At 34.2% G+C, this 72089-nt stretch overlaps 1 pseudogene; it reads right to left on the reverse strand.

The window, feature by feature from the left end:
• Positions 1–20502: 20502 nt before the first annotated feature.
• On the reverse strand, positions 20503–23324 carry LOC149194752 (long-chain-alcohol oxidase FAO4A pseudogene; annotated as a pseudogene).
• Between the last annotated feature and the right edge of the window lie 48765 nt (positions 23325–72089).

A 72089-nucleotide genomic window follows, 5' to 3' on the forward strand; every position in this document is an offset into this window, starting at 1 on the left:
CTGTTGTAATTTTGAACTCTGTACATATTTAATAGATTAGACTTTTTACCGAGAAAAAAATAAATGATTAAAACTAATAAATTAATTTTAATTAATCAGACAAATTAGATTAGTAGTAAAAACATTAATAAAAGTAATTAATCTAATTATTAATAAAATATATATATATATATAGATATATATCAACTAATTTTACATTAAAGAAATAAACATAACAATTAATCAACAAACCAAAAGTTAATTAATTAATCAAACTAACAAGTGAATAATACAATAAATTAATAAACATATTAATAAAGAATAATTAATAAAATTAATTAATCAATCAATCAATTTATAAATCTATTAATTAGTTAATTAAAAAAAATAAATTAAATAAATAATAATAATTAATTAATTAAATGAAAATCTAGCCGACCTATTTTCTTACATCCTTTCTTCAATTTCCTATATATATAACCTAAATCTAGCTCCTGGATACATCATTAAGATCTGAAGAATATCTATTGAGTTCACTAAAACTCTACAACAGGTCATTCCTCCTATCTAAAAGCTAATTTTTCTTTTAAGATTAAAATTGAAATGATTTATTGTAAGAAGGGGAATCTAATTTTTCTTTTAAAATTGAATTTGAAGTGATTTGTTGTAAGAAGGGAAAGCTAAGTTTTCTTTTAAAATTGAAATTGAAGTGAATTGTTGATAAAGGGAAAGTTTTTTTTTTCAAAATTGAAATTAAAGTGGTTTGTTTTAAGAAGGGAAATCTAACTGTTTTCCTAATATTCATGTCTACTTGTTTTAAAATTTTGATTATAATTGGTAATTTTCAAAAATAAGTGTGTGAGAAAGCTTCTATTATAAATAATCATGTCTACATTTTTTAGGATTGTTATTATGATAATTTTTTTAGAATATATACATATTAATTTCTTATATTTAAATATAAAATGTTAAAATAATATTTTTTAAATATATTATTTGAAAAATATTTTTAATAAAATACCAAAATTAGTTAAAAATTTTCACTTTCGAAATTTCCTATCATAATAAAAATTCTAAAAACATATAAACCAGACTTTTTAGGGTTCAAAATTACGTTTTGTGAAGGAAACATTTACACTATTTGTTATTTTCCCACTATTTGAAAGAAGAAAACATTCCTCTGATATAAAGGAATCAGCATATTCAGTGTGAAGTATTCAGCCAAATAAAATTTGAAAATAGAAAACAATCAGTTTGATACCATGGTCAACCTGTAGGCACACTTCTCTTTCTTAATACGGAAAATGAGCCGGTATTTTTTAATATTGGAGCCAGACTATTATAGTTAACTTCATTGAATTATTTTATTATGAAACAATTGAGAATACATTTGTATATGTATTATAGATTTCATTAATATTTCAAAATTTGATACTTATTAAAAAGTCAAACAATTAACATCTCTGCCATGCCCTACTTCTAAAAGTCAAAAGCCAGCAATACCTGGCTCGTCAGTTTTGGGTGAGTTGAAACAAAGGTCAAGAGTTCGCTGATGTCGCTAACCAGATTGATTGAATTTTAAATATAATTTTTTCAGTTAATATTCGTTCGTGGGCCAGGGTACATGCATTCTTTTGTATTGTCTAGTTTTATTACAGCTAAATGTTTTAGTATTAATAATATTATATCTATTATTGGAAGTAAAATTATTATATCTATACTATTTATTATTTTAATGGTGATTTATTTTTAAAGAAAATTTTAAATTAAATATATTTTAAAAAATTATTCAAAAAAACCATAATTATAAAAATATTTTTGCATGCATTTTAATTTCTTATATTTAAATATGAAAACAAAATTTTAAATATATTATTTAAAAAATATTTTAATTAAATATTAAAATTAGTTAAAAAATTGAATTTAAAAATTACCCTTAAGAATTCTAACACATGACTTTTCTATAAAATATATAAACATAGCTTTCATAAAATTGAAGTGATTTGTTCCCGAGGGAAAGTTAATGTTTGTTTTAGTTAATTTTTGTTTTAGGAGTTATGTCTATATGTTTTAGAGTTTTTATTTTATCTATATATATATATATATTAATAACATCATAATTGGATTGTTAAGTTTTACTAGTACAATCGGGTTGAGGATGGGCCTCGTTAGTAAAGCAACTTAGGATCAAATTTTATTTGGAGTGGTGATGGCTTGTGCTAGAGGGAGGAGACATGCTAAAAAATCCAGCCAACTTAGGTATACTATGGACCATGCCAGATGTGATCACTGGATGATGGCTGACTTTGATGGCTTAGATGCTCCTACTTTATGGCTCCTCAAGCCATAGGCCAAGCCTAGAGGATCACAGACAACTTGACAAACAAAAACAAAAACATTACAATTAGATTTAATGATGATTTATTATAATGAATAAAAAAATAAATTAAAAAATATATATATAATTTTAAGAGATTATCAAATTAAATATATTTCTCCCTGACGAGGGTGTCGGGTTGTGATAACCGCCTGCCACGTGATGGATGCCATTTCTATAGTGTTTATGGCTGGGGAGGGCAAGACATCAACCCCTCCACCACTCTAGAGTTAATATTTATGAGTCTGCATGTGTGAACAATTCCTTCTCTCTTGTGTGCCATTGTTTCGATGTGATGGAGTTGCTCCTCCTCTAGTTATATTGCATCAACGATACTTTCCTTCAGTTGTCTAATACCTCTTTGTGTTATGTGCCTTTCTCTCTCTGCTCGCCTCATTTACGACTTTTTCTCCAGGGTGGTGGCCTATCATCTCCACTCCAGGCACACACCAAGCATTGTCCTCTCTTCTATTCTAGTTATATCATAATCTTTCCTTCCTAGGACTTCTCTGTTCGATGCTTCTTCTTTGGTTATGGATGGCTCCAGACTTAATTTCCTTCTGCTCCCACAGTTTCTTTCCTTGGCCACTTGGGGGATGCTTCTGGAGTGCTTGGTGTTGGACCTCTGATCATTTCTTTCACAGTTGTGAGTCCGCATGAGGTGTTGTAGCTCTCGAGGTGGTGGTTCTTGGTAAAGGGTGGCGCTAGTCTCTGGGCCTTCTTGCATACTGCCTCTCTCTTTCTAGGGTTCCTGGTCCAATTTCACAATTCCATTTCGGGTGCTTATTTCTTTTTGTTTGTCTCTCTCACATTTGGTTCCTTTCTTCCTCTCCATCTTGGATTGTCTATACTCAAGTGGTGAATTTCTAGTGGTGGGTTCTTTGTTGTTGACTTCCTACTTCTATCTAGATTTCGGCTGGGCCTGTTTGGTTCCGGGTGGCAGGCGATAAATATTTGGGTGTTTTTCTTCTCAGGCTCAATAGTTTTCCATTGAGATTCATTATGAAACCTAACCCCCACTCCTTGCACATAATAGCTCCAGCAAAGCTAGAAGGTGCTACCCTCTCACTGGTTCTCGGGGTGATGATGTATATGTTTAGGGTGGGAGCTCCAGGTGGGGAGTGAGAGGCTCTGGTCGTGGGGGTCATAGTACCCATGGGGGTTGTAGCTCGTCGGTTGCTTCCATGACAAGATGTTGCTATAAGATGTTCATGCAATTTGGTAGTGGTGCAGGAGCGGGTGACCGCGAGTAGGGACGTCAATGTGTTTCAATGACCTCAGCTACTCTAGCTAAGGACGTTCTAGGATTTCGGGTTTGACACCGTCCTGGAGGACAGGAATCTCCTTGGTGATCATCGAGTTGGTGTAATTTGTCTCTGTTCGTCTCGATGCCCTTTTTCAAGCCTGCAAGGAGGAGCATGAACCTGTCATGGCCAATTTAAGTAGATTCATTAGATCTAGTGCCATGTTCGTGAGCAAGTGGTAGTGGTTTAGCATGGGAAGAACTTGCTAATAGAAAATGTTGAAAAGATGGAAATTTGGCTTGCTCACTTTGAGCACCATGCCAACTGCATGTATCACCCTCCACCTCTGCCGCATATTGGGTTAGACAACCCTCCCTCAATTACCTTCGACAACTGATTATGTTCACTAGTGTGTTTCTTGTTCTTTTAGTTCTCTGGAATGTTAGGCCTCTCAGGCTCTAGACTTCTCGCCTGGAAATTTTGTTTTTTGTTTGTTGTATTCTTATCACATTGGTCAACAAAACTAGTCGAGTGAGACCATATTTTTTTTGACAAACTTGTATATACCTTTTGATTAACAAGAACTTCAACTTTTATATATATATATATATATAGAAAGAATAAGATTATGAAAAAGTGAAAATAATAATAATAAAGAAAATTGTAAAAAAAAAATAGTTTCTATTGTAAATATAAACAAAAACATTATAAAAATAATTTTAAATATATTATTTGAAAAAAATATTTTAAATATATTATTTGAAAAAAATATTTTAATATAATAAGGAAATGTACCAATATTTTTGTGAATTTTAATTTCTTATATGTAAATATAAATAAATAAATTTTAAATAATATTTTTAAATACAACATTTGAATTTTTTAATAATATGTCAAAATTGATTAAAAAAAAAAATGATTTTCAAAATTTACTGTGATAATAAGAATTCTAAAACCTATAAATATGAATTTATTTTCTCTAAAGAAAAACCATATATTTCATTCTTTCAAAAAATGATTCAAAATTAATTTTTGTAGATGTACTCATCTTGCATTCCAAGCAATGTGACATGTTTAAAAATTTATTGTTGAGCATTGTAGTTGGAACACACGTTTAAAATGATTCATGAGATATTCAAAATATACATTTTTCTTTTTGCATAAAAATTCAATGTGGAACATGTTAGATGATCCAAAAATAAAATATTATGATAGGTTATAAAGTTGGAACAAAATAGTTATTAATTTAAGATATTAAATTAATAATTATTATTCTAGAATATTTCATTATTCAATGGAGACATTTAGAATTAGTATATTATTGTAACAAGATATGACTCTCCAAATGTGTTGTATCTTAAGCTCTATTTTAGGATATTTGTTAGCTAGTTGTTTTGAATAGTATTTATTGTAAATGGACACTTGTTATTTAATAAGTGATTCATAATTAGAGGTAGTTAGGACATTGAGCTTATAAATAGCTCATTCTAAGAGTGTTTGGTTGTTAGGGTGTAAACTATTGCAAAATCAAATATGTAATTGTTTTTCTAAATAATAAAATTATATGTCTGAGGACACTTCTACCATTATTGTCGTATAGAAGCTCCAGTAATGTTGTAGTTGATGTGAGGAGGAGATTCCAGCTCTACAAGTTTTTGGAAAACTCCATTGAATTGTTCAACGAATTATTTGTATGAAAATTGTCCAGTTTTTGTTCAAAAGAAAAGAAATTTTATTATTTTATTGATTTCAGATTTTTAAATCTGAAAATCAATTTTCTGGTCTAAAGGAATCATAATATTTAGTGTGAAGTATACAACAAAATAAAGATATAAAATTAAAAGCTATTGGTTTGATTCGCTCACACTATGAATGGATGATGACATAGATCATATGATAAACCTTCATGCTTATCCTTTATGTGTGAGAGCCCATGTTCCATGATCATACCTATTTTTTGAAATTTTTATGCTTGCCCATTCTTCTCACTGTATATATCAAATCATTTAAAGAAATTGAATGAGTCTTTGATCTGCCATATATCTTCCAGAATGCGGATTAAGACTATCCCTGTGCAAGCTTGAGTTATATTTAACCAGTTTATAACCATCATTGAGTATATGTAAACTTGAATTTGAGTACATTCCTTTTGTTTCGTATAGACCAAAAAAAATCACTTGCCAAAATTTTGTCTGATTATTTGTTCGTGGACTAAATCACATTTTTGCATATGCAAACAAACACAATACAAAACCACTTCAATTTCTATTTGTATTGTCACTAGATGCACCATTAAAAGAATACCATGTATTTTTAGGATACGGACGTTCATCTAGTATAATTTTGGGAGGTCTAGTGTTTCTTTCTGGAGGAAAGTGTGTAAAAATGAAAAATGTTACTATTGTTGTATGCGGAAAATTTTCCTAAAAGATGGCTTGGTTACATGCCAGCTAGAAACCCCAACACATGATTAGAGGAAGGAATATTTATGAATGAGTAATTGGATCAGAGTGCCAATCCTTCCATGTCGTTTCTATAATTCCGCCTTCATAGATTTAATTGAGACCCATCACAAACTTATAGGCATCCCACACCTTCTTAAAGAAAGAGCACTGGTTGAACGCATGTTTGTTTGTTTGTTCATCTCTTTTCCCTGCGGAGAATCATCTTGGTCCAATGGAATAACGCTAGTAAAGGGTATCCCATGAGGGGACCTTCTTGTCCTTTAAGAACCACGTGAATATTTTATGCTTTTGTTGGACATTTGGCTTTCCATACTACCCTCCACCACCATTTTGGTTCTTCTAGAGCTCTATCTACATATCGAACTATATAACCAAGATTTTTGGTGTAAAATTTAGAGTGAATGCTACTCCACATTAGTTCATCCTCTCTTTCAGTGATCTTGATGCGTTAGATTGATAGAGCATAAAAATAATCATTCTAGGACTCATAGAATTCAACATCTAACCCTAACTCTTTTCTTGTTTTCCATCCTTGCACCCATATTGTGGTCTTGTCCTCGTTGGGAATGTGGGATAACTTCTAAATGACTCTATATAACAAAGAAAAAATGAGTGGTTAAGGAAGAATGTGACATGCACCACTCCCTGACCGGGGATCATATCATATCTACATCATTTCATTGTTTCCTATTTTTTAGGCTAACCCATTTCCTCTAAGGTGAATTTTTTTAAGACCACCCTCCAAATGGATGAGATATTTTCTTGGGGTTTATCCTCTCACCTAATAAATTCCTCTAAAGCACTTAGGGAATTATATTTCTTGAGTGAATACCATTTTCAAGATACTCTGACTTGTGACCAGTCTCCAACAACATTTTTCTATTAGTTCATTTAAAAACATGAAGATGTTTTAAAGCCCTCATCCTCCCAAGAGGTTTGGAGCTATTAGCTTTTTCTAGTTGACCCAAGAAAGAACCTTGTTCTCCTAATTCCCAAATGAGAAAAAATTGAACTATAGTCTTCTATTTTTTCCAGTATTCTCTTTCGGACCCATGCAAGGGACAACCAATAGACCAGGATTGGTTCTAGAACAAACTTTATTAGCACAAGGTGACCTACTATAGGAAACCACTTTAGACTCTAGTTTTTCGGTCTTTTCTCAATCTCAGCAATGAGCCAAGCCTAGTCCTCCTTTTTGTAACCGTTTATTTTAAGTTTGAACCCAAATAATTTAGCCCTTTTTCAAATGGGTTTTCCTCATAAGGAATTTGTTGGATGATAAGCCTCATTTCCTTCTCTGCTAGATTGTGGTGGTAGAGATATGTCTCTCGATTATTAATGGCATTCATGTGGCTCTTCGATACAGGTACATGATCTGTACAATATTACCCACTTCTCATAAAGAGCCATTACAAAAGATAACAATATTATCAACAAACAGGAGGTGTGTCATTAATAGAGTCTTGGCATTAAGAGTTTCCCAGAAATTTCCTCTTCATTTACCTTCTATTATGAGCTCGCTCAAACCATGTCTTATAATAAGAAACAATAAAGGAGATAAAGGAAACCCTTTTCTAACCCCTCATCAAGCATGACAAAAGGAAGAGGTTGAGCCATTTATCAGTACTACAAAAGAGACTAGGTCAATACAACTCATAACCTAAGAGATGAAATTCGAATTGAATCCAATATGAGCTAGAAGAAGTAAAATGTATATCCATTTTATCCTATCATAAGGATGTGAGAGATCTATCTTAAGTACAACTCCTTTGAGGTTCTTAGCCTTTATACTATGGTGGCCTTCTTGAGCCACTCCAATCGCCTCATGAATTTGCCTTCCTTCTAGAAAATCAAATTGCTCCTTTGAAATTGGTTTTGATAAAATGGGCATTAATCTATTGGAAATCACTTTTACAACTACTTTATAGAACACATTACATAGTGAAATGGGCTACAAATCATAAAAAAACTCAAGAGAGCTAACTCTAAGAATTAATGCTATAAATGTACAATTAAAGACTCGTAACATTCTTTGATCCCTCCCAGATTCTTCTATTACCAATAGAAAATCATTCTCAATAATTTCACATATCCCAAGAAAGAACTTCATTTTCCAACCATCAGTCCCTAGAATTTTGTCCTTTCGGAAACTATAATACAATTTTCATCTCCTCCTTAGATGCTTCATCCATGAGACCTCTACACTCTTCTTCATATACAAACCTAAGCAAAAACATAGAACATAAGGGGAAGCTACTTATTAATTATAATTAATAATCTTCAAAGTATATATATATATATATATATATATATATATATATATATATATATATATATATATATACATGAGGAAGTCATTTCTTATGTTAGGAGTCATTTCTATATGCTTTACAATGCTTATTATGATTGGTAATTTTGAAAGTAAATTTTTTTTAGATAAGTAATTTTTTTTAAATATCATTTTTTGGAATTCAAGTGCGTTAAGTAAGTCATTCATCTATCACCATTTCCATGAGAGGTAGTCATAATTGACTAATTTCTCATGATTTTTGAATAGGTCACTTAACGCTCATTGCATCGAATAATGCTCACACAAATGAAAAAATGATTTTTTCGTTAATTTAATATATATAATACCAAATTATAAATTAAATAAAATCTAATTACTATCATTTATCTATAAACATTATTAATATCTATTTAAATTTCTAAAAAAACATCAATTTTACAAAAAAAAAAAAAAAATAAATAAATAAATAAATAAATAAAAAAAAAAAAAAAATATATATATATATATATATATAAAATTTGAATTGAATCTAATAAAGATGGCAATGGAGTGCACGAAAATTGATTGAAAATCAATTACAATGAAGTGCATAAACATTACAATTTAGCCCTAATATTACTACTAATTTTGTTTTAAATTTAGATAAAATTAAGTGTACGAACATTACACTTCAATTACTATATTAACATTAAAATTTGTTCCAAGTCACCCGAAATCAGATAGCATATTTTAATAATAATAATAATAACTAATAAAAATAATAAAAAATAGATTAAAGAAATTACTCTTATATATTTTTTATTTTAATTTTCTTTTAAATAATACAAATTTATATATTATATATCTTTTTCAATATAATGTTTTAATTTCACTCGGCCTGGAGTATGCCGTAAAACTGCTTCTGCTTGGCTAAGAGCTCGTCTTCCTCGGACGTAAGGAAACAGGTTAACGGCCCAAGACCCAGAGGCATCTGGCAGGAGTGAAAGCCTGCTCCCTTACGGACCACCAGCGGGTTATTACAGGTGGTGTGGTTTTCCTTGATAACAGTGATGAGTCAAACCGACATTCGCGGATAGCAGCCAGAGATGGCTGTCCTCACTGTTGGTTTGACACCTGAGTTTGATAGGTTTTGCCACCTTCGGAAAAAAAAATGTTTTAATTTCACAATAAAATAATGAGTCATATAATCTTTTAAATATTTATTTTAGAATAAATTTTAAATCTCTCCATCAAATAAACCTCTCCTTATGACAACGAATAACTTCAATTTTGTATATATGAAAAGCATTTGTGGAATCTATTAACCATTAAAGTATATATTGGGAGTGCATCAACCTTACAATACGGTGGCAATATACATATTAATATATTTATATCTATTTAACTTCAAGGAAAATTGATGTGAATGAACATTGCAATACAATCACAATATGGATATTAATACTTATTTAATGTCAGCGATGACTAGATAGCGAGTTTTAATAATAAGATGAATAATATTTAAAAATTGTGGTTTTTTTAATAATAAAATATATAATTGAAAGAGAATAATATATTTTTTTATTTTTATTTTTTTAATATTTTAAAATTTTAATTTCAAAAAGTTATTTTAAATTAATATAGAAATTTAGTTGGAGGATAATTTAATTAGTGATAACTCTAGTTTATCGGGTCTTTTTAGGAGCTGACATGGTTCACTTAGAGGTTATAATGATAGTTGTTGGAATAGATTTTTTTTTTCACACTAGTATGGGAGTTGGTCATTTTAGGAGGTGACGTGGTTCACTTAGAGGTTATAATGATAATTGTTGGAATAGGCTTTTTCTCACACCAGTATGAGAGCCACCAAGTTGTCAATTCCTCTATATACAAACTAAATTAAATTGAATTAAAATTGAAAACTAATATAACAAATGTATATTATATTTTTACTACAAAATTAATGTTTTAATTCCACAAAAAAATAATAAATCATACCATTTTTTATATAATAAAAACTAGCACAACCGCATTAATAAATGTTGTTGATATACACCAATTGACACATAAGTGATTGAAATTATGTTGTTGGTTGTATATCAACCACATTTAGATATGTGGTTGCCCTAGTTGACCACAGACATGCATATGGAGAAATAGTAGATGAAGGTTGAGTATAGCTGACTATGACTAGATATTAATATTGATATTAAAAGTAGTAATAATAATAATAAGATGAACCACACTAGGTGGTTCGAAACGCGTCTGCGATAACCTCTCTTATGTTATTTCTTCCGAAAGATGTTATGATAATAATATTGTTATTACTACTAGTCAACTTTATTAATATTAGTATTATTAATATTAAATATTATTAAATAGAAAATTTATTATCATGCCATACTATTATTGCTAAATATTATACCTTATTTACTAATTCTAATATTATTATTAAATATTAAACAATATTCACAAATTGTATTATTCTTATAAAATGTTAAACCTGATTCCAAAACCCTAATATTATTATTAGGGTTTGTAAATTAGGTTGGTCAACCCTACAAAATTTGAAATCATCATCATCATCATCAAATAATAATATAATGCCATAATAGTAGTAATATTATTATTAGCCAACTTTAATAATATTAATGTTACTATTTATTTATTTAAAATATTTTTTCAATAAAATTATGTTTGTTTTCTTTTTTTAAGTTAGAACATCTATTAGTTGTAGAAGAAAGCTTTTACAAGGCTATTACAAAAGGGTCTCAATGTCTCCCCCAACCAGCTTTTTTTACCATTGCCATCAGTCCGAAATAAATAGTCCAAAAAGGACATAAACTAACTGACCATAATCGTAAAGGCATGATATGCCAAAATATTAACAAAATAAACAGAACAAGAAATACATACTCAATCATCAAAACTGATAGAACATGGGTTGCTTAGATCCATCCCAGGTGGAGGAGGGGGTGAAACGAGCAACTAATGTATTGCTCTAGATGAGGCAGCCAAGCCTCCAACTGCTCCACCTTGTCCAAAATGCACATATCTACGTGCCAAACCAACACCACTTACTCCCAAATATTATACTGGAAATGTTTTGAGCCAGGGCTACCATCACTGCCTCATGCTCCTCCTGACAATTTTTCTCATAGGCTTCTAGCTGCAATTTCACACACTTGCATGATTGACCTTTGGTGGCGCAAGAGGGATTGTTCCTCTTCCTTGGCAGTGGATGACATTCATGGCAAGGTACCAAAAATCTCTTGGATGTCTCTGATCTCAACCCCACCTTGTTTTGCTTCTAGTATCAACAACAAAGTTTGGGTTCCACAATCGACCCCATTATACCTCCACCTAAGTGTGAGCTACATCATGATGCCATGCACACACCGCAACACGAAACCTCTCCAAATCCTTGGTTGCTTTCACCACTGCAACACTAGCAACGCCACCACACCACAACATGTCCAACATTAGTAACACCACAACACCAGCACCACCAGAACACTAGCAACACTGCAACACCACCACACCACTGCAATACCGTAACACCACCACACCATTACAACACCACCAAACTGTAACACATCTAGCACAAGAAACATCTAAATATCAAACACCAACAACACTGTGTTGGATTAATGGGCCCTGACCCGGGTTCAGCATTAAGCAACCAAGCAAATTCCTACACTATTGGCCCTTTCGGCATCAATCCGCGGAGCGCGAACTGAAGTCTCACCTGAAGCAGTATGGGGTGATGAAGGAAACAAGTTTCTGCACCCTAAGATGGTTTTCATTTCGGTTTTATGTCCTAACTTTCCTTCGTGCAAATCGATCAATCCTTTAGGGCTTATCAATGTACTTCTCTTATTCGTCCTTGAAGCCTTCGCGAGTGTCCCCGATCGTCCTTCGCGGACCCTAATTAGATAGATCAGGCACCTACGCGCCTCTGTAATTACTCTTACTTTTGTATCTACTCATATTCACTTAAGTATTGGTTACTTTAACATGCAATACGGTTATCTTCACGTAAACAGATATTCTTACTTGCGTTCATAAGACAAAGTAAAATACATAGATTTGCGCATCAATATAGCATTAATTCATAACCTCAGTATTCAACATGACATAATTGCAACATTCATAACAGAATTAAAATAACACATACACAGATAATTCCAGAATACTTCGCTTTATTGATAATCCAGATTTCAAGTACAGACTCTAACTACCCTATGCACATAGCTGCAGGGGTCCACGCACTCAGCTGCGGAATTATACTCTAGGCCTCTATGCACTAAACTGTAGAGCCTCTTCCTACACTAAGACTCTTTGCTCTTAGCTCTCATAGACCCATAAACTCTCTCAGAACTCTACCAAAACCTATTACCTAGCTGCCTTAGAATCTTCTAAGACTCCCTTTTTATACAATCCCATGGTCCGCGAACCAAGGGCGGATCTCATCAAGCTGACACAAACTATTTAGACTAATGGCAAAAACCATTTTTGACTTCTTACATCTTCATGCTCCGTGGCCACAAAATGTGGAAACTTTGCATTCTTTACTACAAAATCTGGGCTTTCTGCCCCAAAACTTGGGCTTTTAACCCCAAAATTTACCCTAGAGGACTCGTTCCCAATAGGCCCCCAACACAAATCTAGTGACTCACCCTCGAGTCACTCTGCTGGTGTGGAGATCTTGTCGTGAAGACCTCCCAACTCCTCTTGTATCACTACGACTTTGGCGGTGCACTGTGTTGTCACCTGCTTCATCTGCTCGACCAACTGCTCCACTGCTAGCCCTGCACCATCTACCTATACCTTCTGTTGCATTTCGTGCAGACTAGCCAGTTTTCCTTCAATGGTGGCCGTGAGCACATGTGCTTTGCCTAGCCAAGGCTTCAACCGAGCCTTCAATAATGCCTCCTTGTGTTGTGCTTTGTCCACCTGCTCTTTCAACGCCTTTGCTTCATGCAGCTTTGCTAGTCTTTAGGTAATGGCAACGGTGTGCGTCATCAGTTTAACCTTGTCATATCCCCGTTGCATCTCTCGTGCCTCTATTTCTAACCTTTGCACATTGGGATCCTCCTGTAAGCAAGCGACTACTTCGAGTGACTACTCGACGAGCACAATGCAATCATTTACTACATTATATATTGTTGCAACGACATCCTTAACAACTGCCTGACACTTCTCTCTGACTTCTGGTAGAGTTGAATGCTAGGCCTTCGACTCAAGTTCTACCATCTTAAGGTTCAGTTCAAACGGAACCTTTGCCAACTATGTTCTCGCTTCGTGCACTTCGATAGTGAGCTTCTGAATTCTCAGATCCACTGGCTCATCTTCGGGAATGTCCAGTTCTTGGACAAACCAGCATGCCTTAACCACTATCTTGGCCAAGCGCTCATTCTTGTCTATGATGGCCTTAAAGAGATCAATAGTGGAGTTCTTTTGTGCAACCATTTTTTATTATATATCATATAATCAGGCACATCCATTTTTTATTTTGTTTTCTTCGTTGTGATGCTAAGATCTGCTCCTATTGAAAACTTACCCACAGTTGGATCAGAGGAACATTTTTTTTATGAGAATCGTTACAATCAAATTGTTTTTCAAGTTATATTCATACTGAAATTAAAGTGGACAAAATCTACAACTGTGTTGCACTAGGGGATTTTGTAGAATTTATTCTCTTAATAAAATATTGATCACAACGAATACAAATTTATTTTGTCAAATAACCCTAATAAAAATTGTATACACACTGGCAATCTTGTTCCTAAATAAAAACCATATAAATCCAATTATAAATCAATAACTTTCTATACGGATGAATTACCATAGCTAAACTTAATTACGATTTCAAGAATTTTTCAAATGTATAGGAATTTACCTCCATTGCTCTCCAACTAGCCCTCCTGGCCTCGATATTCGCCCTTCAGTATAGTTAGTATTTCGTCTTACTCTTAGACGAAGGATGGTGCTTACATTTCCCAATGCCTTCATTGTAGCCTATCTCCTTGGCACACTCTGTTTCGGGTTATTCTTTCTCCTTCGCGGGTGAGAATGGTTTCCATTGCTTTGTCTATTTTTTCCTCCAGCATTGTCGTTCTATGCTTAGTTAGTTGGTTTACCTCATAGGTTGATGCCTTTGTTTATCGTTGGGTATGCCCTCTACAGGTCTATGGATTTCTGCTCGGTGCACAACTATGTGGAGACATCTTTGACCCAATTTTCATTTTGGGTAAGGGTTTCCAACTAATATTAGGGTTTATTATTCTCTTCTGTTTTCCATTCTTGGTTATGTGTTGAATATAACATGGTGGTCCTTTAATCATCTGTGGTAGAAGGAATTTGTCACGAAGAGGGGCAAAGATTGGAATTCAGGCTTCCAGAATGGCATGCACATCGAGAAGGAAACTATCAAGCGTATTTATAGGGTATTGTTATTTAGTCATAGGGCATTCCAACTGTCTTTGGTAGATTCTGTAGGGTTGCATGGAATCCTGTAACTTATTTAAGAAAATTCTTTGCCTTTGAAGCGTTTAAATGTATTTATATTGGTTTTTTACAAACTGGGTTTATACTGTAAACCCTTGTTGGATTGGCTCGATCGAAGCAGGTTACCAGGTAGGAAGTAGACCCTTTGGGTTGCAATGAGAATCTAAGTTTTTTTCAATTTGTACTATCGTCCTTTCACCAGACTGTGGTTGAGTGGAGATAGGTTTTTCAGTCTCGAAATCTAAATGTATATGAATTACTTAATGTCTGAGACATGTTGTTCTCATCTTTTTCATATCATTTACCTTTATTCAAGCTTGTTTTGGATTCGCTTATCTTCTATGTAATGTTATGATTAAGAAAGTTTACACCCTAATTTTTTTCTTTGGGTTTTTTCCGAACTCGATTGTCTTCTATGTAATAATTTGCTTACGAAATTTCAATGACCTCTCAACAAAAAATTCTCATTTTAATCTTTCCTCTTTTTTCTTCTTGATCTTACGTACCCTTGTCCTCTTGATCTTTCTTGAATAAATCTTCAAGAAATTAGTTAGGGATAGGTAACTGCCAAGCTAACTACTTAACATGCGAGAACAATATTTACATATAACTACTATTCCATTCCTACATAACTTAATTCAATAAATAGTTTTATAACTTATAATAATAATCAGTTTGTTTATTCTGCAGTAAATTAATTATTTACATTTACTTAGGGTGTCACATTAATCCACCATGCACCCACCCAATGTCCTCTTCATAAATAAATATTATAGTTATCCATAATTAATAAAGAAGACAACAATGGAGAATATATTAATTTGAACTCTCTACCTCTATATATTATCACATAATTTTTCTAGATCTCCTATGTGTTCATATATACAACTAAAGGCGTGCATATATACGAGGAAAAATTAGGAGAATGGGTAGCATGTTACAACTAGGAGTTATTCACCGTTATGGTGGACGGATAAAGATAATGAAAACCGAGTTTTCATACGATTGTTTTTAATGAAATGAGATCCTCAAGAGTTTGTGCAACTATCAGGGAGAGAAAAGCTGATATGATAGTGGTACCATCTTATCACAAATTACAAGACATGTTCCAATAAGATCTTTAAAATTTCAACCAATAGTGTTATAGATAAATGTTACCAAGAGTTTATAGATTACAAAGATACAAAAAATGTTGAAGAGGTTTACATTTCTTTTACATTAAAATATTGTTCAAAATATTAAAAACTTATTTATTTTGGATATCTAATTCGCCTATATAAAATGGGTGAAGATGCTCTACTGAGATAGGATTATTAGAAAAATAGAAGAGAGTTCAGAGAGATTATACACACAATAAGTCACACTATGTGTTTATTCATCATATAAGACAATTACATATATAAGAATTAAATCACCAACTTCTAGATGATAAGATCTGAAGAAGGTAGATTTATGAGTAAAAAACAACTCATACACATAAGGAAATAACTACTTCTAGAATGACACCTAGGGACTTACAATAACAATTAATAAGAACACATGCACGCATTACTTCCAACACCCTCCCTTAATGCTTACATAGAAAACATTGAAAACACATATAACAAGAACAAAGATAATCTTTGCTTGACTGGTCTTCATCAACACTCACATCTAGTAAGGAATTTTGCAAACTCCACTCTTTCACCACGACATCTTCGAGCTGTTATTTGACCTCCATTTAAAACATAGCCTCCTCTCGCCATCATTAATGAACTCTGCAAGATCATCAATATTGACACTTTGGTGTGTCGGGGCTTTCGCAATAAGATTCGTCAAGCAATGAACCATCGTATGGACCAACCACCATGTGTCATATATTTTTCTTTCGTCTATCTGTCAGTTGCTAGGATGGAGGTCTGGTTACTGAATGTATTCAAAAGTTGATCAAACAACTTGACCTTACTAACACACAATAATTGATGTTTCAAACACCAGGGCTTCCAATTTAAGAACCACCAACCATTTTTATAACCAAAATTGAAAGAAATAGAAAACCACTTGAAAAATAGATTTTACAACTACAAGCCCAATAATCATCAAACTATTTGCTGTCATTTAGGACCATATCCCTTCTTAGCACAGGTCAAAAGTTGTTCATATGGTTCAATCTTTATCTTGGAGTTTTCTCGTCTTCACAAAGCAACGTTTGTTAGAGTGGTCAATTCCAACAAACATACACTCACATATGATTTGACCAGACTAAATATGTTTAAAATGAAAACTCCAAAATTTGAGATCGAAACAGGATTGCAACAGAAAGATCTAACGCAAAGATCTCTTCTCCGCATAATCGAAAAATTGAGATCTACCTCCAAATTTAACACTTTTGACATATATCAGTGGCCACTTGGAACTGATCTTCACTAGATCTCATATCCAAATCTCAGGTCCAGATCCATGCAATAACTTGTACAGTTCGTGGGCATGATTTTGCAGATTTATAATATGATAGTGCACACAATTTTGACAAAACCATCCAAGCATGAATTTAACTCCTTTGCAGGGTCCGAGCAGATAAATACAAATAAAACTTTAAAAATAGAAAGATAATGGAATGGTGGACACTTAAACAAGTTGGAAACAACAAACAAATCTACACACATAATATCACAAATAATTTCACACACTAAAACTAAACTCTCATATATTTATATTAATATGTACAGAAACAATAACACTGAGAATTACTCACATATTCTTGGCCCTCCCTTGGTGAGAATTACTCACATATTCTTGGCCCTCCCTTGCTGTAGTCCACTGAGTATGAGCTCTGTTACAATATTAGAAAAATATAAGAGAGCTAAGAGAGATTATACACACAACAAATCACATCTTCTGTTTATTGATTACATAAGACAATTACATATATAAAAATTAGATCACCGAATTCTAGATGATAAGATTTGAAGAAGGTGGATCTATGACTCATAGACAACTCACACACATAGAAAAACAACTACTTTTAGAATGATTCCTAAAAACTCATCATAACAATTAACAACAACACATGGAAACATAACTTCTACCATACATAAATTTTACCACTTAAACAAAAAACAAACTACGAAGCCCTTTAAACAACACGAACATTGTATTAAAAACTTTGAACTTTTTTCAAACTTGTGAGGTTAGCGATATCCACTGAATAAACACAACTCCCAAGTACAACGTAGCTCATAAGAAATTCAAACTGTTTTCCGGCGTTTGTTTTGCATTGTATTAAAAACTTTGCCCCCTTTTTTTCAAATTTGTGATGTTAGTGATAACTCCCAATCAGACCTGGAATTTGACGTCCCATGGGACGTATTTTTGATTTCAGAATGTATTTGACGAGAGGGGAAAAATGTTCTACGTGTAATATACCTCTCCAACCCTAATTCCAGAAGTAAAACATAAAAATATATAATACTCTATTTCGTACATAACACAGTTTGAAATTAAAAGCTATTTAAATTTTCCAGCGTCCCATCGCCTACCACCTTAGTACTTCCCATTAATAGAAGTAACTCTCTAGCTATCATCAACGGCTCGCCCTATACGAATGATATGCAAATTTTATACGAATGATATGCAAATTTAATATGATGAGATGTGGAAATTACAATCTTACGATTTACCTATTCCAACGTTTACCTATTCCAACGTTCAGATGTGGAAATTGCAATCTTACGGTTTACCTATTTCAGATCTAGATTCACGAATCACGCTGAACGTCGCTATTATATGTTGAATGCTAAATTGGTGCCCGTGGGTTTGTATTGTAATTTCGCTGTATCTGATGTTCGTTACCTTAGTGTAAAATCGAACTTGTGCAGCCTCGCAACAAATCAAGTGTAATCTGAGTTCTGGACATGCGACTCTGTCCTCCCTGGCGGATTGAAAGTGTTGGATTGGAACTTGCGAGCAAGCCTGGATTTGAGTTATCGGCTGGTTTAAAACAATCTGGTACTTTCCACATACACATATTTGATTTCTTCATAACAGATACTTTCAACCATGCCCTTCATCTTTTACGTAAATTGAAAACCGCAATTTTGTTTTATCTTTGACAACATGCGTGCGCGTTCATGACTCATTTAAATTTTTATGGTTGCACGTTAAAAATTCCAGTAAAATTCCTCGATTACATCTATCATGAATTGCATATTTCGACTCATGAGTGTTAATTTGCATTCCGACATGTGGCGCACATCCTGTCTTTCGTGATAGTTGTAATTTTTGGAAGGGGTAAAGTTTAGATGTGATTGGGATAAATATTTTGAAAAACAAAGCCCGGAAAAACGTAGGGGTAACATTAAATAATGAGGGGGAAAAACATTAAATGGAACGGAGGGAATCTAATGAGGGGATTAAAATTCTAATTGCTCATGAATTGGTGAAAGGGTGGTGGCTTTTTCGTGGTATTTCCCCATTGGTATTATGGGAATTCAAATAAATAAAGGGTTTGAATGAATCCGTGGAACTGTGGATGCTGTCCAAGCTGGATTTTTCTGTATGCTTAGAATAGTATTAAGTAACAGTGTTAGAAAACAAAACAATAGTTTTTCATTAATTCTTATTCCACATAGACTCTTCTTTAACTCTGCCCAGCTGCAGGCCTGACTCTCAACCTGCCACTCTGTATAAAAAGAAAATGTGACTGGAAGAAATAAGTTTCCTCGACTGGGATCGACTATCCTATTAAATGACACAATCTACACAAGTATATGATTTCTTTTCGAAACTTCTGTATTTTCGTAAATACCAGATTCAAAAAATATATATATTCAATATGAACCATCACAACAAAGACCATTTGAATGCAATTATGGGATTTTTATTGAATTGAAAATTAATTGATTATAAAATATTATTACTACCAACTCTCTAAAAAGATCATAGCAACTCAAGTTTTAAACAATTTTATTTTTAATATATGAAAATGTTCTCTCTATGGTTTTTGCGTACATCTCAAACAACTGCAAATATGCCAAAACACCCAATATGCTACACCCGACGCCACCCGTAGAGATCGGAACTAGCAGCTCCCACATTCCCAGCATAGAGTTTTGCTGCAAATGAACGAGTGCGCACAAGCCCCAAGTGCAATAATAATACCAAACAAAGTAATTCCACCAGGATAATTTTATTACCACTGTTAAAATAGTATTCCAATTTAACTGCAATAATAATACCAAACAATACCAAACAAAGTAATTGTTCTAGTTATAATAATACCAAACAAAGTAATAACGCCACTGAAAGGATAATTTTATTACCACTGTTAGCAATACCATTGTCAGAGCAGCTCTCAGTAAGCGTGATAGGCGAGCTTAGACTCATGGACGTAGCTGTTGCAATTTAACACTGGGCTCGGGACTGTAACGATGAGCATGAGACACAAATTGCTAAACAGGAAGAAATTTGGTGTTCTCGTGGCCATGATGGAAAATTTCTTTCACTACCAGAATGTCAAAGTGCATGCTAATTTTTTAATATGTAACACCAAAAAAAATTGACGGTCATAAATTTAATGAAAACTTAAATGGACATGCATGGAAAACAAACACCCGTCTCCAAATTTTCATTTTACAGGCAAAAGATATTTGAAATTCCAGGCCTGCTCCCAAGTATAACCTAGCTCACGAAAATTTCAGGCTGTTTTCCCGGGGTTTCATTGTTTAGGTAATTCACAACGTTTTGGGCAGTGCAGAAGGCGATTGACTGAATTGTAATCATAGGGTTGGCACCACTGGCAGTGGGAAACACACTCCCATCTCCCAAATAAAGTCCCTCCATCTCCCAGCTCTTGCACATTTCATCAACTACACCCTCTCCTTCCTTCTCACTCATTCTACAGCTCCCCATCTGATGCGCCGAATAGAACGGCGCTCCATCTTTATTTACAACTCGCTTCACATAATCCTCAAAATCTGAATCATTCCCGTTTACCTTGAAGCTCTCCAGTTGCTCATGGTGGCTGCCGACCTCCGCAGCGCCCGCAGCGACGAGCACGCACAACGCCTTTTCAACGCCCGCCTTCGCGCTCGTCGCATCGTCGTTTCTCAATTTGTAATGAATGTTGAGACTCCCGTCGCTCTTCGTTCCCACAGTTCCGCCGCCGCTGTCGCGAACAAGAACGGCTAGACTACATGTTCGAGAGTATTTCACCATTCTTTCTTTATAGCTCGAGCCAGAATTCCAGGGCATTACAGCAGCGAATGTGCCCGGGTGCAGGATAGGGGTCTCGATGAGAGCCCCATAACCTGACGTTTGCCAATTAGCGGCTTCGTTTGAAAAAGCAGTCATTATCGCTCCCTCATAACAACTTCCATCGGCGGCCATTCCTCGGGGAAAATATCCCCACACCATTTGAACAGGGTGCAAGTGCAGGTTCTTGCCAATGTGTGGATTCGTCAGTCCGCTTCTCTGCAGCAACTGAGGGGTTTGTAATGACCCACAGGCCACCACCGTGGCTCTGGACTTGATGATTAAACGCCTATCTCCGTTACCCACGATTTTCGCTACAACTCCGATTGCTTTTCTAGACTTCCCGCGTGTGCCATCGCTGTGCAAAATTTGTTGCGCGTGGCACCGGGTGAGGATAACGGCCCCGGCCTGCGCAGCGTCTACCAGCCACGTTTCGGAAGTCCCTTGTTTCATGCCCCTTCTGCAGCCGAAGTTGCACCAGCCGCAATAGTGGTCGGACGTTGCGTTTATAGGGATGTTTGCCACATGGTATCGCAACTTTTCGCAGCCTGCTCGCAGTACTGCGTTCTGGAAATTTTCATTGTTAATTTCCTCTTGTACCCCCAATCGCTTGCAGACCTCATCCATGGCATCCCGGTATCTCTTGCTACCGAATAATGGAAGATTGAGGACTTCATTCCACTCGCGGAGAACGTGTTCTGGAGTTCGGAACGAAACAGACCAGTTTATGGTGGATCCGCCGCCGACAGTGGATCCGGCCAGTAATGTCATCCCCTGGTCATCAGTTGTAAGCATGCCTCCTCCTTCGTAGAGATTTTGAAGGGCTTCTCGTTCGAGAAGCGACAACTCATGCCGGGCCATGTAATCCCCTTTCTCCAGAATTATTAGTTTGAATCCCGCTTTTGCCAACACCGCCGCCGCTACTCCTCCTCCGGACCCGGAACCCACAATAACTACGTCGCATTGCAAGACAGGGTCACTTGAATTTATACCTGCTGCGTTGGCTATAGATGATTCCCTTGTTAAATTGAATGCCCGATTCTTGAGTGTCATGTACAGATCTTCTTTTGAGAGGACAGACACATCTAATACTGAGTTTTCCAGCGGCTTGGGGGTGAGTGTGGCGCTCATTGCTAGTGGATCAGGTCCACAATATCCGATGGCTTTCCAGAAAGGATTATGTCCTCTCTCGTTCACCTGTGCAGTGTGAGCAAAGCAATGAAAAACCCTGGAAGGCCTGGGCTAATTTATCCAGATATAAAGAATGCGGGATCTTACCGTGGTGTAATGGTTCCACGCAACGCTGAGCTTGAACGCTTTGAAAATGGCCCTGAAGAAGGAAATGGAGCTTGTAGACCAGCTCTGAAGAACTTGCTCCCGTGCCTGTAAACTCAAATCTCCAAATCTCTTTACAAACGGAAATTCTCTCGCCAACGCCATCTTGCCTGCTAGTAAGAACGTTCCCAGAGGTGTGGAGAGCAACCACAGTATTTTCTTCATCATATGCAATTCTGCAGGTTTGAATATTTCTTGCATCGTTCCTCCAACCTGCCAGAAATAATTGATGTTTCTTTCAGGTCACAAACACATATCGAATCAGAATCAGTTAGAAATTTCGTATATTATTTTAGTGACATTCGAATCTAATTTTCATGTTTCAGTGGAAAGAAGTTTATATACGAATTTTGCTCGATTTGAAAATATCCCAAGGCTTCAATCCTCATTAATGTCCCAAACCAGTCAATAATCAAGAACTTTCTATACGGATGAATTACCATCGCTGAACTTAATTACGATTTCAAGAATTTTTCAAATGTATAGGAATTTACCTTCTTTTTGTCTGATATTGAAATATCTTCTGAATCCGTAATCCAGATTAAAATGGCTAATTATCATACAAACTGAAAAAATAAAACCCGATTTAAGATTAACGAATCACACCTCACCTCTGAAGGGCTGCAGCCATCTAGCGTCGAAGCCCGATAAAATTCATGAACTTCTATCCTGCTCTGGTTATCGAGTACAAGGCCACTTGCTTCCAAGGGCAGCGAAGGGAAAAAGGTTGTGGAGAGGGCCCCAAGGCTTTCAATTTCACATGAACTAAAACCGTTTGGAAATTCCATTTCTCCTGTACCCTCACAAACCGTCACAGAATTGAAATGATTTTCCTTCTCGGAGACGGAGAGTACAATGGTTACGCTGTGGGCGTGCTTTCTTACTTTAATAAGGAAATCGAGCCACGCCAGCATATTTTTATTCGAGCGAGGCTATTATGATAAACTTCACTAAATTTAAAACTGGAATACTCGGGCTAGTCCGTTTCGGGTGAGATAAACACCGATGAAAAAAACGAGGCTGCTGTCGCTAATTAAATTGACTAAATTTTAAATATATTTTGTTTTCAAAGTCCACGGTTATAGGGTTTTTTTTTTCTATGGTTGTGTTTGATTATAACTAAATGTTTTAGTATTAATAATATTATATGTAATTATAAAATTATTATATTTGATATTAGTTATTATTTTAATGATGACTTATTATAATGAATAAAAAATAATATAATTTTAAAAAAAAATTAAATTAAATTTAATGTTAAAATAAAATAAAAGAATATTCAATTTTAAATAATTTATCAATTTTGATATAATTTTAGATATATTATTTAAAATATATGAATTTTGAAATAAGATTTTAATATATATAATACAAGAAGGGGAAGCTAATTTTTCTTTTAGGATTAAAATTGAAATGATTTCTTGTAAGAAGGGAAATCTAACTTTTCTTTTAAAATTGAATTTGAAGTGATTTGTTATAAGAAGGGAAAGCTAAGTTTTCTTTTAAGATCGAAACTGAAGTGATTTGACACTAGAAGGGAAAGCTGACTTTTCTTTTAAGATTGAAATTGAAGTGATTTGTTGATAAAGGGAAAGCTAATTTTTTTTTTTAAGATTGAAATTGAAGTAGTTTGTTTTAAGAAGGGAAATCTAACTGTTCATTATGATTGGTAATTTTCAAAAATAAGTGTGTGAGAAAGCTTCTATTGATAAATAACCATGTCTATATTTTTTAGAATCTTTATTATGATAATTTTTTGGAATATATATATATATATATATATATATATAATAGTTTCTTATATTTAAATATAAAATGTTAAAATAAGATTTTTAAATATATTATTTGAAAAAATATTTTTAATAAAATACCAAAATTAATTAAAAATTTACATTTTGGAAATTTCCTATCATAACAAAAATTCTAAAAACATATAGACCAGACCTTTTAGGGTTCAAAATTACGTTTTGTGAAGGAAACATTCACACTATTTGTTATTTTTCCACTATTTGAAAGAAGAAAACATTCCTATGATATAAAGGAATTAGCATATTGAGTGTTAAGTATTCAACCAAATAAAATTTCATGGTAGACTGATGATTCTGATGGTAGACTGATGATAGACTGATGATTCTGATGAAATCATCATCCTTTTGGTAGGATGATTATCTGTGCTGCAATGCTGTACATGTCAATGTCTTTATTTTTCCTGAATACATATCGCAGCCCGGATGGATGCAACTAGATCCGGGGTCTTCAATCTCGTCCGATCTTCACTCTAAGTACAAGTCGATCCATGTGAGAAATGTTCTGAAGTCGAACATGGAAAGACATCGCTTGATTACCAGTCAATGATGTAAACTGTTAACAAGCACGAGAGGAATCACCGATAATGATAATGACCCTCAAGGTACTGCAGTACAATTCATGTGGTGTGAATAAAGGACTTGGCATCGAACACCATGCAAAATCTTTCGGTCGAAGGTCATTGATGTATACCTGTCACCGGAAGTGAGAAACTTGCCATTGAGGCATGCAAGCTTCAAAGTACTGAAGGGGTGTTCCTAGATCAACTTCTTGGATAATGAGTTGATGTCAACAAGAAGCGATCCGTCAAAGGAGGGCCTTGATGTATCCCACATCAATGACACGGAACGGAGCACATGATTTTGATGGAGGTGAAAACGATCTGATGATATATGGTTCAGGGTGGCGGTCATGAAAGAATGAAGTATAATGTATGGTAGTGGATGGGACACGGTTGACTTCTCTGGATGACTTCTCTTGAACATATCGGCGACACTTATGTGATGGATTGGTAGCATTTACCCCAAAGGTGGATGGTATGGCGAGACCATGGTGATGTGACCGGTGAATGAAACAACCCAACCCGACTCAGGCACGGAGCGGAAGTGTCATGTTCAAGAGCGACTTGCTACCAATAAAGGTTCTTTGAGTTTCTTCCCAATTTTTCCCCAGTCATTGCTGACTAGTACCTCTTTATTTTTTTCAAGCTTGAGGAGGATAACATATGCTTGTTCTATAATTTTCCCTTCGGGCAAACCCATCACTATGTTTTAACGAGCCTAGCGATAGTGAAACTCGTTCTCGTCTAAAGACAAGTTTGTCGCTATTAATGTTTTTAACGAGTTTAACGACAAAGATAACTCGGTCCTTTTCATTTTTAGAGAGTCTGAAAAGGAACGTAAAGGTAACTCCGGAAGTCCTTTTTCGTCATCTAATCCCTTAAGTCCGAAAAAGTATAAAACAATACAGAAGGGATGAATCTTCGATAGTTTTAACGAGCCGAACAAAACAAGCGCTCGATCTTTTTGTGCAATAATCCCTCAGGTCCAAAAAGATTAAAATCTAGAGGAGGGATAGCACTTTCGGTCGCTTTAACAAGCTGGAAGGCCAAAACTCGGCAATCTTTTCATATTTTACGAGTCAGATGAAAAGAGCTTAAAGAAGACTCGTCTTTTGAGGAACGAGTGATAAGACAGGTAGCAGCTGATTCCAGGTAAGGGTTGGAATTTTCTAATCACGGCAGTGTCACAAGGATGGCTAGTGAAATCACTCTTCGCAGCTATTCCTCAAAATGGGTAAACAATCAAATGGAGGTGAATGATCGGCCAATGGAAAAGTGGAGGTGACGGTGCAAACACGACCAAGGCTTTAATGGCTGATAATGTTACATTCACGGTGGCTATTTACCGGAGGATAGTTCATTTTTTAACGAGCTTAAACGCGGGTTGAAACACTTGCTCGATCTTATGTTTATTTTTTAATGAGCATGAACTATGTGCTAAAACTGCTCAATTAATCCAGTCATATGATAAGAATGTCTCATGTAAGATGCCATTTTTTATGGAGCTTGCGCCTTACAAAGCTTTGCCCCGCATCCTTTCGTTATGCAAGTTCGGAAACGACTAATCCTACGAGTTTAAAGGGTTAGAGGTCCTAAAAATTTAAAAAATAAATAGCCGCCCCTTGCTTGCACTCCAAAAGGTTTGCATGCCCCCAGGTATAAAATACGATTTCAAGGTTACCCCTCAATTTGCAGACAAAACATTTGTTCTATCAGGAAAGGCCTACCTCTTTCAGGTTATTCAAAGGTTGTTTTATTTGTGGTGCAAACAAAACACTTCTTCGACGATGTCTACCGAGATAAACAAAGGTAAGCGGCGCCGACCCAACTTACATAACTTTGACAAGAGAATCTTATTCTAGAATAACCCTCTTCCAGCATGGGCGGGGTACAGACTAGTCATATTCTCCCGCGGAAACCTACCCTATACCCAAAGTTTTCCTGCCGAAGTAGACCAGGATGCATGCCCCCTGGGTTCCAGTCATATCCCTCCGAATTACTCGCGCTCATCGGGAGGATGGACCGTGGGTTGAGACATTTCTTGCGTGAAGAGACCATTTAGGGATGGTATATGACTATTTGCGATGCGTGATCCGGGAAATGAAAGCTGGTCCACGAGCTTGACCACTCTTCCTTCGTGCAGAAAACACATTACTCTAAAGAGTGAGGAGACGATGGCTCCCATGCAATATATATAGTCTCGTCCAAGGAGTAGGTTATAATCCAAGGGTCCTTGAACGACCATCACATTCATTTGAACGGTCTTCCCTTTCAATGTTATGGGCACATTGGGGAGGATCCCTAAAGGTCGACTGGTTCCTTTATCAAAGCCTGTCAGATTTCTCATTTCAGGAAAAAGCGATGGCGAACCAAGCGCTTTCCAAGCAATAGAGGAAAGGATACTCACAGATGCCCCCTCATCAATGATGGTGCCAGCCATGACCATTCTGTATATTTGGACAATAATTCTGAATGGTATGCTTGCTGGCAAACAGGGTCTGCCTAGTTGGTTCCAGTCGAAGGATACAACTAGGTTGCTTGGTGGTGGGACAGAGTAGACGACCGGATATGGCTCTGACGAACTTCCTTCCTGCAACAAAGGAATGGGTGGATTGCCCCCGTGTTCGTCGGAGTCTGTGTTGATGAAGAGAATTTGGATGGTATCATCCTTATCCTCTTCAGTGACTGTATCATTCGAAGATAAAACCTCTGAAGGCAAGACCGGGTCAACTGCCGCCTCGACCTTTTGACTTTCGTCTGGTATGGATTCAGTTGGTTTATCCTCAATGATAGACGCTTCAGCTGACCACTTGAGCAGGCCAGCTGGATTCTCAACTAACGAAGGACTCGGTAAGAGTTTTTTATATCCAGGAGGAAGTCGTAACGGTGAAATCGGACGATCTTCCAAGACTCTTTTAGCCTCGTCTAAGAAGGGACAACGGTGGAGGGCATGGTTGCCTTTGCACAATCTATAGGGAGGTCTAGCTCTCCCTTTTTGTCCTGGAACTTCACTTTCGCTAGTTGACGGTGTACTTTCAACATGGCCATCAGAGGTTGACGACACCGGATTGTGCAAATGGGGAGACCAGTCCCTTAGTATCCGAGGGATGCAAGGACAATCTCTGTGAAAGTGGTCTCCCTTACAGATGACACATGGCGGTTTAGGCCTGGTCAATGCCGTGTGTGGATTTTCATTAGACGACACTTGTTTTCCCTTATTTGCCTTTGGCTCCTTCTTCTTTTCCTTCTTCTCCTTAGGAACTTGGTTTTCAGTTTTACCAGTCCCGTCATACGAAGAGGAAGGAAGAGAGGAAGAATTAGATGAAGTAGAAGGTGGGTGGGAAACTCTGGATTCGTCTAATTGCTGATTCGACTGTTCAGGAATAGTGGTGTTCTGAACGACATTGGTTGAGAAGAGCTAGATCGGCAAGCCAATCGTCAGTCCTGGAAGCGACAATGTGGCCATATGGGGCGCACCAACATCTCCCCAAGAGGAGAAGGGACTAGGATTTCCACCAAGGGGAATTCCTTGGTTGGTAGGCTCCATTTTCTCAACCTAAAGATCAACGCAGGAAAAAGGGTATGATTATTCCGTTTAAAATAAATTTTAACGACGCTTGGACACAACTTACTTTTTCAATTTTAAAGAGTCGAGAAAAAGCAAAAGATGACTCTAGTCTCCTTCGATTTTTAATGAGCCTGAAGTGACAAGTGCTCAGATGGACCTTTTCCGTTAAGGAGTCTGAAAAGGAACGAAAGGGATTGCTCTGGAGTTCTAGGTAGAGGGTGTGCCAAACCAATCGCAAAACCGCAGAATACTTTTTAGGGTACGGGCGGTCAATCTTCCCGAATGCTGTGTTCAGTGCATTGCGATTAGGGTACGGGCAGTCAATCTTCCCTAACATAAGATTGGAAGTCAGGTCGTGTCATAGTAACTCTTTCTCTTAGTTTATCTTGACAAGATTGTGAAATTGGGTAAATGTAGGAGGGAGTGGTTACATCCTCACCTAGTTCCATGTGCAACAAAATTTTGCATAATGATGGTACACATGGGAAGACTAGAAAAGCAATCAAAGTCAGGAAAAATTGTGGGCAAAGAAGATGTGCATTTAATCATCAATGTTGTTATCCAAGCCTAGGGCCAGGTGCAACAAATTTTTCATAGTGATGGTAAACATGAAAGGAATAGAAAAGAAATAAATTTCATAATGAAAATTGTGGGAAAATAAGATGGACATTTAATCATCAAGGTCAAAATGACATTGTTGGACTATGGGTGAATACAAACCCCTCAATTTATATAAAGAAGTGGATAGAAGAATCCACACATTGGAAATAATGTCTAAACTTTGTTTGAAAAAGCTATCAATATGGATCCTTCATAGAAACTTCCTCTCAACGTGGTTCCCTATGGGAAATGTCCCCACACGATTTGAATGGGATGCAAGTGTAGGTTCTTTCAAATGTGTGGATTCTCCATTTCGCTTATATCTATAGTAATGGATGGGTTTGTAGTGATCCACAGGCCACCAACATGGCTCTGGACTTGATTAAAAAATCCATATCTTCATTGCCTGTGATTTTTGCTATTACTCCTATTGGCTTTATAGACTTCATGTGTATTCCAACACCGCTACTCCAACTCCTCCCTCAGACCTTGAACCAACAATAAATACATCACATTTCAATACATGGTCACTTGATTTCATATCTACTACATTGGCAATAGATGATTCCCTTGTTAAATTGAATGCAAAATTCTTGAGTGCCATGTCCATATCTTCTTTTGAGAGCACAGACACATCTATTGGATCATGCCCATAATATCTTATGGATTTTTAGAAAGGATTATGTCTAGTCTCATTCTCTTGTGAAAAAAACAATTAAAAACCATTGAATAACATGGCTAATTTATCTAAATATGCCGAATATAAAGAATCTATGATCTTACCCTAGTGAAATGCTTCCATGCAACACTATTCTTGAAAGCTTTGAAAATGAACCTGAAGATTGAAAGGGAACTTGTTGACCATCTCTGAAGAATGTTCTCTTGTGCCTGTAAACTCAAATCTCCAAATGTATTTACAAATATAAGTTCTCTCACCAACACCAACTTTCTGCAAGTAACAACGTCCCTAGACATGTGAAGAGAAACCATAATATATTTCTTCATAATATGCAATTTTGTAGGTTGGAATATTTATTGCATCATTCCTACAACTAGCAAGAAATAATTTATGTTTATTTTAGGTCACAATCACAAATATAACCATAATCCAGCTATAAATTTTAGATATTATTATAGCGACATTAAAATGTAAGTTTCATGTTTCATTGGAACAATTTTTATATACGAATTTTTCTCTATTTTAAAAAATTTAGAAATATTAAATTACTCTAGCATGCATGGAATGCGTGAAGAGATGAGTTGAGTTAAGTTGAGTTCAATATTAAAAGTTAATTGTGAGTTTGCATGGAGAAGTTAACTGGTGTTTAGTCAAGTCTATTTAGAGTCTGCATGATTCCATATTTAGTAAGTGTAGTCCTTATATATCTGTGATTAGATCATTATGAATGCTATAAAGCTATAAGAGCCAACAATTGTAGCTCTCTAAATGTGTATGTGAGAAATTTTAATGAATAAAAAATTGTATTCTATCTGATTTTTGTTTTTTCTCCGGTTTCTTTCCATCAAATTAATATCAAGTCCAAGAAAGACTTATAAGATCCAAAGGAGCCAATAGAGCTCTCAAAAAGAAAGCCAAGAGAGAAAGCCCAAGAATTTTTATTTTTTTTTAATGGTGAAGGTGCAATTGTCACATGATTAAAGATTATAACAGTAATGATTTGGAGAAACCCGAAGTCCCGATCGACAAAGGATTAAGTCACGAGGCGTGACGTTTGGGCAAACTTATGTTTCAACATTTTTTTGTGCTTTCGCCACAGTTGTTATCTATCGAAAGTTGTGGCAACCCGTTTAAAAATTTAAGGTACATCACAAGTCAACAAAAAGTTAGAGAGTATGAGTGCAAGGTTAAAGGGTTAGTAAAATACGTGAGCAAGTTTAAAAGCATAGAAGTTTGAAGTTGGTCTAAAGGTTAAAGGGTTTTAAACAAATATTTCAAAAGGATATTTTTTAAAGTGTGTGGACCAGTTTAAAGTTTTTTTTTTTTTTTAATTTATTGGAAAGGGTATGGTGGTACAGTATTAAAAGGTTTTTTTCTAAACAAAAAGACTTTTTTTATATTAAAAAAGGTGCATGGTATTAAAATCACTGTAAAGGAAAGGGTTATAAAGAGTTTTAAAGTGGGATTTTTTCTCAAGTGGGACTCTTTTTTCGGGAGATTTGTAAAGTGTTTTTTTGTAACAGAGAATTAAAAAAAATAGGTTTCTATTGGAGAATGAGTTAAGGGCTTTGCAAATGTTCGTTTATCTACAGTTTTTTCTAGTTTTTCAAGAATGACAGTGTTTTGGGATTGGAAAAATATTTCTATGTACATGAATTTGGTGAAGATTGTAACTTATAGAGGTGCATATTGGAAATCATATTTTTTTGGAGATAATATGGAAGGACACTTTATGCAATAAAGAAAGCAACCCTAACATAGAAGAAAGACAACAATCATGGCTCACAAAGCAAGATTGAAGCAGATTAAAAGAAGAAATTGACAAGAAGAGAGAGGGTAGCTTGAAGAGCTCATATAGGTTCTTGGTGCGACCAAGGAATCTACAAGGGAAGAAAATGAAGAAAAACAAGTCAAGGATGCATGGATCAGGATGGATATGGTAACATTGCTAAAGTTTACTAGTAAAGTTTTTTTATTTTTTGGTTGTCAAAATGCAAACTTTTCTTTGGTGTAAAGATTTAATTGACTAACGGTCTAATAACATGTATGATGATGACATAAATTGTTTAGTATTGGATTTTATAAAAAAAAAAAATGTATGAGAATTTTTTGGACAAGGTAGCAAATGCTACATATTCCAAGGAACCAAGGAAGACCTTGAAAGGAAAATTCAGTACAAAGGAAAGTGGCATATGACATCAAGATGTGTTACAATCTGTTGAAGAATCCATATAAAATTCAACCACAGATCTAAAATTATATTAGCGAGAGTATGGTGTTAATTTTCCACTATTCTATGTTTATATAATCACTTTAGCCCAATTCTTAACTTCAATTAGCAATCAAACCAATCTTCCAGTAATACATAGAAATTGAAAATAGAACATTAAATGGAATGTATAGTAGAAGAAAATAAAGAGAAATAACAAGAGACAACAGGATTGGTCAAAGATCAAGGAAACCCCCCACAAGGGGGAAAACCCTTTCAAATTCTTCTTCTTATTAGAATGTCATAAAATGTTCAACAGAGATAATACAATGTTCTAGTTCATCGATCAAAAGTTGAAGTCAATATTCTCACTATATAACAAAAATAACCAAACAATATCCATGAGATGAGCCCAATAGACAAATATGATCAAATTCAAAGTCCCCAAAACTGATCAAAGTCTACGGTCAATAGTCAACAATATTTTATATCACAGGCACTAGGACCTATTGATAGACAGTGTAGTTGTAGACCTCTAGCCATAGGGAGCACCCTATCAATCTAGCGATTATAGTTGAATTTTCTCTAATCAAACCCTATAGTTCTGGCTTAATTTCTTCTCCAGGCATGTGTGAAATTAGACCCTATAATTTTAGACCTATACAAGTGTTGTAGCGGCTACAACCACCCTCCAAATTTTTGGCTCGCATGCAAATTTCAGAGCCTACCTCAGATCCTATGATTGATCTTCCTTGGTCACTTGTTGGTAAGCTGATCATCTCAAGCCTCCCCTCCTTGATATTAAGAGATGTTCATGTTTTCATCTTCATGCAACATGTGTCATATTTGGCCATATGGATTTTTGTTTGTCATACAAAGGGAATGCTTTTCTTCTTCAATGGAATTGTATGCATAGGAGTGGTTGTCATCACATAGAAATGTTTCACACTCACTTCATGCACTCTTGTCACAAAGGTTGTTGCATCAAGAAAAGTATGTCTTATGCATTTTGGATGGTCTACGTTGTGTCACTAAGTGTCTGTGTTTGATTACAGTCAAGTCCTATCACTATTTACATATGTTTCACTAATCTCACACTTAACCATTTCCCAAGCAACATAGCCTCATCCAGCTTCTCAGAAATTTGCAGTTTTCTTCTGCAACCATCAAGCTTCCTCCCTTCCCTGTTCAAACCCCATAGTGCGAAAAGACCCCAAAATCCCTTAACATCCAAAACTACACAGTGGCTCCCTCCAGTGTCCTTCCCAGCTGGAACCCACTGTCATAAAAAATTGCGTAATATTGTCCCTCAGCTGCTTAGTCTTCTTACACCTAGAAACTGCAAAGTATTTCCTCCTAGCTACCTGGGCTACACTACACTCAGAAACTGTTTAGAGGTGTCATCCGAGGACCCCCACCAGTAATAGTGTACTATGCCTCAAAAATGTGCAGTATTGTCCTAGTTTCTTTATATGTATTGCATCCAGAAACTGTGCAAATGAGCATCCCATGGCCTCATCCTCACAACAGTCACTTCCTGCTGAAACCACATTGACCCATCACTCAATGACTACGAGAAAAGGTGACATGTTGAGATCACACTCAAGGAGTTGAGGAGAAGGACCAAGAGACCAAGGAATGGAAAAATATCAGGACTGCATGCAAACTCCATCAGATGCATGATCATCTCGAGGGTAAGTATGGTAAGCAAAGACAACCTTTCAAAGTACACCTATTACTTGAGTTTGTAGGACTGCTTGCCATTTTTATATCATCCTATCCTCAGTAACATGCATGTGTGCAAACATAAAAAGTCATTTCATGTGTTTCCTCTACATGTCTTACTTCCTTTTCACTTGTTTGACTGACTGTCATCTTCGACATGTTGATTTCTATGTCATGTTTGCGACCTTGTTCTGGTGATGTTGAAGGTTTCTGTTTGAGTTGTGTTCTCTATGTAAACATCTATCAGACTCATGCACGATGTGGTAAGCACTGTTGTGCAAGTGTCATCACGGTCTTCCGAAGGTCTATCCAAAGTGTCGTACTTGTCACTTTCATCAGTAGATAGTTCCACAATTAGTCACAATGAGAATATGTTTTCTTGTTGGTTCGAGATGTCTTTTCTTCAATTCATGTTGAGTGTGTGTTCACATGGTCATGTATACACAAGTTCACTCACTCACACACCTAACCATTTTTCTAAAAATCTATCAAGAGGACCACCCTCCATCAGTCGAACCTCTGCTAAACTGCATTTCCCAGTCTCAGCGCTTAGTGACCAAGTATTGTTGCCCATGATTGCGTAGAGCATGAGGTTTCCTCCTAGGTTGTCTACATTACGAAATCGTGGAATCGACCTGGCTGATTGTCACCAGAACATTGCAGAATTTGATTAAGAAGTCATCTCAATATGTGCTGCTTACAAGAAAATTGATTAAGCTTCCCACAGGTCAACCAGAAAGTTTGCAAGGCAGTGACCCGGGGCTTCACTCCTCCCAAAAATTCCCCAAAAGCCATCAGCATGCCGGACTCTACTAGCATGAGAAATTGTGTAGACAAGAGGGACAGGAGCCTACTGCCTCTCACAACATTGTCTCTGAAAATTGTACAATTCTATTAGTCAGCCCCAATGCAAGCCAGCGTGCTACTCCTCCAAAAATTGTGTAGCTTATTTGGAATATCCATCAGCTACTCGAAACCCTGCTCACCTAGGAAACCTCACTAACATGTTTAGCATGACTTCCTCCCAGTTTCGCGCAGTTTTGTCCAGAAAGCTCCCGCAACTCGCTCCCAGCCTCCTCTGATAGACTTTGTATTTTTCACTGCTAGTCTCTTCTATTGCCCGCACTGCCTTCCCAGAAAAAATTATGTAGTTCTATCTCCGAGCTGAGTTAGACCCCGTGGAATGTCACTGTTGTTCCTGACTGCTCTACCCAGCCTCCCAGTGAACTCTGCGCAATTTTTCTTGACAGTGTCCTGAAGCCTCGCATCCCGACATAACATGTGCTATGCGCTGTTTCAGAGCCTTGTCCTCTCTCGTCTTCACCTACACCCGAAAATGAAAGAAAATGCATCATGGTAGACTAGGGGGTTTCTAGATTTGATGTCATCTCGTCATGAGTGATTTCATAAATAGGTGCATGGATGAGACATGGCGTGATGAAAAATGGCACTTTTTCCTATTGACTTTAGACAATAGACAATATATACTCAAGGATCACACCCTATCCTATCATCTAGTGACAATATGTGAGATTGACTTGAGGATGACACTTTGTTATATTATCCAGTGATCCTCCATCAAGACCCTTAATATTCATGTGGTATAACACCTACATTCAAGAGTTTAGCGAAACTGACATACCACTTGGGTAAGGATACACACCTTATCTCAAGTCACCTCAACCATTTGGCCACATTGGGAGGTCCAATCCCAAAAAGCCCAACTTGTGGGTAGGATCCCAATTGTGGTATACGTTGTTAAATTGACAATAGGTAAGATTGACCTTCCACAGGGTAAGAATTCACACCCTATCCTATTTTCCAAAGGTCCCTCACTGCTAAGAGCCTGTACTACTACATTTGCAAACTAGGAGCTCAATAGGGGTGGAAGAGCACGCTGAGTGTTCTCGATCATTCAGAACCCTTACCTAAGATAGTCACATCTATCAATCCAAGTTTCTCTATGAATTATTAGAACTCCATTTTGACAAAGCCTTAGTGAGTATATTTTCTATATTCTCATCATTTGAAATATGATGGAGCCTCACTTCTCCTCTCTGAACCATGTCTCATATGTAATGATACTAGATCTCAATGTGCTTAGACTCATCATGAAATAAGTGATTCTTTGCCAATCATATTCCACTCTTGTTATCGAAGTATATCACGGTTGTATCAAGGGCCTACTCAATAAACTCTCCAAAGATATTCCTCAAGAAAACTTCCTCACAGTTAGCCATGCTAGCAATAATATATTCTACCTTAGTTTTGCTCAAAGCTAAAAAATTGTGTTTCCTACTGATCCAAGATATGATAGCGGAACCTAAACTAAAAAAGATTCTAGATGTGTTCTTCCTATCAATAGAATTTCTATCCCAGACAACATTGATTTACCCATGGAGTCTCATATCTTCAGTGGTGTATCTCATGGTGAGGGTAATCTTCCCATGTAAAGTTCTTAGTATGTGCTTGGAAACAACCTAGTTTGCATGGAGGGGCTCAATCGTAATTTGACTCAAACTATTCACTGAAAAGCACATGTCTGGATGAGTATTCATAAGGAATATTAATACCCTAATCATCTATAAATACTCAAAATTGTTTGCCAAGTTTGGTTGAGCAGAATCTCCACAATGTCGCCAGGGACTTGCATTCTAACACTCAAAATATTTCCAACAACTTCACTACACATTTTCCTTGAGAAAGGAAAATACCTCCGGTTCTTTGCTAGACCTCTAGTCCTAAGAAGTAATGCATAAAAGAAAGATCCTTCATCTCGAATTCAAAGGCCATATACCTCTTACATTCAAGGATTAGGAGCTCACCACCTATGAAGAATAGATCATCAACATATAAGCTAAATATTAAAGGCATACCTTGGACCACTTTGAAGTAGAGGTTTGATTTAACACCATTTCTCGTGAATCCAAGCTTCACTAGGTAACTGTTAATGTGGGCATACTAGGCCCTGGGGCTTGCTTCAGACCATATAATTTTTTCTTTAACGTGAAAATGTGATTCTTCGTGTACTTCACTTCCAATCCTTGAGGATACTCAACATATACCTCTTTTTGTAGTATTCCATGAAGAAATGGTGTCTTTACATCCTTTTGGTGAAGGGTCCATCCTTGAATAGCAGTAAGGGAGACAATCAGTCTAATGGTAGTGTATCAGGAAACGGGAAAAAATATATCATCATAGTCTTCTCCCCCTTTCTAAGAGAAACCTGAGGCCATGAACCTTGCTTTGTACTTCTCAATTCTTCCATCAGCTCCATGTTTGATCTTGTATAGCCATTTTTAAGTTACAACAGACCTTCCTTTGGGTCTCGGAAAAACATCCCATACATCATTATTCAAAATTGATTCATACTCTTCGGCCATGGAATCCTTCCAAACATGTTCTTTCACAACTTCTTCAAAGGTGGGAGCCTCGTCCTAGATCATAGTGCTCATAGCTACAATGTATCCCTGGTATTGACATGGCTCCTTGCCTTCTATAAAGGTCATTTTAGTATAAACATCTCTTTGAGCATCCTCTAATGTGTCACGAAACCACAATGGTCTCTTTCTTGCAGGGGGATTGCTTAGAGGAGCATCCAAGGGGTTCATAGGCTCCATTCGATCATCAACAATATCCCTCTCAGATTCTTGCATAGAAGGACCTTCTAGTAGGTCCATGTCATCATCTCTCTTCTCAATAGGAAGATGTGGAGGAAGGTCCCTTGTTTTTCCAAGGGAAACATCTTCATCAAAAGTTACATCCCTACTAAACTCGAGCTTCATTTAGCGAGATATATATATTCTAAGTGCTTTGGACTTTTCACAAAATCCAACAAACATACCTTTCTTTCTAGTGGCTTTTAGCATTTTTCTCTTATCTTTTGGCACAGAAAAGTATACGGGAAACCAAAATATCATGAGATGTCCAATATTGGGTTTCACACCTGTGAATACTTCTTCAGGAGTATTGTTATCCAAAGTTTGATGAGGAACCCTGTTTTGAACATAGACTGATGTATTTGTATCTTCTACTTAGAGGAAATGTGACATATTTTGATCACGTAACATAGTTCGGGATGCTTCCACGATGGACGTATTTTTTCTTTCAGTCACACCATTTTTATTTGGGTTGTAAGGTACATTATTTTTCTTCTTGGTTCCATCCTCCTTGCAAAAGCAAATGCACTCATTTGACATATGCTCTCCACCATTCTCAGACCTAAGTACCTTGATCTTCTTCCCTGTTTGATTTTCTATCAGTGCCTTGAAGTCCTTAAACATATCGAAATCCACATCCTTATGCTTCAAGAGTTATATCTGTGTCTTCCTAGAGAATTCATCAATAAGGATTATGTAGTAGAGATGGCCACCAAGAGAGTGCACTAGCATTAGTCCACAGAGGTGAGAATGAATGACTGGAAAAATACCATCCATGTTGGTCTTGCTGGAAGGGAATGATCCCCTTGTCTTCTTTCCACTAGCACAATCTAGACATGCTCCATCATGATTGGCTTGAACATAAGGCAGCCTAGAAACCAACTTATTCAATTTCGGTAGGGCTTCATAATATAGATGTGCCAATCTTTGGTCCCATAGCTCACATTGATGATTGATGTCGCGGACCATTGCCAGCAAATGTTTTCCATTGACTCTTCATCTTCTTTCAAGAATGATTGATCTTGTCTTTTGTCTCCTTGGTGTTGTCTTCACCTTAGCTCATCCCATGTTAATTTTTCATTGTTCTATGCTATTACAATCACTTTAGCTCAATTCTTAACTTCAATTAGCAATCAGATCAATCTTCTAGTAATAAATAACAATTGTAGATAGAACAATAAATCCAATGTACAATACAAGGCAATTAAGGGTAGTAATAAGACACACCAAGATTGTTCAAAGACCAGGAGAAAACCCCACAAGGGGGAAACCCTTTCCAATTTTTCTTCATATTAAATTGTCATAAAATGTTCAAAAAAGAGAGAATACAATGTTTTAATTCATCAATCAAGAATCAATGCGAATCTTTTGACTATCCAACAAAACCAACCAAACAATATCTAAAAAATGAGCCCATTAGAGAAATATGATCAAAGTGAAAGTCTTCATCAAAATCTATTGTCAACGATCAACCATATTTTAGGTCACGACTCCTAAGATCTAGAGAATGTGGTGTAGCCCTCTAGCCACATAGAAGGAAGAAGAAGCATCCATTTGGGTTGAAGCCATGTGGGGTTTCACATGCACTAAAACCGTTCATATCACATGAACTAAAAACCGATTAAAAATTCCATTTGACATGAACTAAAACCGTTTAAAATTTCATTTCACATGAACTAAAGTGTTTAGTTCATTTCAGATGGACTAAAACCGTTTAGAAATTCCATTTCTCCCGCACCGTGAGAAACCTAAACAAAATTGAAATGATTTTCCTTCTTAGAGTCGAAGAGTGCAATGGTCAACCTTCGGGCGCACTTTCCTCCATTAATAATGAAATCGATCCACGCCTGCAAATTTATATTCGAATCAGCCTGGTATGTTAATCTTCACTGAATTCTTTTATTGTGGCACAAGAGGCAGCTTGGAAGACAGGGATGTTTTCGTATACATCGTGGCCAAGGTTACAGGGATTCTTTTTCAAGTCAAGAGAGACTTCGCTGGCTTCGCTAATTAAATTCGTTAAAATTTAATATATATTTTTGGGAAGGGTGCGGATATGGTGATAGGTATTCTTCTGTATTCTTGCGTTTCATTTTAAGTCAACGTTTTATTATTAATATTATTATATGGAATTATAAAATATTGAAATTAAAAATATTGTAGTTGATATAAGTTATTATTTTAATGGTGATTCGTGATAATGAATAAAAAGTATATAGTTTTTAAAAATTTATTATATAGAAGTTTTCATGTTTAATATATTTTAAAATTATTTATACACATAATTTATGAATTCGAATTTCTTGTATTTAAATATAAATAGAAAAATATTTAAAAATATATTTTAATAAAATATTAAATTAATTAAAAAATCAATTTTAGAAATAAAGGGATGATGTTGCTTCTCTTTTGTTTTTGTTTTTTTCCTTAGGAAGCATATATATGGTTTATAATTCTAAGTATGATCTACTATTTTATATATATGGGAAGCTATTTTAGTTTACCTTTTAGAATTCTTATGGTAATTTTAAAATTTATCTTTTATTAGTTTCATGTTTATTAAAATAAAATAAATTAAATTGAATTTAAAAACTATTACAATTAAGTATATGAATATTAGAAATGAATTTTAATATGTATTTAAATCTAGAAAAAGATCAATTAGCGCATATATATATTAAAATAATTATAATTTAAATTGAATTTAATAATTATTATAATGGAATGTATAAATATTACAATTTACTTCCAGTATTAATATTAATATTAAGAAGTTTAAAAAGGAGAGAGGTGAAGAAAATGGCACCCCGCTTTGCTATGAAGGAAGGCCGACGCAGCAGCAAACCCTTCTCCTTTGACGGAGATTTCTGGAGATGCACAGGCGAGGCCGCCATCGCCAAAGGCCGTTGCTGTTCCGGCTAATGCGGTAGAAGCCGAAATGTGGAAGCAGGCATTGAACAAAACTGACGAAGCAGTGGCGAAATCTGGCGCCGATTCAGAGGCGGGAACCGAGCTGAGTTGTGTTATCCGTGCACAGAGAAAGGGAATAGTCTCTGTTTTCAATCCCACAGCCATCGCTGGAAGATACCTGCTCATCCCGGGTGCCCTAACTGCAGATTTTAGGCTGCACTTGAAACCTATTCCAGAGGGAGCCTCTGTCTGTGTCCGGGGTTCTATTGCCAGGTTTTCTGGCAACTACGCCATCAATGACTACACTGACATTTACCCACGGAGCTTTGTGGACAATAGAAAGGAGTCCGCAGAAGAACCAGATCCTAGATCGCTGGTGAATAACCCTCCCTATCCTCGCCATGGTTCTAAGAAATCCTGGACCTGTTGGAGCCGGGTAGCAGGGGCCAGATCTGAACCAGATCCGCATGAAGATTCACATGTTTTCCAGATCTAAGTCAACCTCTCGGGCAAGACAACAATGCAATGGGCATGCGCAACGGATCTTGTGCAGGACCTTTTGCAAAATCTTGAATGCCGGCTAGGGATCCCCTCATCTTGCCTCAGACTAATATACAAGGGTAAGCAACTTATGAATACCCTTCCTCTCTCCTATTACAGAATTCAGAGGGATGCCTCTATTGTAGCTACTTTTCGTTTGAGAGGGGGTTCCTTCAGACAGACCTCCTTTGCCCCTTCTTTCTCTTATAGAGAAGCTATCCGCAAAGATGCTACCCATTCACAGCCCTCTTCAACAGCAGGCCATCCATTTGAGGCTCCAAAGCGTTTTCTGGTAGACAAATCAGAGGACATTCCTTCCATCAATCTCTCCCATCCTGTGATTGATGATCGCTATCAACGTTTTGCAGAATCCACACTTGTATGCAGATTTAATGGGTTATGGCCTCGCACATCATATCTATACCAATGGATCCATACCAATTGGACTAAAAAAAGCTAGATATACTTATGTTCAAAAGGATTCTTCATTGTGGTTTTTGACCTAAATGAAGATTACCAGAAGGCCTTAATGGGAGGCCGTTGGTTCTGGGGCTTGGCCGGGCTTTTTCTTACTCCTTGGTTTCCAAACTTCGACTCTTCTATAGTTGTTATCACCAAGATTCCCATTTGGGTCAGGCTCCCGAACCTTCCGGCGCATCTATGGCATATCTCGGTCTTCATAGCCATTGCAGAAACTTTAGGACGCTACCTGGCTGTAGATTCTTCTCGGAAGGCAAATGGGCTCTATACCTACGGTAGAATCTGTGCAGAAATAGATATTAGCAGAGGACTGCCGGATCAGATTAATCTTAAGTATGGAGATTTCCATTGGACTCAAACCTTGGATTACGAGAATACAGCCTTCCGTTGCCGCCATTGTCACCAAACAGGTCACCTCCAAAGTACCTGTTCCCAGTACCTCGACAAAAAGAAGAATCTGAAGCGCAAGCCCAAGTCCAAAAGTTGGAATCCCTGTGTGCCTCCTCCCCCTATAGACGATTTAGATTCCTCCAGTTCAGATGAGGAGGAAATTGTAGCAGATGGGCAGAACGTTGAGATTCTACTGGAAGCTCCCTTGGACGATCCGACAAACCCCTCTGTCTCTCAGATATCCCAGAAACGTTCTCATCTTTCTTCGTCCTCAGACTCTGATAAGGATATTCCGCCGCTAGGGCAGAATAGTCTTCAACTTGTTTCGGCTCAGCCAAACTCTACTGGATGGGTCAAAGTAAGCAAGAAAAAAGGGAAAAAAAGTCGTGTGATAGTAACAGCCCCCTCAGGGTAATTCTCTCTGCTAAGTTCCAGTTCTTTGTTATTTCGTGCTCTCTATAGCCCTCTCCTGGTTCTTCGCCAAGGAGCAAGGTGGAGCCTATCTCCTTAGGCTCCCTTGCTTTTCTGCTTCGCTTGCATGCAAGCTTGATTGTACTATACTCTTCTTATCTTAATGGAATTAGTCTTTAATCAGAAAAAAAAATATTAATATTAATATTTAAAGTCAATAGCCCAGGGGGCTTTCGATTGACGGTGAATGGGTACATTGTTAAGGCACTCCTTGCGATACCGTGAGTGCTTAAGTAGTATATATATATATATAAATAATTAAAATCAATTACAAGTTTTAATAATAATAATAAATTTAATTTTGAATAACTTATTTTCAATTTTTTTATAAATATTTTATATCTTTTAAATTCAATTTTTAATACTTATTAACAATATAATTTTTTAATAACTCATTTTAAATTTTTCTTATCAAATTTTAATACTTAATAAATAAACCTTAAAATTTAGTTCTTATATTGATATTTATTTAAACTCAACTACAATTGAATACAAATATTACAATTTAATGTACACTACAATTTATTCACATATTAATATTAAAATTCAAGCAAAATTAAATAGCAAATTTTAATAATAATAATAATAAATTTAAAATTTTATTAACAAAATATATAACAATAAGAAAATAATACAAATTATGAATAACTTATTTTAATTTTTTCTGCAAATATTTTATATTTCAAAATTTTAATTTAAGAATTAATATTTTTAATTAATATAAAATTTTTATATTATATTTAATTAAAAAATAATGTATTAATTTTACAATAAAATAATAATATTTAAATTTAGGCTTCTCTAATCTACATTTTGAATAATGAGAAATTTTGGATAAAAATTATATCAGAAATATTTTGGTTATGTGTTTCAAACAATCTAGTCTGGTTCATTATCACCACAAGAAAGAGAACCGTATGTTGCATCCGATTAATATGATACCAAAATTTTACTCTTCAACTTCTCCTGATGAATACAAGTTTTGATTCTCCTTCTTTTCTTGAGAATAAACAACAACAAAAAATTCCAAACAAGTTAACAAAATATTTCTTAATGTGATTTTTACAAAAAAAAAATTCCCATTGTTCATTATTTAATAAAATATTAAATTATATCACTTTTTTTTAATAATAAAATTAAGTCTAATAAAAAAAAAAAAACTTCCAATATCACAACAAATAACTTCATATATATATATATATATAGATATAGATATTCAATTAAATCTAATACCATTAAAGTATGTGTATAAATATTAAATCTTAATATGCAATATTGATACTCATATATATATATATATATATATATATATATATATATATATATATATATATATAGATATAGATATATTTTGTACCTAGGAATTGATATTCATCACAAGCTCAACTGGAACTATAGCATTGAGAAAAGTATTAATGGGGGATGGAAAGCTTATTTTGGTCTTGAAAAAAATTGTTAAATGGCAAGCCTCGTAATGTGGGATAGAAAGAAGTTCCTCTTTGAAACTTTAGTCACTCCGATTATCTTATATGGATGTGAGTTTTGTGGTTGTAGCATCTCTAGAGAATCGTGGAGAAAGATTGAGCAAATCCAGAAGCGTTTTATAATGTATAACCTCACGATTAAAAGCAACACACCCTATCCTATTCTCCTTATAGAAGTGGGTCTTTACCCTACTGAGAGCCTAGCTATGACTAGGCTTCTATTGTACAAGCACAAACTCAATAACATATGAGACCATACACTTCCTAAGCTAGCTTTAAATTCTAGCCAAAACCACCTAAGGCTCAAACGAGGTTCGTATAAAGACACCAGGGCCTGGTTAAACCATCGGGAGATCGATGAGAATGTTGCATTGTAAAACATTAATAACATTAAAAATATTGTTACTTCTAAGTTCAAAGAAAAAATGTGGCGTGAAAAAGACTTAGCAGCTAAAAGGAAATCAAGATATTATAAGAATGTCATCAACCCCACCCTAGAAGATCAAAAGTATCTCTCTATTTTAACTAGCTCAAAGAAAAAAAACAATATAGCCAAGATTAGAATGAACTTTCATGAGCTCCATAGGGAAATGGGAAGTTGGGCAGTTTCTAAAACACCATGGATGGAAAGGTTCTGCCATCTCTGTAAGAATACGAACATTGAGGATGAAAATCACTTCCTCTTAGAGTTCCCTGTGTACAACCACATTAGATCTCAGTTTCGAAATCTTTGTTGCAATACTGACCTTACTAGCCTTTTACGTTGTCAAAATTACAGTGAGCTCGAGAGGCTTCTCTCCAAGTTTTATTGAGCATAGAAATAAAATCTTAAATCAAACTAAATAATTCGTTTATTTAGGTCCGATAGACCAAAGTTTGGTCTCAATGGACATTAACCACCATCATCATCATATATATAAATATAAATATAATTCGTTTTTTAGCTCTGATAGACCAAAAATTGGTCTTAGTGGACATTAACAACCATCATCATATATATATATTCAATTAAATCTAGAATCTCTCTCATTCATGACTGGAATCGCTGGAATCACTGGTCGAACTAAGCCTTCCATCTCTCTAGTAAATCGAAGCGTTCATTAAGCCGCATATATGAACCTGTCTTAATTAACCTGTCTTTAAGCCCATAGATATAAAAGAGTCCGAAGCGCCTGGCTAAACAATAGATTCTCCGCCCGGCTCCTTAAATAACCAATGAGAAATCATGAAAGTGGCTAATAGCTAGTGCAGTAAGCTAGTCAGTGCGCTATGAAATACCCAACCTGGCTTAGATAGAACCCGGCTTAGAGAACCAAGCTTAAGTACCAGTATATGAACATTACAAATCAATTTTAATATGGAATATTAATACTCATTTAAATTTTGTGATTATATAAATAAAATTTAAATTCAATCCCATAATCATCGCAACAAAGTGCATGCATAATACAATTTAGTAGCAATATATTCAGAATTGATGTACATGAAGAATATAATTCAATCACTATATTAATATTAATACTTATTTAAAGTCAAGCATGATTAGATAACATTTTTAAATAATAATATTAATAATAATAATTATAAATTTCATAAAAATATAATATAATATTTTTTTAATTTTTCTTTGATTTTTTTAATATTTAATATTTTAGAATTTTAATTTCAAAAAATATCTATAAATTAATATTTTAAAATAATAAACAAATTTTAACATAAATTTAATTGGTGAAGGATTAAGTTTATTCATAGATTGTATACTAGCACAATCACATTAATAAATGTGATATATATACAATAAGTTTATATTAATTAGATGCATAGCCACATTAATAAATGTGTTTGAAAAACATTGATAGGAATTAATAGTATAGATCTAATATTAATCATAATATTATTATTTATATTGATAAATATGTAATATAAAAATAATAGCAATATTACAAAATAACTTCTTCTTCTTTTTTCACTATTGGTTCATGGATACCCATGGTCAGTGGGTCCGATACATCCAGGATCGAACAATGCTAGGGTGGACCCCACCCGAAGGGGGTCACACCCCTCGGCCTATTTATTGACTTGACCCCAAGAGCTTTCGGGTTTCGACCCTGTGACCTCCCATTAGCGAGGCCCCGGCTTGACCGATTGAGCTAACCCTTGGGGCTCATTACAAAAATAACTATTATAACAAAAATAATATTAATTTATAATTTATAATAAAAATGGTTAATTATATTAAATATTAACTATTGTTAATTATTATTATAATCATTCTAATTATTGTTAATTATGAACCCAAGGGATTATAAATCCAATGAAATAATATTAAACCTAAGGGATACATATTATAAACACAGAGTATATAAACCCTAAGATAATTATTATGAAACCTAAAATAAGCATGGCTGAGCATGATTATAAACCCAAGAGATTTATACTAAACCCTAGGATTAATATTATAAACCCTATGAATAATATTATACCCTAGGGATATGAAACCTTTGATTAATAAACCAAAGAGAGTGATATTATAAACCTAAGAAAATAATAAACCCAAGGCAGATTATAAACCTTATGTATATAAACCCTAAGATAAATACTATAAAACATAAAATAAACATGGTTTACCATGCTAGATTGTCATATTGAGGCAATCTTTATCACAATGCAACGTTTGTCCATGGTTGATCCCAAATAGATCTTTAATTGAAATGTGATTTATTTACTGTTAGAAAGTGTTAATGCATGATTCTTAAAAACACCATTCAGAACATAAGCATGAAGAAGTGATAGAGAACTTGCAGCAAATTGAGCAGAAAACATGAAAAGAAAATCGACAAAAGAGATTGTTAATGGAGTTCGGTCATCTTCAAGCCTACATTTCCGGGCCCTGGTCTTCAATGGGGAGGCATTTATATTAGGGACTTCAAAACCATAAATAAATAAAAGAATATTTCTTTAGATACAATCCTGCACCATCCAGATGCACTCTTCCTTGTCTCAGGATCATGTAGCAACTCTTGGTTATGAAAAAGGCTTCCCGGATCTCTCATAAAGTGTCTTAAAATATCTAAGCTTTGCTACCTACACCTACTCAAATACTCCTCTTCTACATAAAATTTTATGTCAGGGGATAAAATCCTGACCCCTCCCCATCCTCCATTGTTGGATGGATTTGCATATATTTTAATATATTTGAAATATTAATAAGGGGCGGGGTCCCAAACCTACCCCAACCCTTATTGCATTTTAAATACATTGCAACCACATATATCTGTTGGGCATAGATTTGATTTGGTGGATGGATAACTATGGCGGAAGGATAAGGTTGGTGGATAGGTATATGGTTGGTGGAGGTATGGCGAAACAGATAAGATAAGGTGGATAAATATGGAGGAGTTAGATATGGCATAGTTTAGTTGTGGTTGGGGCACCAACCTTGGCGATCTCCACCATTTTCTTGTTAAACATTAACTATACCCTCTTTAAATATGCACGATAGGATTAATTTGTCAAGTCACATAGTAGGAGATTTGGTTAAGGCATTGGAATTATAGCTAAAAAGTCACAAGATTGAATCCCGTCCAATCTGTGGGACCCTTTAAATTTTTTTAGACGAATCCAATGAGGCAACGTGTCACCCTCTGATAGGGCCACGTGTAGCATTCAGATTGGTTCCCATGCACCCAATAGCAGCTTGCCACCTCATCGCACAGTTAACATTTCCACGTCATCGCCTAGTCATCAACCAGTCAGCTACCACGTTAGCATTGACTTTGACTGCCCATTGACCATTGACTTCACGTTGGCTTTGACTTTGACATTTTGGAGTTTTCCCTGAAAGCTTTGACTTTAAATAACTTTCACATATGGACTCGGTTTTTGCCCGTTTAAGCTGCGTTGGAGTCATTTTTACGAGCTCTACACAATGGAACTAGTTTCAATTGAATCCAACAACTTTGAATTTTGTCCTTTTCTAGATCCTTGACCATCCATTTCTCAATTTCAGATCACTTCCTCCCCGTTGAGACCTTTTGAGCCACCAAAAGGCTTAAGTTCCATAAAACAAATCTGGATTTCATTTTCGCACTTGGTCGGTATCTCTCCACCGTATTCTGAACCTATACACTTTACTAATCCATGCAATCATCAACAAAACACACAAACTGTAGAATATATCAAGTCCTTTTTCACCCACATCTAGATTCATACTTGCTGCTAATATCCAGACACCACTAAACAGTAATAAACCCATTAATAACATTGAAAGTATTGACATAGCTAAAACCATACCCTTCTTTCCTTTACTAGCTGAATCAAAACTCAACTTATCATGCTGCAACTCTTGTTGATGTATAATTTTGGATTCCTTAAACACATCTCTCTCCTTGTGATTAACTTTAATGATCTCTTGATTAGGTTCTTTAGATTGTACAACAACATCTTTACTAGTGTACGCTGCTTGTTTTAACTATTTTACTGTGAAAAGACATTTATCTGCTTTTGTGTGATGAGAATGTATAACATATTCAATTCATTTTTTGAACAAATGATATTGATTATGTTCCCTGTAAAAGATGGCTTTCCTATCATATAAATAAAGGCTATCCAAGACCATCCCATTTACCACTTCACACATCACATTATCCTTAAATTGAGAAGTTATTGCAAATAGTAACATGCATTGCTCAGTCACTCGTAATTCATGTTTTTTTCTCATCCAAATTAAAGTATATGGTTTACAATGCTTTATGGTTTTCAATCCCAATCGCTTAACCATTTTTTATGAAATTAGGTTAGCTTCATATCCACTATCTAACAATGTGTCGATCTTTGTATGTTTCATAACAACCCTTATATGAAATAACTTGCATCTAGAACTATTAGAATCATTACCTTGATCAAAATTACTAATCATAATCAATGATGCGATCTGCATCTCGTTACCTGAATTTGACCATAGGTCTATCGATTTCGTTGTTGCCGCAACATTTTTCTTCCGTTTTCTGGTCCACTTAAGTTTCATTTCAAGATGAAATTGCCAACAACGATCCTCATCATGGCCCTCTTTCTTGCAATGCTTACAAGAGAGATTTTCAACCTCCTTGCTGAAGTTTGCTTTATTCGCTTTCCCTTTTCCCTTGATCTCCATTCTTGCTGTCGATTTTGATTATACCCCAACTCCTAACTTACATGCTTCAATGTATGTTGCTTGTACTACCACTTCATCCAAGTTAGTAGGACTGAACATAAATACAATATTGCAAACATACTCTCATAATCCTCCTATGTATTTCATTAGAGTTTCTATAGTATACAAAGGAATATCTAACATCAACGCCTTCTTACGAAACTCATCTCTATATTCCTGCACTAAATGATATTTTCTAAGTTTTATTCCTTCCCTTTCTATTAAATATTTTTCCTTATACCGCAATGGACATAATTGCTTTTTAAGTGAAGTAATAAAATTAAACCATGACAGAAATCTTACCGATATGCTGAGTACAATTCTATAACTTACTCTACCACTAGATCAATGTTGTGCCTGCTAAACAAAGCGATGCTAGTCTAATTTTGACTTCAGCTTCAGTGATCTATTGCATGCTACAATATACCTCCATTTGCCTCACCCAGTTTTCAAGCCTCTCAGCATCAAGTTCTCCATTGTACATGGATAACTCAAACTTAACATTGAGTTTCAATAGCGGTTTTGAAGTTTCATATGGATTCAAGAGAGAAGTTATCGGGTCTTTTTGATCACTTTCATATTTTTCAGAATGTGATGGTTGTCCTTATTCGTCTTTAGGTTTTGTGTCTTCACCTTTTTCTTTCTTAAAATCTCAATTCATTTCTTCGACCATGGATCACAAGGTAATGAAAGCATCCACGAAGCGTGCATAAGATCCAAACAGAAGATCACCGCTTCCTTATTCAGCCATCTCTTCTCCTCGATTTGTCCTTCTTCTCGAGCCTACTTCTGGATCTCCTTCAACAAATTCTCCTTCACCAAGCTTTGATTTGCTCTTGGTGATCATGCGCACTCACAAATCACAATTATCAACAACTTTCTTTGATACCTAATGATCCCAAACAAATATTTAATTGAAATGTGATTTATTTACTGTTAGAAAGTGTTAATGCATGATTCTTAAAAATACCATTAAGCACATAAGCATGAAGAACTGATAGAGAATTTTTAGCAAATTAAACATTAAACATGAAAAGAAAATCAACACTAGAGATTGTTAGCGAAGTTTGGCTATCTTCAAGCCTATATCTCTAGGCCCTGGTCTTCAATGGAGATTCATTTATATTAGAAACCTCAAAACCATAAATACATAAAATAGTATTTCTTCATATATAATCATGGACCATCCAGATGCACTCTTCTCTGTCTCAAGATCCTGTAGCAACTCTTGGTTCTGAAAAAGGCTTCCCAGATCTCCCAGAAAGTGTCTTGAAAGTTCTCAACTTCGCTGCATGCACCTGCTCAAATACTCTTCTTCTGCATAAAAAATCAAGTCTGCTTCTCTTGGCGTGTTGGTAAACTTTTATAATTGAAAATTAGGAGGTTGGAGGATCAAATCCCAACCCCTCCTCCTCCTGCGTCATTGGATGGATTTGCATATATTTTAATATATTTGAAATATTAATAACGGGCAGGCTCCCCTAGATCTATCCCAACCCTTATCGCATTTTAAATACATTGCAACAACATATACCTTTTGGGCAGAGATTTGATTTGGCGAATGGATAACTATGGCGAAAGGATAAGGTTGGAAGATAGGTATATGGTTGGCGGAGTTATGGTGGAATGGATGGGATAAGGTGGATAAATATGGAGGATTTAGATATGGAAAAGTTTAGTTATAGTGGGGCCACCAATCTTGGTGGACTCAACCATTTTTTTTGTTAAACATTAGCTATACCCCTTTTAATATGCATGGTGGGATTAATGTGTCAAGTCACATAGTAGGAGAGTTAGTTAAGGAACTAGATTTGTAGCTGAAAGGTCGTGGGATTGAATCTCGTTAAAGTTCCTTCAGACCCTTTAACACTTTTTAGATGAATCCAATGAGGCCATGGGTCACCCTATGATAGGGCCACATGTCACCTTGGGATTGGTTCCCATTCACCCAACCGCAGCTTGCCATATCATCACACAATCATCATTTCCACGATAATGCCTAGTAATCAACTAGTCATCTGGCACATCGGAACTGACTATGACTGCCCATTGACTGTTGGCTTTGACTTTGAATTTTTGGACTTTTCCCTAAAAACTTTGACTTTGAATAACTTTCACATACGCACTTGGTTTTCCCCCATTCAAGTTGCACTGGAATCATTTTTCCATGCTCTACCCAATAGTGTTGGTTTCGCTCAAATGCACCAACTTTGAATTTTGGCCTTTTCGAGGACCTTGACTATCCATTGATTAATTCCAGATCATTCATGGTTGATTTTAATATTGAGACATTCTTTTTCATAGTGTGGTGTTAGACCATGGTTGACCATGGTTAACCGTGGTCGACCATGATTATAAATCTAAGGGATTTGTATTAAACCACAGGATTAATATTATAAATTTTATGAATAATAAGATACCCTAGGAATATGAACCCTTATATCAATAAACCCAATCGATTGATATTATAAACCCAAGGGAATAATTCTAGAACAATCTTTGTCAGAATGTGATATTGGACCATGGTTGACAATGTGATTAATACTAAAACTCCAAGGTATTATAAACCCAAGGGAATAATATTAAACCCATGGGATAAATATTATAATGCCAATGTGTATATACCATAAGATAAGTATTATAAACCATAAAATAAACATGGTTTTTCGTGGTTGACCATGGTCCATTTTCATATTGAGAAAGTCTTTGTCACACTGCAACATTGGACAATGGTTGAGCATGATTGTCTACAAGTCGAGACAATCTTTGTCACAATGTGATATTGGACAATGATTGGCTTTCATATCGATAGAATGTTAGTCACAATGTGATGTTGGACAATGTTTGACCATGGTTGACCATGATTATAATCCCAAGGGATTTATATTAAACCAGAGATTTATATTGTAAACCATATGAACAATATTTCACCCTAGTGATATGAACCCCTAAATTAATAAACCTAACAGATTGATATTATAAATCGAAGGGAATAATAAACCCAAGGGATTAATACTAAAATCTCAAGGCAATATAAACCCAAGGAAATAATATTAAACCAAATGGATTAATATTATAAACCCTAGGTATATATACGCTAAGATAAATATTATAGACCCTAAAATCAACACGATCAATTTTCATATTAAGACATTCATATCATAATGTGACATTGGACCATGCTTTACCACACTTGACCATGGTTGATTTTCATATTGAGACAATCCTTGTCACATTGTGACATTGAACCATTGTTGACCATAGTCGACCATGATTATAAAACCAAGGGATTTTTATTAAACCCTATGATTAATATTATAAACCTTATGAATAATATTATACCCTATAAATATTAAACTTAGATTAAAAACCCAATAGATTGCTATTATAAACCCAATGTATTAATTCAAAAATAATCTTTTTCACAATGTGACGTTGGGCCATAGTTGACATTGTCATTAACTCTAAAACCTAAGGTATTATAATCCCAAACGAATAATAGTAAACCTAAGGAATTAATATTATAAACTCAAGGTATATAAACCCTAAGATAAATATTATAAACCCTAAAATAAACATGGTCGACTGTGGTTGACCATGGTTCATTTTCATACTGAGAAAATCTTTGTCACAATGTGACATTGGACCATGGTTGTGTTGAGCGTGATTTCTTTTCAAAACAAGACAATCTTTATCACAATGTGACATTGGACCATGGATGATTTTCATATTGAGAAAATCTTAGTCACAATGTGAAATTGGACCATGGTTGATCATCGTTGACCATGATTATAAACCTAAGGGATTTATATTAAACCAAAAAAATTATATTATAAACCATATGAACAATATTACACCATAGAAATATGAACCCTTAGATTGATAAACCCAACAGTTGATATTAACCCAAGGGAATAATATTAAACCCATGGGATTAATATTATAAACCCTAGTAGGAATATGCTTGACTTTCATATTGAAACAATATTTTTCACAATCTAATGTTGGACCAAGGTTGATTCTCATATTGATAAAATATTAGTCACAATGTGACATTGGACAATGGTTGACCATGGTTCACCATGATTAAAAACCCAAAGGATTTATATTAAACCCAAATATTTATATTATAAATCTTATGAACAATATCTCACCCTAGGAATATGAACCCTTAGATTAATAAACACAATAGATTGATATTATAAACTGAATGGAATATTAAACCCAAGGGATTAATACCAAAAACCCTAGGGAATATGAACCCAAGGGAATAATATTAAACCACAGGGTTTAATATTATAAACCCTAGGTATCTAAACCCTAAGAAAGATATTATAAATCCTAAAATGAACATGGTCAATTTTCATATTAAGACAATCTTTGTAACAATCAAACCTTGGACCACAGTTGACCATGGTTGATTTTCATTTTGAGAAAATCCTTCTCACATTGTGACATTTGACCATGGTTGACTATGGTCAACCATGATTATAAGCTAAAGGGATTTTTATTAAACATCAAGATTAATATTATAATCCTTATGAATAATATTATACCCTATGAATATGATCCCTTAGATTAATAAACCTAATGGATTGATATAATAAACCCAAGGTATTAATTCTAAAACAATCTTTATCACAGTGTGATGTTAGACCATATTTGAAACTGTGATTGATTCTAAAACCCCAAGGTATTATAAAACCAAGGGAATAATATTAAACCCAAGGGATTAATATTATAAACCCAAGGTATATAAACCCTGAGATAAATATTATAAACCAGAAAATAAACATGGTTGATTGTGCTTGACCATGGTTGATTTTTATATTGAGAATATCTTTGTCACAATGCGACATTGGACCATGGTTGACAATGGTTGAGCATGACTAATTTTCAAATCAAGACAATCTTTGTGGCAATGCAACATTGGACCATGGTTGATTTTCATATTGAGAAATTGCTAGTCACAATGTGACGTTGGACCATGGTTGACCATGATTATAAACCCAAGGGATTTATATTAAACCCAAATATTTATATTATAAACCCTATGAGCAATATTACACCCTATGAATATGAACCCTTAAATTAATCAACTCAACATATTGATATTATAAATCCAAGGGATTAATACTAAAAACCCAAGGGATTAATAATCCTAGGAATATGGTTGATTTTCATATTGAAACAATATTTTTCACAATGTGACGTTGGACCATGGTTCACAACGTGGTTAATTCTAAAACCCCAGGGTATAATAAACCCTAAAATAAACATGGTTGAATGTGGTTGACCATGTTTCATTTTCATCTTGAGAAAATCTTTGTCACAATGTGGTCCTGGTCAATGGTTAATCATGCTTGAGCATGACTGATTTTCAAATCGATACAATATTTGTCATAATGAGACTTCAGACCATGTTTGATTTTCATATTGAGAAAATCTTAACTACAATGTGACGTTAGACCATGGTTGACCATGCTTATAAACCCAATGGATTAATAATAGTTAAACCAAAGGATTTATATTATAAAACCTATGAACAATATTACACCCTAGGAATATGAACCCTTAAATTAATAAACACAATGGATTGATATTATAAACCGAAGCAATTAATACTAAAAACCTAAGGGAATAATACTAAACTGAAGGGATTAATACTATAAACCCTAGGTATATAAACCCTAAAATAAACATGGTTGACCATTGTTTCTTTTCACATTGAGAATATATTTTTCATAATGCAATGTTGGACCATAATTGATGTTAATATTTTTCAATGCAACATTTTCAGAAATGGTCACTTTGTATTTTATATGACTATATCAACAAATAATTCAAATTCAAACAATTTTATATCAATAAAATAACAACTACATTAAATTTATCCTCAACGTACATACATTCACAACTGTATTTCAGTGAATTAAATAATTTTCGACATTAATATTTTTCAATGCAACGTTTTCAGAAGTGGTGACTTTGTATTTCATATGACTATATCAATGAATAATTCAATTTCAATTAACTTTATACCAATAAAATAACAACTACATGAAAGTTGTCATCAACATATATACATTCACAACTATATTTCAGTGAAATAAATAATTGTCGACCTCAAATATTGGTGATCAGCGGGTTATAGATTTCAATATTACAACAAATAAATTAAATAGTGTAACTTTAAACTAGATAATTGCTATAGATTTCAATATTACAACAAATAAATTAAATAATGTAACTTTAAAGTAGATAATTAAAAAATACAGATTTCATTAAAAAAATTAAATTTGTCCAACAAACACTAAAATTTAAGATCTAAAATTTTATCACAATAAACCACATAAACCATTAATATATTCCATAAACACTATACAATATGAAAATTTTATAATTAAAAAAAAGCTCATGAAACATCCATTGTGAAATAAAATAAAAAAATCAAATAGATTAATTAAAAAAACATTAATATTAAAAACATTAATTTTTTTCCTTACAATGATGTCTCCCCATTTTTCAAATATATTTTAATTTTGAACATAAATTTTCGAAATGTTTTGAAACAAAAGGAAAATAATAAAGTAAATAACAAAGGATTTTTGCTAACATTTTCATTACTGGTCTTACCAAAACTCCTCATTAACTTCATAAATCGTTAAATCTATCACAATTAACTACTGAACTAACATTATATTTAATAACCAGCTTACAATTAACCACTAAACTAAGAAGGACTAAACATCTTTTACCCATATTAAGAAGGACCGAATAATAAAATTTTGATTTTGTTTAATCCACCCAGTCAAATGAGTTTTACAGCGCGAGTGTTGAAAAATGTTAGTTTTTATTTTTTATTATTATTAATTATTATATTAAACAATTAATTTTGATCTATGTAAAAATGAAATTATATTTGAAATTTGATGTTCACTAGTATTTTCCAAAAAACCAAAGACAAAACGCATGAAAATAAAATTCCAGAGTCAAAAAAATCACAGAGGAGAAAAAACTAAAAATATATATTAAATTTTAATTATGTATTTTTAATCCATTAAATTATGTATTTTTATTTTAGTTGCGAAGGGACAACCTCAAGCCATTCGCAACTGTCCAACAGGCCCCAGCCTCTGCAGGAACGCTCTTCTTTTCCAAGGAATCCCCATGACCACCAACTGTTCGGTCGCCTGAATTTGAAATTTGATGTTTACATATATTTATTTATTAATTATTTTATTAATATATTCATTTATATTTATTAACGTTTTTCATATCTTGATTCATATATATTAATTTATAACAGGTTAATGAATTAATTTATAAATATATTAATAAATATCTCGATCAATATCTCATTCAATGAATAAACGTTTTAACACCTTTATAATTCAAAATATAAGCAACAAGCCACTTCACCAACACTGGGAAGTCACCCTTTCAATAAACTATATATTTCTTTTAATTCTAATTACAATGCTTCTCACCCCCTTTCATGTCCTTTTCATGTCAGCCGACGATCAGACGAAGTATATTTTAAGCACATTCGAAGCATACTCAGACGAAGCATATTCTAAGGATATTGCTTGAGTAGGCATATTGTTTAACCATACTCAGACGAAGCATATGTTAACCACAAGCATATTCGCTCATTTGAAACATATTTAATCAGAAACTAATATAAATTCCTTTGAATATAAATATTCACAGGAATATGAGACAATTCCTAGATAGGAATTGCATTAAACTAAATTAAAATTAAAAATTATTATAAAAAATTTCTATCATACTTTTAATAGAAACTTAATGTTTTAACTCTGCAATAAATAATGAATCACAGTTTCTTTTTTAAATAATAAAAAGTAAGTCTCTCCATTAACCGAATACGATGCAAGAAGCAGTGTACATTTTTCTTAACACGCATCAGGAGCCTAAACACATTCACGTCAGAGGTTATATGTAAGGGTGAGTTGGGTATCCCACCACACAATGTGGGACACAATGGAAAATTATGCGCCCAATCAGAGTCATAAACTTGTATGCTAATTGAAAATAATTATTTTTTAAATTAACAGTAAGGAGTTGGGGATTTTTCGGATTAGAAAAATTTGATGATTTGTGTTGTTTAAATTAGTTTTTTTATAATATATATATAAATTCAATATCCTAAAAAAACTCAAAATAATTAAATTATATATAAATTATCCATCAAAATTGTAATTTCAATAAATTCTTATAAATTTTAGAAAAATTAAACTAGAAAAACTTCAAAAAAAACTCTCAACAACCCTTAATAAAAATCCAAAATCATCCAAAATCTTTTGAGTAAAAAAAATAATTAACTCTGCACTGGGCCATGTTTTGTCTTATCGCCGCTTTGATCGCGGCAGTTCATCGTGTTACTCAAACACTAGCCAAGTTGGTGAGTTGTAACATCTCCCTCTTCTAAAAAGGATAAGCTCTTAATTTACATAAAGAAGGTATGCTGGTTTTCTTTAAACAATAAAATTAAATACCTCTTACTTTTCAGTTCCTTCTGCTACATCACTTCTTATTCTCTGGTTGATACTTTTTACATCACTTGCATCAGAGGAATATTATCGGTTGTCACTGCTATTCCATCATGGGTAATTATTCACAATTTGAGTATATATGGGTACATACCAAATCCTTAGCATTATTTATTATATTGGAATTGTGATGTATATATGGGTACATACCAAATCCTTAGCATTATTTATTATATTGGAATTGTGATGGAACTGAGGCATTAGAGTTTATATTTTCCTTTTGGTTTCTTTTGAGTAATCTTGTTTTTCTGTCATTTTCTCCGCCAATTTTTTATGTTTTGTTATTTTATTTATACTTAATAATTACATTTTTTATTTATAAACATACCCATGATCATATAATTACACTTACACACATATATCTATATGGGTACACATATACGTACAAATATTATTCAACATGCATTGCAACACACACATACATCGAATAAAATCTAACAACTAAACCCTTTGGCACGTATACACATAGGTATTAACGTTCCTGTCTCTTCACCTCTAACATATATGCTTACAAGGCTCTAAGACTAACCTACATTCTCGACCTTGCCTTTGTCCTAGAGCGCACATATATATACATATATGTTTGCGTACAACACCATAAGGGTTTAGAATAGCCTAAGATTCGCTTGCATTTGTCGACATATGGATTGAGTACAAAGAAATCTTTATTGCTTTTATTTGCCAATAATATATATCTAAAATGCCACACATAGTGGCCACCACCAGGCTAGTGTCACGTGATCATGAACAAGTGGATATGATCCCCATTGTTATTGTGTAACCTTATCCTACTGTTGAACGGTGTGGATCAATAAGGTTGTGCGTTGCTCTGAGGGCATTAAATACCCAATATATGGCTGGTTAGCTCTTTCCATCACATTATATGGACAGTGAGAATTGATTGGGTGGGATTCAGGGTATCGACCCTATCACATCCCGTTGATGTAGTTTCATTGTGATGGTGGTCGGTCAGTGCAGAGGAGCTCTGTAATTTTTCTAAAACCCTATGACATGCATGGGTTTTTCTTTTGGTTTTCCAAACTTTTTTCGACCTGCTTCATGATGGCTCTACTAAATCTAGCTTCCTGTTTCATGATGGCTCTACTAAATCTAGCTTTCGTCCTCTGAGGAGTATGCAAATATTGAAAAGAAAATAGAGAGTCATGTCACAGGTAATAGTTACTTATATTTCACTTTTTCGCACAGTTCTTGCATCGCTTGGAATTTTCATTTCAACTACGGTTTCTTTCATGTTAGTTACTTATCTATATTAAGTTGTTTTTGCAAGAGGTGTAATTTCATTTCCATAATATTTGTTCTCCTTCATTTTTTTTAAAGAAAAGTATAGTTCTCCCATTGCTCCCGAGAGGCCATCGCATACAGGTTGAGGGTAATTTCCTTTTTTGAAAAAAAAAAAAAAAAAAAACTAACTCAATTAATCTTTGAAATGAAATACTTTTGAATGTATTCGCTTCTTAAATCTTGAGTTTCTCTTAGGGCTTCTAACTATAAAATTAAAATTCCCCCTTTAGCCAGAGGAGAAGTGACTACGCTTACTTATTTCCACGTATCCCAACTATTAACCTTTGGCACACTTCTCCTTCTCATTGTAGTTTACACAAAGACTTTCAACAACATTTAATTTTGTTTCTTGAAGCTATAATTTTTTATACACAAATACATGTATTTAAATTCTTACACCAGAGGCCGAGTCGACCCCTCTATTGGGGCTACTCATCAGTCTTCAAATTTCTATCCTTCTCGTGTTTATGATTGTAGGTTTGATTGGGGAACAACACAAAAAATCCCTATAGGTCGGAACGTCTGACGTGTTCACCAACACAAGCCCTAACATATATATATATATATAACAATTTCCTCCAACTCTCCAATAATCTATAGGTTTCTTGTATACAGTTATCAACTTTCAGATATTTCCAAATTCAGTATGAGTTTCGTTTTATCAATGTCCACAGAATACTTTTGTCAAATTTATCCTTCTCAGTTCTTCTCTGGCATAAGAAAATTTTGACATATTTCACTATTTCTCGTCTGATTTCTTTTAACAGGGTCAAGAAGACCATAGTTCTAAGACCTATATACATATAAATAGTACCTGCAACCAAAAGGTAAGCCAAACCATGACTCTTTTTCTTGGACAATAGTAAACAAAATCAACAGTGATTCATACATCATTATTAGTTGATGGTATTAACAATCCATAACGTTTACAATTCACTTCTATAAATGCACATTCTATTATTCACTAAGAATTTAAAGTTGTACTTATCCAGTTCCTTCCGGCAATAAGTTGAAGGCTTTCATGACTCTCCAAACATTGAACTAAATATTTGCCAATTCCTCCTAAGCTCACCCTTGGCTATCACGAAGGCTTTTTCAGAAGTCTTTTTCCAGGCTCACATATTGAACCCTTAGTAGTGTCCTGCTAATTTTTCTTCTGAGCTGAACCGCTCTTTCTCTCCTAATGGTATTATTTTTTAAGAAAATTGTCTTTATCTGCTCAAGTTACTTGTTTTAGAATCTACTACATGAAATTTATCTGCTCAAGTTACTTGTTTTAGAATCTACTACATGAAATTTATCTGCTCAAGTTACTTGTTTTAGAATCTACTACATGAAATTTCTCTAAAGTCATGTCCACTATTTAGTGGTCTATTTTATTGGCAATTTTATTTCTGATCTCCCTGGCTCTCATCAAGGATTGAACATCCGAAATTTTTTTGCTACCTCTCTATCCATAATTGAATTTAATTGTTTTCGTGACATTTAAGGGTTAATATCTAATGGAATCTTTAACATATTTTTGAGACAATTAATATGTCAACATATTTTTTTATTACATTATTGAAAATAAAAATAATATTTTCATCACATGTATTTTAATTTTTTTCCCAATTAGTAAATAGATAAAAGACATAGTAAGCTTTTCCACGGGTATTACATCTCCCCTCTCATTAAAAGTGACACCATTTTTAGTGTTTCCAAGCATCCATCTTCATTGGAAGAGTATAGGGACCATCTTTCTCATTTCGTCTTCCATTTCTAGGTTGCCAACTCCAGCCCAAAGTGCTTCCATTGCACTTTAACCTGGACGATGGCTCGATTCTAGAGTATAATCTCTCTCTAGTCCACAATTTTCAGTGGTTTGACTTGGAATCTAGCTTCCTCTTCGATCTATACAACATGCCAATCAATTATATGAGTAGGGTCATGTATATATTTCTTTAAGAGAGATTCATGAAACACATTATAAATTTTAATATGCGATGATAGTGTCATCTACTGGGCCACTCGCCTTACTCTGGAGAAAATATCAAATGGCCCACAAAACTATGGGATCAATGTAGAGTAGTTTCCCAAATTCAAGGAACTCTTTATGGCCTTCACATTAACATAGACATGTCTACCCACTTGAAACTCCTTATGTGAACTTTTTAAATCAGCGTAGAATTTCTTCCTATCATGAGCTTCTTTGAAGTTATGTATGATTCTTTGTGCCATTTCTTCCATTTCCTACAACCAGTATATCCTTAAGATTAGACTATTTTCAAAGTGGCCTCAGTTTAGAGGAACATGGCACCTTCTTCCATACAAAGTTTCAAAAGGGATCATTTTGAGTGACTCGTGATAACCATTGTTATAGTCAAACTCTACCAAGTGAAAATAGTTCTCCAACATAGTTACCGATCAAACGAGAACTTTACCGATTACTCATTTTTTTTAGGTAGCAAAAAAATCATCCGATTTTGAAAAGTGTTGACTCAGAATACACCTTTTTTTTAGCATATTTTTTACATTTTAAATTTTCTTGTGTATCACGTACAATTTTTTTTTTAAATGTTAGTGATTTTCATACTTATTTTGAAAAGCGTTGATGCAACATCAACCTCTTTTTTTAAAGGGTTTATTTTTGCCGCTTTAAATTTTTTAATGTATTAAGTGTGACTATTTTTTTAAATGTTAGTGATTTTCATGTGGATTTTGAAAAGCACTAATATTTTTTAAAGACATGTTTTTGACATTTTAAATATTCTTATGTCCTATGTATGCACAGTTATTATTTTGTAAATGTTGATTACTTAACCATTTATCAAGTTGTATTATTCATCTTCTTGTTTCTCCTTCTAATATGTTTAATTTTTAAGGGTTTTCCAAACATGTGTATTTTATTTTTCTTTGCAATGTATTTTTACAACGAAACTTTCACTGTTTTTTTTTTTTGCAAAGTTTAGGAAAAAATTATATTTGATATTAGGATTTTTTTTAATATATTTATATATCGTTAATTAATGTTTCAATGTACACAAAATAATTGTCACTACATAATAATAATTTTAAATATTCCATAAATAATATACATTTTGCATATAAACATAATTAAAAAAAATATCTATTTCATGACCTTTTCACCAAAAATGACATGTTTAATAAAATATTTTTATGAAAAAATTGAATAAAAAAAATTGGAAAAAAGGAAAATTTTATGAAATTTCTATGAATTTTATATTAAAAAATAATAATAATTTGACCGCTTTTTTTCTTAAAAAAAATGATTCAAATCAGAAATAAGAAAAAAAATTGTTAAAAAAAATAAAACACAAAATAAAAAAAAAACAATGAAAAAAAAAAAAAAAAAAACTCTTAAAAATAGAATTTAGAAATGCAACAAATAAAAAAAACATAATAAAAACAATTAAATTTAGATGAAAATAAAAACCAAAAAACATTAAGAAAATCTTAAAAAATTTATTAAAAGAATGTTAAGACAATTATCTTTAGAAAAATAAAACATTAAAAAAAATGAAAAAAAAATTAAAATAAAATGAAAACATAAGTCAAGTCTCACTAGCATAGTTGGTCTATGATGGGCCTCGTTAGCAAGGTGTCACGCTAAAATTCAATCACGTTAGGGATAATGTGGCCAAGGCCAGTTGTTATCCTCAGGTGACTTTGACGGCTTAGATGCCCCTGTGTCGTAGTTTCTCAAGCCACAAGTCAAGCCTAGAAGAACACAGACAACTTGAAAAAATAAATTATTCCACACACTTAAAAAGAACCATTAAAAAAAAATAAAAATAAAAATTACATTTTAAAAAACTAAAAAAATAAAAAATTTAACACCCCTTGGGACCCAAGGCAAGGTCAATTACGAGAAACGACTTTTCCCTACCCAAGGCCCCACAAAGCTTCCTTTTCTTTTTTCCCTTACATCTTTTAAATTTTCTTAATGTTTTTTTTAATAGTTTCTATTGTGTTTTTTTAATGTTTTTTATTTCTATTTTAATATTTTTATTCTGTTTATATTTTTCTAATTATCCATTCGGTATTATTTATTCATTTTTGTTTGTTTGTTTGTTTTTGGTTAGTTTTCAAATTTATTTTTCTTAAATTATGTTTTCTAAAAATGTTTTTTTTTCATTTTTTTTTATAAACTGATTTATTTATTTTTTTACAATTTTTATGTTCGATTTTTGTTTATATAAATATATTTCAGTTTTTTGTAATCATATTTTTAATTTATGGTAGGTTTTAATATATATTTTTATTTACTTGTTATTATTTTTCTTAACATTTTTTTTTTTTTTTTTCCGAAGATAGAGTATTGTGTAACCAGTTTGAATCAAAATGCTTTTGCTTTTAATTAATTTAAATTTTTTTAGAATCTATTTCCAAAGTTAACTAAATTTTTGGAAAAATTAATTATTGAACTCAGTTTTTTAGAAATTGGGAATTATTTTTAAAATTTTTGAAATTTGAATTTCTAATTCTTGTTTGATCGATGACTAATTTTATGTGTTTTAAAATCAAATTTTCAGAATTAAAAATTATAAAAAAAAATTATTTAAAAAAAATAAAAAATATTCTCTAATCACCGAGTGTCCTAAAAAATTAATTATGATTTTTTTTCCAAATGTCTGGATTCTTCCATAATTAACATTTTCTTTTCCGAAAAAAATATTTGTCATTATGTTTTAGGCTTTTATTAACCATTGACACTGGTTGATTTAAAAAACAAAATCAACAATATTGTAATTATACTCATCTTTCCTTGCTTATTTTCTTCATATTGCAATTAAATATGTACCTCTCTCTTTTTTCCTCGAAGGTTGTCTAGCTCACTAATTACTTTTGTTACCTCCTTTCGTTGTGTTTAAATGTGTTTTATTATTAGATTTATGAATTTGTTCAAGCATTCAATAATTATTATTGGTTACGTTTTGCATAAGAGGTAGGTACTAAGTAATAATATTGCATATTACACTTGTTTTTTTGTTTTGTTTTTGTTTTTTTCTTTATTATATTTATTATTTTGTTTATTTTACCTTCTTTTTTCTTTTTTGTTGCAGGTTCTGTGTTGATCAATGACTAGCAATCTGAACCCATAATGTGTCAATTTGATAGTTTATTTTAAAGTTTTCTTTATAATTCATCGAGTATACCTCCACATTGTGTCAATTTCATGGTTGGTCTTTAAGTTTTAAATACAACGGGTTTAATTCACCTACACTGTGTGTCAATTTGATGGTTGATTTTTAATTTTTTGTTGTAATGTGTCAAGTTGTTTAAGCCTAAGATTTTAAAGTTGTTATACTGGTAACATTTAAAAAAAGAAATTGCTCTCGGTATAATATCTCTTTCATTTAGGTGTTCGTTTTCAAGGATTGTTTGGTCATAAAATTTTTCCATAATGCCATGTTTTAAATATGTTGAAAACTTAAGGTTTTTTTGTAGTCATGATCTTTGCTTTTAATTTCATGGTAGAAAATTTGTCAAAATTTTAAGGTTTTTCTAACTCATGATATTTTATCTTTAATGCTATGGTTGAAAATAGGTATAAATATTTTTATTTAACACCATGAATTAAAATTGTTGGAATTTTAAAGCTTTTGATAGACGTATATTTTATCTTTAATTCTATGCCTGAAAATTGTTGGAATTTTAAAGCTTTTGATAGACGTATATTTTATCTTTAATTCTATGCCTGAAAATTGTTGGAATTTTCAGAATTTTTAGAGTCTTTTTTATCTTTACTGTCATCCCTGAAAATCATTGCAGTTTTAAGACTTTTTAGAGATGTGATACATTATCTTTAATTCCATGCCTATAGTTTTTTGGAATTTTAAGGTTTTTCGGAGTCGTGATATTTTATCTCTAACGTCATTATTAAAAAATGTTCACAATTTACCTCGAAAAAAACAAACATAATTCCAACATTGACACTTTTCATTTTTAGGGTTTTTTTTGCACAATATTTTTTTCTTTTATTGGCTTTTACTTCCATTTTTTTAAATGCTGAAAAAAGGTTACCCTGAAAAAAGAAGAAGAAAAAATGTTATTCTAGCATCAAAACTTTTCATTTTCAAATTATTTTTTCATGGTTTTTTGGCGAGAGTTCTTGTTTTGAGGTAATAGTTATGGTTTGATTAGTAATTTTTGTCTCCCACTAGCTGGGCTCATTCATAACGTAAATGTGTAGAATCTCCTCAAGAACCTTATTGATCCTTTTAGTTTTTCCATCAGTTTGTGGATGGTACACAATGTTGAAATTGAATTATGTACCCATTCTAGAAATTTGAAGTGAACATTGCATCTTTATCTTATATCACTGCCTCGGGTATACAATGAAGTAAAAAAATCTCCTTCATGAATACCTCTACTACTTTAGCAGCTCTTTGGGTGGACTACACCAGAAAAAAGTTTGTAGCCTTAGTTAACTTATCTACAACTACCATGTTAGAGTCATGTTGTCTTCTTATTCTGGGTAATCCTATTATAAAATATAGTGATATTACCCCCCACTTGAATTCTAGTATATGTAGGGGATTTAGTAATCTTTTGAAGTGTTTATGCTCTTTTTTAACCCATTGACATTCTTGGTGCCTATCTAAGTATTCAAAACCATCTTTTTTCATCCCAAGCAAGAAAAATTCCTTTTTATGAGAAGAAATCATTTTTGGATGTCCAGGATGTGTTGAATATGGTTTTTTGTGATATTTAGTGAATACCAACCTTTAAATTTTATCCTCATTTAGAATATAAATTCAATTTTTATAAGACATCAACCCATTTTTATTAATTTCATACTCCAACTGCTTTTATTAAGTGATCTCACTCCTCAAATTGTCACGAATATGATTATAATTAAGATAATTTATTGTTTTTTTCTATACACAACAAAATAAGTTTCAATTTTGCGTTATATAACCTCACATAATTGGTCTACACTCTGAATAAGCACAACTTCTAGTTTGTCAAAATCGAATTCACTTAGGAAGACCATCAACTTGGCTTACCTTGTACTCATGTCATGTAAGCATAAAAAATATTTCAGACTAATATCATATTTAATTAAAATTAATTTCTTACACATCTAGTAATGTCCCCACATCTTGACAGAATGAATAATTGCTACTAATTCCATATCGTAAAATGCATAATCCTCCTCATGTTCCCTTAATTTTTGAGATGCATAGGCCACCACATGTTCGTCTTGCATCAACACCCCTCCAAGACCCTCCAAGCAAACAACATCACAACATGAAACAAAATCGTTATTTAGGTATGTTATTTTTAACACAGGTGCCAAATTCAGTAAATGTTTAAGTTTTTCAAAACTTTCATGACATCTTTACATCCATACAAATCTCACTCCCTTCTTATACAGGGAAGTTATAGGTTATTTTATCTTTGAGAATCCTTATATAAATTTGTGGTAATATCCAGTGATTCCCATAAATGATATTACATATGCCACATCTTTTGGAACTGGCCAATCCAAGATACCATTAATTATTTGAGATCCACCAATATTCCTTCCTTCAAAATTACATGTCATAGATATTCTATCTTGTCCTGGTAAAACTCGCACTTGCTAAACTTAGCCTACAATTGATGCTCCCTTAATGTTTGAAGACTTATTATCGAGTGTTCCTTATCTTCTTCCCAGGTCTTATAATTGGCTAAGATTCCATCTTTAAAAATTAATACAATTTTTTCCAGGAACTTACTAAATACAGTAGCCATCAGAAAAATTATGGTTGTTGTTTCATTTGTAAATCCAAAGGGTAATACAATAAATTTAATAATGTCTATATATTTTTCAAAATGTTTTCTTCATGATATCTTCCTTTTTAATTCTCAATTGGTGATAACCATAACTGAGATCTATCTTAGAAAATATTGTCGCCCCTTTAACTTGGTCAAATAGATCATCTATCCTTGGAAGAGGATATTTGCTTTTAATAGTCAAAATATTTAGCTAATAGTAATCAATGCAGAATCTGAATGTGTTTTTCTTCTTCTCCAGAAAAAGGGCTAGAGCCCCCATGGTAACACACTAGGTCTGATGTATGTTTTATTCAGTAGTTCCTAAAATTACATATTCAATTCCAGCAACTCAGGGATTCTCGTTCGATAAGGGGCTTTTGATATCAAGGATACCTGTACACTAGTACACCAAGGGCACTTTTAAGACATTTTTTTAAGACAAAAGAAATCTTTTGTCTTAAAAAATCAGTTTTTATTTTGGTTATTTAACATTAAAAATTAATATCAATGGAATTGTCTTAAATATAAACTTTAAGACAAAAACAATTTGAGACAAAAATGTTTAAGACAGAAATATTTTAAGACAAAAGCAGTTTGAGACAAAAATATTTTAAAACAAAAATTTATATTTAAGACAAAAATAATTAAAGACGAAAATATTTTGAGACAATTTTATATTTAAGACAAAAGTAGTTTGAGACAAAACTTTATATTTAAGACAAAATTATTTTAAGACAAAAACAATTTAAGACAATTATTTTAAGACAAAACTTTATATTTAAGACAAAAATAGTTTGAGACAAAAATATTTTAAGACAAAACTTTATATTTAAGATAATGGCCACTTTAGATGAAACCTATTTAATACAATTAATACTTAAGACACAAACATATCAATTTAAGGCAATATTATCTAACAACTGCAAAATTGACTCTGACAATGTGTCCTAAGTTCGCCAACTTGCATGCAACTAATGTCTTGTGCATATACCGAGGTTGTTATTTTACTTACCATTCACGTTATATTATATAAAGACAACGATTTGTTGGGCTCTTTGTTTTGTGGGGGTAGTCAACTAAAAACAATGCGACAAATTTTACTGACAAGATTTCTTGGACATCAATTCCTCTTCTGTCCCTTCCATATTTGATGATACGATTAGAGACAACTTATCTATCATTTGCATTCAGAACTGCTACACGGAGGGGTATTTTAAGACAATTTTTTAAGAGAAAAGAAATATTTTGTCTTCAAATTTTCAATGCAAGGCGCTAGTAAAAAAAGGTAAAGGTAAATGATTAGGGTCCGTCTACTAGTATTCACCAAGTGGTTGGTTTACCAAGGTTGTGAGGTGATATTCAACAAAGGAAAAGAATTCTTAAGACGCATAGCTACGGGATAGGTGAAGTAGATCGGGGTTCATGTTAAGAACATGTACAAGCTAGATGTGGAAGATTGTGCTTCATTAGGCACTAAGGCAGAGAAAGTGCAGGTCGTGATGTCGATGAACTTTGGCAGAAAATACTTGGTCATTTGCATCATGGTACCTCGAATATTATACAACAAATAACCACTGGCCTCCCTAAAGGAGCACTTAATCAGTAGCATGTATGCAAAGGATGTACATTGCAGAAGTATATAAAATCCACACTCCATAATCGAGACAACAAAGCACATGCAGCCCTAGAAAGGATCCACTATGATGTTTATGGACCTTTCTCGACAACCTACACTGTCAAACACAAATATTTTGTCATTTTTATTAATGACTTCTCACGGAAGTGTTGTATCTTCTTCATGTGGAAGAAATATGAGACATTCTCCAAGTTCATAGAATTGAGGACACTGGTTGAAAAAGAAGCTAGCAAGAAGGTGAAGGCTCTATTGTAGCGGCTGCAACACTCTCCAAAATTTTGGTTTGCACTTAAATTTCAGAGCCTAATATGGATATTGTGACTGATCGTTCCTTAGTCACTTATTGGTAAGTTAATGATCTCAAGCTCCCCTTTTCGATGTTAAGAGTCGTTCATGCTTTTATTTTTACATAGAATGTGTCATGTTTGGGCATGTAGGTTATCGCTTGTCATGCAAAGGGAGGTTTGTTTTGATTCAAGGGGAAATATTTATGAGAATGGGTTGTCCTCACCACATAGACATGTCTCACACTCATTTCACACACTCTTACACAAGTGTTTCCTTTATCCTCCCAAAGTCTATCATTAAAGCCACACTTTCCGTAAGATGCCAAAAAGGTTGTTGCATTAAGTGAAGTATGTGTTATATGTTATGTATGGTATATGTTCTATCGCTAAGTTTTCAAGTGTGTGATCGTAGTCAAGTTTTATCATTGTTCACATCAGTTCCATTGATCCCACACTTAGACAAATTTCAGAGTTGCCTTATCAACCTATCCTCATCCAACTTTCCTAAACTGCGCACTTCACATATGTAACCCTAAATATTTTCCCTTGCCTATTAGAATTGTGCAATGCGCTGAAATCCCAACCTCCCTTGGCATTCAAAATTGTGCAGTGGTTTCCTCTAATGTCCTTCGCTCAACCGAAACCCAATGTCTCCAGAAACTATGCAGTTTTGTCCCTTGACTACCGAGTGCACCATGCATCCTGGAATTGTACAGATGTGTCCTCCTAAGGCCTCATCCCATAGCAGTTCCTTTCATCCAGCTAAAACTGTGTAAATGTGTCCTCCCAGGGGCTCATCTTGCAATAGTCATTTCTCATTGAAACTACAAAATTATGTCTCTCATGGGCCATGAAGAAAGATGACACTCAAGGAGTTGAGGAGAAAAATAAGCAGACTGAGGAAACCAAGGCATGATAGAATATCAAGACCGCATGAAGACTCCATCTGATGCATAACCCTTTGGAGGCTAGGTATGGAACACAAAGCACATATTTTGAAATACACCTCTTACTATAGCTTAAAAGTTTTCTTATCATTGTCTTATCATTCTGTCTTCAATGACATGCATGGTTGCAAGAACTGAAATTCATTCCATGTGTTTCCTCTACGTGTCTTTCTCCCTTTCACTTGTTTATTACATAGCTTAGAAGATGAAGAGCAATACCACTTGTTTATTTAAGCTACAAAGGTTGTGACCAACATGATCTTATGACTAAACAGGCATGATGCAAGGCATCCTAAGTGGGATGAAATATGTTTCATGATATGTATATAGTCAATACACTCCTTTGCATTAATCCTTGATTTGTATCATTCATGTACCTTCACTGCTTGTCAAATTTGGCTACCTTCTGCTAGTAGTCTCTTAGCTCTTTCCTGACAAAGCGGGGGAAGGAATTTCCTTCAACCTGATTTCTTCAAGGCTATTCATAGAAAGTATAGAGCTAAGGGAAGGAGATGTGGAATATCACTATCAAACTCTTGAAAATACTTTGCATGTTTGAATCTATCCAAACGATTAAGTTGCCAATCAACAACATTTCCAATATTGGAAGACTCAAGAAAGATCACATCTCTACATATTATAAACTTATTATTCACTTCATCATAGAGATGGTATGCTTTGGAGGTATGAGTACCCAAAGAAGATACATTTGTGACTTCTTGCACTGAGTTTTTTTATCTGTTACTTAGGTATGAAGGCATAATAGGAGGAACCAAAAACCCTAAGATGCCTCACCGAAGGAATGTGGCCATACCACATTTCATAGGGAGTCTTGTTTCTAATAGTAAGAGATGGACACCTATTCTTTATATACACAACACATAGAACCACATCAACCCAAAACCTTATGAACCTAACATGTTAACTATGCCAAGTTCATAGTGAAAGTAATTCATTCCAGTGAACTATGTGTTGAAAAATGCAGCAAGAAATTCTCAATTTGATTTTTCCTTCATTAAATTGAAAAAAATCGAATTTCCACATCAACAGACAATTTGAACGATGTTAACTTGTGTGACATGGCTTTTGTCACCTAGTTTACTCAATAAATTCGAGTTGGAGGAGCTATAGTTTAGTTCTACATATGCGATTGCTAATTTGTAGCAATAAAGGTCAATTATCTCAGGTTGTTGTCAGTTAAACTAGTTCTAACTTTTGGAGGAACTAGTGGAAGGTCATTTAAGCAGCGGGACTCCAGTCCAACTTAGTGATCATCTGGTTAACTGATAAGTCAACCCAAAATAGTTGGGGCATGCAGAGAAGTCGAGTTCCCTAAGATTGGTGGAAATTCCAAGACAGTTTTAATTTTCTATAGCTCACAGAGTTGCAAGAACTTATTTTAACCATAGTCGAGGAGGTAGCTTGAGTAGGAGCTTCTTGTGAAATTGGAGAGGGAATGTGATCCAAGATCTTTTGCTTATATATGTATTAAATAATTACATGCATAAATTGTAGCTTAAACATAGAAATTTAATGGGCACATGAGAGAAGAGGAGAAACACATAAAAGCATGAAAGAAGACAAGAGACTTGATAACGAAGTTTGTCTGATTTTCACTACGTATCTAGGCCCTGCTCAATCAATGGGGAGGCCTTCATTCATTAAGTGGCATGAGAAAGAAGAGTACAATCATCATTTACAAACAAGAGTCTTATACCTCCATACTGAAAAATGGTCGAAAAATGCAAAACTCTATTGGAGAAACAGACAACACCATTGAGTTTATAGCATCGAGAAATGTTGAAACCATATAAAATTTGTCGAAATCTGACAAAATGAAAATCTGGCTCAGATCATGGTTCTGCCCCCTCTCTCTGCACTGCTCATGGTTTCTCCACCTGCAAAATTAAGCTGCCACGAACTGTGTGCACACTCCTCATCCCTGGCGCATTGAGAAAATAGGTGTAATTATTAAATTGTGGGCATATTAACCAAGGGGTTAGTTTGGTGCAGTGGTAATAATAGTAAAGTTGTTGAGGAGGGGTCGTGGGATGAAATCCCTCCCCTCCCATTTTTACCATGTAATATTTAATGTATATTTTATTTGGGGGTAGGTTGGCTGGTCTAGGTGCCCTTCTTAGAGCCGTTGTGCTTGCGCCGTGGCATGGTAATGTGGAGGGGTGGCGAGGTTGATTTCCTTCCCACCAACACTATTTAAAACATGTTGTTCCGATGAGTACCGGGGGTGGCAAGGTCATGGTCGCCCGCCCATTAATGCGATTTGGTTGGGGAGGGGCCAGCGGGGGTCATGGCCCATCAACCCAATTTTTTTTTTTTATATATAAATACGCTAGGTCCGATGGAGGTGGTGGGGGTGATGGCCCACCACCTAAATATATATACATTTTTTTTGTTATATATATAAACAATTCGCCATTTTTGAAAATTTGCAAAATTGACCGAAGGAGTCAATGTAAATAGGCCACAAATTCGCCCGGAATCTGGCCGAGGTTGGCTAGAATCTGGTGGCCAGATTTTTTCCAAATTGTTGCCTGCTTAAGCCTACCCAATCACCCAAGTCAACCCTAAACTTTGACTGCTCCTAACTTTCGCATACGGGCTCGATTTGACGAACCATTCACACCACCACAATCATGACAACGAGATCTTTAGCATGAACCTGGTTCGAGCATAATCCAAACACTTTGATTTATAACCATTCCTGAGTCCTCCTGGACTTTTGCATGTGTTTGGAGCCACCTGGATCAATCCTCACCAATGATGAGATTTTGGACCCCAAAAGAATTTACACTTAGCACACTGATTGTGCCCTTTTTCAATCCACACTTTCAATCACTTGCACGCAAAACTAGTACACCTTTTCCAATCATGC

The sequence above is a fragment of the Pinus tabuliformis genome, chromosome 2_2 (assembly GCF_031772625.1).
Source record: "Pinus tabuliformis cultivar Carrire ecotype Pingquan chromosome 2_2, CPIR1, whole genome shotgun sequence".
NCBI classification, from domain to species: Eukaryota; Viridiplantae; Streptophyta; class Pinopsida; order Pinales; family Pinaceae; genus Pinus; species Pinus tabuliformis.